The 72,089-nt window shown below is 39.6% G+C and overlaps 1 protein-coding gene across 1 annotated transcript; it reads left to right on the forward strand.

The window, feature by feature from the left end:
• Positions 1-317: 317 nt before the first annotated feature.
• On the forward strand, positions 318-32,900 carry LOC101738881 (connectin). Its single transcript, XM_012689872.4, has 3 exons — positions 318-462; positions 26,176-27,245; positions 30,158-32,900. Exons 2-3 carry the CDS (start codon positions 26,207-26,209, stop codon positions 30,613-30,615), a joined length of 1,497 nt encoding a protein of 498 aa, XP_012545326.1. The 5' UTR covers positions 318-462; positions 26,176-26,206; the 3' UTR covers positions 30,616-32,900.
• Positions 32,901-72,089: the final 39,189 nt, after the last annotated feature.

A 72,089-nucleotide genomic window follows, 5' to 3' on the forward strand; every position in this document is an offset into this window, starting at 1 on the left:
CGTTGAATTGGCAATATTTGTATGAGTCACGGCTACTCGACTCCTTTGTCCTTTTCGAATTCAGTCTTGGCGGTCAGGGGACGCTGGACTTAAAAAGCAACGCAGGCATTTTCTGGACTCGCCGCATATAAATCTACAGTTCCAGCACGGCCAACCTATGCTAATAAAAATACGTATCTGAAATGTATTCAATTCATCTGTTAATAAGGTCCAAAATAAGATCTTATTAGCCGTATAAGAAAAACGTCATAAAAAATCATGACCGAAATAGACCACTTTTCCGTAAACGATGTTAAAACTTCTAACTTCGTAAGCTTAGTATCGTGCACATCCAGTAGGGCTCAGGCCGTCGCTCCGAGCGGACGTCCGTACCGATTCAACCTTTAAACCTTCCTCGGTTGTTCGCGTGTTCATAATATTACAATTTAAACGTGAAATTACAGGAACCGATCACAATCTCAGGTAAGAGAGAGTGTTTTTCTAAAATTTCTTTACTTAAGCAAGTATTTTAATTATTTAATTACGGTGCGCGAAACTTTTATTAGTTAAGCTGGTTTTTTTTGCCTGTAATTAATTGGTATTTGTATGAAAAAGAGTTTACAATTTTATTATTACTATACTGTACAGTACTTTTGCGATATACATGCTTGCGATATAATTGCGTGTATGCATTAAATAAAATATCACGGGTTCGAGTCCTGGCTTCTAAATTATATTTCCAGACTCGATGTATCTGCTGACAGTGATTACCCCTAAAATAATGTATTCGCTAATTCAGTAATTGAATTGACCAAAAGAAGAAAAACTGAAGAAGCAACGTAACTGCTAGTGATCGGTCAATGCATGTAGTCGCGCTTTCGTGAAAAGCAATTATTGTGGCGGGCATTAATAAGGCCTTCGATCTTAACACGTAATTAGTATTCTTATACTCGGAATTTCTATAGATGTATACTGTATTTAAGGTTAGATCTCTTTATGCGTTGAAGTAACTGAAAAAATATTACGAAGTAAATGCCAAAAAATTCAGTAATTTTTTTCGACTGTTTGAATGTTTGTTGGAATATTTTGTAAAACAAATTTACAAAAAAATCAATCTTGGACCTAATTTTATGGGATTATTTGTATTTAAAATTCTGTGATGTTAATTTATTGCTACACCTCAAAGTATTTATTCAGTAATTCATTCAGTAAAAATGTTTTTGACAAAAAAAAAAAATCCAACAGTAGTAGATAATAATTTGTCGTCATATTCTTAAAATGCGAGTCTATTGTCCAGAATCCTAAATAACCTTGGTTACAGTAGACTTTGGTCACCCTATTTACTATTTTTTAAGTCCGGGTCAATGGAAGGAAGCATTATATATTTCGGGTTTGGCCTTCAAGCACGGAATAGTTTTGTTCTTAATCCGTAGCATGTTCAGAAGAACAACACACTGATCATCGTAGCCTAAAAACAAAATGAACCACAAAAATAAGCAAAATAAATAATAAAGGTATATAAGGAGTTCACCCAAACTAGGTTGTTTCAGTATCTAACCGTCCGCTCTGCATCCGAGGGCTACGTCTCGTAGGCTAAAGGGTTACCGGTCGGTTTATCGACCAACTGGTAAATAATTTAGGATATTGAAAGGCAAAGAATGCCCGGAGGCTGTCATAAACAGGCAAGGCGAGGCTGGACGCCAACCAAAATTGCGATAGGCAACTCCTGTTGAATACATAAGGGAGCTTGTTTATTTAGAAGCAAGTGCTACCTCACCGGCATCTTCGGTCTGATGTAATACGTTTTTGTTTATTCTGATCTATTGCGTTTGGCTCTGATGTTTACGGAGTAGCATCATATTCGTTATTGAACTAGGGAGCTTGGTTATAGGTTATCATTACACTGTGATGTACGAATACATCGGTGGTGCTGATAATTATATATTTATGAATAAATATAACAATTGAGACTTGAATTTATTTTGTCGTATCTGTGGGCTTTAATAACCTCTTATTAATACAATTGGACCTTCGGACTACTGACGGTAGGACCTCTAATGAGTCCGCACGGGTAGGTACCACTACTCTGGCTATTGGGTTGAAGGGTGGGACAGCCATTGTAACTATACTGAAACCTTAGAACTCATATCTCAAGGAGGGTGGCGGCATTTACGTTGTAGATGTCTATGGGCGCCGGTAACCACTTAACACCAGGTGGGCCGTGAACTCGTTCACCCAATTAAGCAATTTTTTTTTTAGCAAAACATCATTTTTATGTTAGGTCCAGTTGGTGCATTCAAAAATTACCATCATGTAACTGAGCCGTAACTGGGCCGCAAACGTGTCGGTATCTCGGTTAAACAACAATAATATTTAAGCCGTACTCTTTAAAGTAATACCTTTTTTATTTCAATGAGGCAATACCCCGGTGGGAATCGTCGGAAATATACTATTCCCGGTGGTGATTGGTGAAAGTTTAAGGAAAAATAAAAAGTTTTGTTTGTTGTTAAATTTCTCGCGGGACCACAATAAATACGTTTAGATTGTTGTACAAAGCCGAACTCTTATAAAGTCTGACTTATAAAGACTGAAAGTATCACACACTGGGCTCTTTGAGACACACGACTCAAGATTTAACTACGTCGGTAAAAGTTTTGCTCAACTCTTCAGAACGGAACGCGCGATATATGTATATGGATATGGTACGCGAATAAGTATGCGGTATGTTGGCAATATCCCATAAAGTAGGGAATTGGAAAATGTAGTATTCTTCAATAGTTGGTGGAATGCGCTATTTTTAAATTGAATCAGAATAATATGAACTTCAAACACATTATGACCGTTTTATCTTCTCTTAATATATTTATTAATAAAGGTAATCCAACTGTGCATATCCAGACATGCAAATCCACTCATTTAATATTATATTCATCGATCATTCGAAGTATGTATCTATCTATATATATAAAAATGAATTGCTGTTCGTTAGTCTTTCTAAAACTCGAGAACGGCTGGACCGATTAGGCTAATTTTGGTCTTGAATGATTTGTGGAAGTCCAGAGAAGGTTTAAAAGGTAAATAAATATGAAAATGCTCGGAATTAAATAAAAATTACAATTTTGTTTTTCCTTTCATGTGTCCCCCGTCGGACGGATTCCTTTTGTTTGTTTTAAGTTTATTTTATACAAAAGTTTAGGTCTTTTATGTATCGATTGAGGCACTACGAAGTCTGCCGGGTCAGCTAGTATATTATAAATTTTATTATTCCCTACATTTTATTAACGTAGTACAAAAACAAGGATATGCTTTTTACGAAGTTTCTTAAAGTTCATAATACCCAATTTAGTTAGAGAGTTGTCGGTCTATTGTCATATTAATGTCCGCGTGTATTGGAAAACGGTTCGATCTCTTGAGAGTTCAAACTATATTGGTTTGTTTATTTCAAATTCATAAAAATTATAGTTGTTTTGGCATTTCGTGCTCGTGGGAGCTCAGGACAGAGATGCTCTTGTAATTATGCTCGGGTTATTAATGGAGCAGGGAGGGGTCCCGTTTTAAGCCCTAGTGTGTTTGCCAACATAAAGGTTCGTATAGGAATGGTTGGGTCGCTCGATGGACTCGTATCGAGTGATACCAATTCATAAATTAAATGAATGACTTACTGATGGTAGGCCATCTTGTGAGCCTGCACGGACGGGTACTACCACCCTGCCTATTTCTGTCGTGAAAGCTTGGCGTGAAGGCAATGCGTTTTGATTTAAATGTTGGGGCAGTTAGAATTGTAATTTAAAACTAAGATTTAGAACTCATGTCTCAAAGTGGGTTGCAGCATTTGCGTTGTTGATGTATATTTTTTTTTTCTTAGATGGTTGGACGAGTTCACAGCCCACCTGGTGTTAAGTGGTTACTGGAGCCCATAGACATCTACAACCGTAAATGTGCCACTCACCTTGAGATATAAGTTCTAAGTTCTCAGTATAGTTACAACGGCTGTCCCAACCTTGAAACCGAAACGCATTACTGCTTCACGGCAGAAATAGGCAGGGCGGTGGTACCTATCCGCGCGGACGCACAAGTGGTCCTACCACCAGTAATTACGCAAATTGTAATTTTGCGGGTTTGATTTTTATCACACGATGTTATTCCTTCACCGTGGAAGTCAGTCGTGGTGAACATTTGTTGAGTACGTATTTCATTACAAAAATTGGTACCTGAGATTCGAACAACACCAGTGCATTCGAACACGAATGCGCCGGACTATCGTAACTATTTAATGTCAGGTAAGCTGTGAGCTTGCCCATCTAAGTAAAAGGAAAAAAAGCAAAACTAACTAGCAGATTTTTTATGAGTAGATTGTGGATGTACCGCATTGATGTCTTCGGTTAATTTTATATTCATGACTATTTCCTCCAGTCCTGAGGTTTGATAGAAAAGTCGTTATTACAATACCATTGACTTCTCTTGGACTTGGTAGATGGTTTACGGACATTAAGTGCTTAGCGGACACTTAATATTAGGTTAGCCACGAGCATGTCTGCCCGTGCAACAGAAAAAAACATGTAAAATATGTTTAATTAAAACTGTATAATTAGAAACTTAACGACTTTACCGCGAGCCCAGTTCAGAAGAATATAAATTAAAATTATCAAATTGTTACTCGTAAAACCTCGAAAATGTATTAATGCAAAGATTTACGCATGCCATAAATTATAGTATGTAATTGGGCGTTTTTGTAACTGCGGCACTTGTTAGCGCCGTTCATTCCCTACGCCTAGTTCTCGTAAAACTTTATATTGTATTGCAGCTGTATTGTAATAGGGCTGTCGAGTTGCTGACAAGATTTTTTATAAATGTCGTCGACAGGTGAGCTTACAGCCCATCCGAGCCTGAGTGATGCTCGTTGCTCAGACAAGTCAGCAATGTTAGGGACATCACTGGTGGTAGGACCTTTTGTGAGTCCGCATGGGTAGGTACCACCACCCTGCCCGTTTCTGCCGTGAAGCCTTAAGCCTTGGAACTCATATCTCAAGGTGGGTGGCGGCATTTACGTTGTAGATGTCTATGGGCTCCAATAACCACTTAATACCAGGTGGGCTTTGGGCTCTTCCACCGAACAATGCAAAAAAAAAAAACATTGCCAGTCTATTGGTTATCGCCAAAAACTGTTTTCAAACTTTTTTATATATTATTTTTAATGCATCTATCTATCGTTCGAAATGTATATATAGGTATACCTAATTCTAGATCTGGAATACATGAAAAAATACATTGAAAGGTTTTAAAGAGAAACTTAGAGGCTCTAAATTGACTAAAATTAATGAACTCTACTCGGTAGCAGGTGGTGTGGTGGTAAATAGGAGCTCCCGGGACTGTCTTCGCCCGCGCCGGCAGGAAGCATCCTTCGCTTGTGTCGTTTCATGCTTTACTGATGTTTCCTTGTATTAAGCTCAGTTGGTCAAATTAAATAGCGTTGCGTGTTTTGAACTTGCTATTCGCTTATCACTACGCTATGAAGTAAGCTTAATACAATAATTGAAATATTTCATTATATAAATTTTAGTTACCTACGGTTGTTGTTTATCTGTTGGTCACTCAATCGCAGGAAGCCCGTACTGATTGGACAGGTCATTAGTACGTATGGCCGGCAGATCCTCGAAGCGAAGTTTTATTTGAAGTTCATAGAGCGCCTGACCCTCTATGAAGTTATAAACCTACCTAAAAGCAACTCGGTTTTTAGTTGATGCGTGAGTCAGCCCTACAGCTGGTGTTTCTAGTAGAATTAACTCATAAAATTTGTATCGTTGGCTAATGAGGCGGGTAGTTATTTTATACCAGTAAGAGGCCTGTGGCGCCCAAATACTTCAAAGCTCAATTAGCAACCGACATGAAATCGCAAGTAAAGTATTTTGACTGGTGTAGATGTGTTAAAATAGAATTCAAGGCAATTAATATTTTTTTTTTTTTTTTTTTTATTGCCTTTGTAGGCAGACGGGCATACGGCCCACCTGATGGTGAGTGGTTACCGTCGCCCATGGACTTCAGCAATGCCAGGGGCAGAGCCAAGCCGCTGCCTACCGAATTAATAATTTATAAGCTAATAATTTTATAAGTGTAAATGAGTTAGTGAGCTCACGGCTTTTCTGATGTTAAGCGATTGCCAATTGTGAGACCATAGACCTAGGTTAGGTTACAATTGCTTGTAAATCTGATACTCAACACTTATGATAGCTTCGTGGTAGAAATAATAGTGTTATTGAACTGTAAAGAATGTATCAAAAGGCTTTTTTTGGTCAGGAGGAAATCGCCAGACTTCCGCCCTCCACTGGGGATGGAGGGCGGGGCATGTCGGAGTCGAATTGACTAAAACCTCCTGCCGCTCAACCCACGTCCGAACCTCGCCAGAGACAGAACTCATAAAAAGGCAAAGGGTGTAGTGCTTAGTGCGGAGCACATCTCTCCCATCACCCTACCTCTCGGGACGCCGGACCGGCGGTCGTCGGCGCCACGACCATCAGCCCTCTCGGTCGGCAGGCTATCCGGAGCCCGCCTAGATGGGGTTATCCTACGGAATACCCCGCTGGGTCAGAACCAGCGTGGATCGAGGATAGCCAGCCTTCCATCACCCGGATGCCCTTGCGTAAAACACGTGCAGAGCAGCCTGCACGTCGTCTTCTTAGGCCCCTCTCGCCGGTCGCCAGACCTAAAGGCTGGTTTAGAATGTGCAGGAGCCATTATTCTAACACACATTACAGTTAGAACTCATCACGGAACTCCCGCTTATCACCAAGCGAGCGGGTACTTCAAACAGGCAGACTAGCGATTACTTAAATAAACATAAAAAACTGTAGCATGTCCTTACATGCGTGTCAGTGGAACATTTACATTGTACGGCTGTATTGTGTGACGTCACGACATAGCGTCGACCGCCCCTACTGCTTGTCGACATGAAGCTACACAGCGAACATTGTTTTTAATTGAACATTACTTTGATAGGGTGACGGTCAAATTGTGAAATATTGTTTTCGACTTTTCTTTTTGACCCGCTTTCATTAGCTTGTCCTGTACGGTTACTGGTCATGTGACGTTTACTGGTGGTAAGACGTCTTGTGACGCACAGGTAGGTACTACCACCCCGCCTATTTCTGCCGTGAAGCACTAATGCGTTTCGGTTTTAAGGGTGGGGCAGCGGCTGTACTTTAAAAACGGAGACCTTAGAACTCGAGGTGGGTGGTGGCATTTACGTTGTAGACATCTACAGGCTCCGGCAACCACATTAGGTGGGCCGTGAGCTCGTTCAGACATATAAGCAAAAAAATAAAAACGTAACGTCCGATAAACTTGAACATTTGCACACGCGGCAGGGATCGATCAAAATTCTTTTTTTTTCGGCCTAAATCTTAAAGAAGATCATCAAAGTTAATTCGGTATTTCAATTTGAAACCATAATTTTATTATCGGTTAATATGTGCGGTATTCTCGCTCCGCACCCGGGTAAATAACTCGGATGCCGCGACCGAGAGGGCAGACCAGAAGGGAATCGCATACCCGCGCCTTCCGATGATTAAAACATCAAATACCAGAGATCCTCTGGCCTCAAGTCACCACAGAAGTCTGGGAGGCTTAAACAACGGAAGGAAAGATCTTCGACCAAGCGGGTCAAGCTTGTCTAGAAAATATCGTAAGCGAGATTCAGGCATCTGTCAAATATCTTGCGTTGTACGATGGCTACCCGCCACAGAAGTATTAAAGTGTCAGTAAATGTATGAAAGACATGAAATTTACCTACGAGCTGTGTGAGCGACACACCTGCCAATCGATAAGCGCCTTAAAGTTCAACGGTCCAACGTCTATATTAGAACTAGTGTTTATTTTCAGGACCCCGCAGTGTCCGTCCACAAATTTACGATGCAAAACAAATCATACCGTGTGACGGGTAATTAAAGTTGAATATTCATGAACCGAGGTCGTCAAATAGAATGGTTTATTATTGATAACTATAATTACTCGACGTACACCAATTTATGCACTAGGTCATGCGGTGGTTTTATGGTATTCGGAAGGTGATTTTAATAAAAAGATACAACAGATGTGTATCCTGGGATCTCTAGCGAGCTGGAGAGTTGAGACCAAATATCTTAATATATAAATAAATCAAGTCGGATTTGATTAAATTATTCATGTGCAGACAGTGGCACGAGGTATCGAAGAGTAAGAAGAGGGCTTGAGACGGATCGGAAGACGAGCTCACGGCTCAACCGGTGTAAAGTTATCAGCGGAGACCATAAAAACTACAATGTGGATCCACCGCCGCTTTGAAATCTAATTGTCTTAATTTCTTTGTAATTTGGTTAAAGGAGGATCTACAATTGAGTGGTTGTTTTAGTAACGAGAAAGTTTGTAAATGTTAATAACGCGATACAGTATTTGGCAGAATTCTTCTATTCTACTACTCTGTCAAGAAAGTACCGGGAAAAGATCAATAAATCATTCAAATTTATTTTATCACCTCCAAAGTATGCTATTTCAGAAACAATACACAGACAGACGCTAACGAATAATCCAATCGTCAAAACATTTTTAAACGTTTTTTCCGGAATTGAGTTCATTTCTATTCGCGAATTCTCCTTTGTCATCTTGAAATGAAAATGAGTGCTGCGAAGTGGTAATTCTAGTTTAGGATAAAGAAAGAAGTCGGATGAAGAAGCCATTTCTGGTGAATAAGGTGGTTGCTTGATGGTCTTTGTTGAGTTTTTGGTTCGTTTGTTCACAATGATGGCCTTGCGCGACTCAAATAAAAAAAAAACACCGTTTGATCTTCTGATAAGAATTCCGAGTGCACAACAAGGTCAAGGAAAACAGTAAAGAGATTATTTAAAATGGCGCAGATCGACTCGTGAGAAATAGAAAGTTCGGCGACCATCTCTCAAAAACTTGAGGAGGATTTTCAGTGACTTTTTTCTTCATTTTTGGGATGTTAACTTCAGTTGCAGTCGTTGGTGGCCAGTTGCAGTCGCGAGGCAGATCTTTTCATCACATATCTAACTCCATCATCATTTTGATAAAATCGATTCACCGTAAGTCTTCTGTAACGATTTCAGTAACTGCGTACACGAAATTCCATTGGTGATACAACATTTCAAACAAACTCTTTGTTCGATGATAACTAAAACAGCAATATATTTAATTTTAGTAGCAGATGCAACACAAACTTTGCGTCGCAATGGAAAATAGTTATGCCAATTTAACCACAACAATAAAAAATTGAGTTTCGAATTTTAATAAATTATCCATTCCCGATACTTTTTTGACTGTTCATGTCCTTTTTACTATTGCACCGCCCGCTACCGAAGCAGAATTAATTCCTCCATACTATCTGAAACCCTTGCATTTATCCAAACTGCATTTTCATAGACCTTTTTTGCCACGTATGTACCATCCGAATTTGAAATGAACTCGCCTCCACGGTGTTTCTCGAGCGCTATGAAATAATTTTCTTCAAACGATGTTTAAGGCGAGCCTTCACTAGTAGATAGCGCCATTGATGTGTTTTTGTCATTTCTAAGTCCATCACTGACGATGTCTACTTACTACCAGTGTCAGATCGTTTGCTCAATTGAATATGACGGCTGTAAAAACCGCTATAAAAATCGGTTTGACCAATATCTGATTCTGAAAAATAATTTCCCCAAAAATTCCCTAAAAGTGAATTTCCAAATCGTTTCCTTTCCGAAAAAGAAAAAAAAAACGAAACTCACCAAAATTATGCGTTCAGAAACAAATTCGAAGGCTTGTAAATATTAAGTAACAATCGGTTTTTCCGTGGCATTGTTACTCGATTCCGTCTACGTCGCAAATTTAAAACCCTCCAAGGGAATACCCATTTTCTGAAGTTGTTTGCCGCTGTTATGACGGCCTTGGAGGTTTTCTTGCTGGGTTTTATGTTTTCTATAGATTTACTACTCACTCCGACTGGCCAGTATTTACGTGACCCTTGTGCAGGTCTCGATGTGATCATAAATGGTGAGTACGTTTACGATTAAAATATGAATGATTTGGTTCATGGTGAGTTCTTTACTTTTTGTCATTATTTCAATCGGTGCGGTTGGCATAAGTAAGTAAGAAGCAAGTATCCACGTTCTAGTTTGATTTAGCTATGACTAGTTTGCTTGAGTTAAGCGGTATGGTAATAACACTTTATAGTGAGGTATAACTTCGAAGTCAATCAAATAGCACCGTGTTCATCCGGGAGAGATCACGAATACTGGAGACGTTGGAAAATGGGAAACACACTCAACAAACGCTAGTTTAAAACATAAAAAGCTATGTCATCAAAACTAGCATTCAATAAATTTTTTTTAACAAACAACTGATTTTTCCTGTAGTATATTTTGGAATAACTCACAGAATATAAGTAGTTAAACTGTCACAGTCAACTGACAGAGTCACAACTTTGTTTATAGAATAATTAGCGCTGATAGATTTCAATCATTTCATGTCGCTATATCCATTGTTTGTGATCAAATCACAAAAAGAAGCAATTAAAATGATCTTCAATATTGTATTTTGAAAAATCGGGAAAATGTACATGATCATTTATTTCTTATTGTTAGCTGGGTGATCGAGCTCACGGCCCACCTGCTTTAAGTGATTACCGGAGCCCATAGATGAGTGCTCTCATTCTCCTTGAGACGTACCCGTTACCGCTTACGATTCAGTATTAAGTAGTTGCCATTAAACCCAACAAATGTCTTTGTTAGATTTACAAGTATCGCCCCTGAGCTCAATAACAACGGTCTAAAGGCGCTGTAGTAATGCTTTGTATATTTGAAGCTTTAATAAGCTTCTAAGATAATTCTAGGAACAGTTTTGACCACGTGTCAACGCTTTTCAATTTTTGTTTATAAATTTATCTTATTTATTTATTTAAATAAGTACTGCCACATCACAAACATCTAACATTGAAAATAAATTTAAACTATTTAATTTATGGCCTGATGCATGTGACAACAATGGCGTACATACCATTGGATCTTCTTATCAAAGATTATTTAGATAGATTTTTTTTTTTTTTATGATTGAAAGTTTACTGGTGGCCCGAAGGCCTTTCCAGTTTCACCAGGACAGGTGGGCGAGCAAAGGCTCAGCCAAGAGGGGTGGGATTTGCTAACAACTGCCCGAGCGCCTCCGAAGGAGACCTAACAACTCAAGAGCAATTGTTTCGCGGCGAATGAATCTACTACCGGATCGGAATCGCGACCCACTGAGAAGATCCGGCGAGAAACTCAGCGGGCTGATGCATGGGTTAGGTTGCACGTCGACCTCTTTGTCGAGTTCGACGAGTACGGTTACCGGGGTCCCTAAGCCTGCCCCTAGTATTACAGCTGAAGGCATCTAATGCAAAGGTTATTGGATCTGATGGATCCGTAAGGACGTGTCTAGGGCGTCGACGGTGACTGGCTCCTGCATGATCAGGATTCGGGGAGTAGTCAGCGGCGGCAACGATAAGGCGATTATCATGACGCATAGCCTTATCGAAGTATCGTTCCGACGCTGACTTCATGTATTTCCGAATTGATTCGAGGCCCAGGTCGTCGTGTAGGTCAACGTTCCTCACGAACCACGGAGCCCCGACAGCTAACCTGCAAAAGCGGGATTGTAGGGATTGGAGGGTGTCTATGTGTGTGCGGGCCGCGTGAGCGAACACCACGCTCGCGTAAGTCATGACGGGCCTTATGCAAGTTTTGTAAAGTGTCACCTTGTTCCGAAGGGACATTTTACTCCGCTTACAGATCATGGGGTAGAGTCTACCGAGAATAAACGCGGCACGGTCACGGACTGATTTTATATGCGGGCGGAATGTCATCGATGCATCCAGGGTAACGCCCAGGTACTTGACCTTCCTGGCCCAGGGTATGGGTTGTCTAAAGAGAGTAATCGGGGGTGAGTTAGATAGATATAAACTGATGATTCCGTGCGGACTTGGTTCTTGTTTATCAAAAATACGCAGGAAAACATGACCTTAATTCGAACTGAGGTTTCACGTTTCAAGACAGAAGCATTTTTCCTTTTTTATTATTGCTTGTTGACCGACCAGTATACGGTCCACTTGATGGTAAATGGTTACCGTCGCTCGTGGACGACAGCAATCTCAGGGGCACAGCCAAGTCGCTGCCTAGCATTGAGTGCTCTCCGTAAGCCTTGTTAGAAGGACATGTCATTGCGTTCATTTCGAATTACCTATTTTTTCGAATATGAAGAACCTTGGAGCGTACTTGTATGCACAAGTATTCACACATTGTGTGACGCCTACATCATCTCACCTGAAATTTTATGAACAGCCAGTATTATTGGCAATTATGCGTGTTGTGTTTATTTATATTCACCCAGTGTGCTTCGTGAAATTGAACGGTCAAGTTCAAGAAGTAGAAGTTAGAAGATTCGCCATTGTTAATCTTGACTAATCACTGCAAGTGGCTGAAGGTTAGTATAACGAGCCACTTCAACTTATAGGGCATAGGCTTCCAGATGAACCAGCAAGCTTGTTTAGTTTTTATTTTTTTATTGCCTTTGTAGGCAGACGAGCATACGGCCCACCTGATGGTGAGTGGTTACCGTTGCTTCTTCTATCTTAATAAAAAATATTGTCTAATTCATAATAGAGGGATAATCCATTGTGTGCCTACAGCGCTGTTTTCGTGGATATTTCGTGTAAATGTTGTCCACTGGGACTGTGGATAAATAACACACACGGAACACGTAGCGTGCTACTAATGACACATTTTAATTATTAATGAACCCTCATTTAATAAACCAGCGTTACGCACTGCAGCGTGTCAGCTGTGGAAACAATTAACTGTTTAACCTATGATAAACCGGAATAAATAGACCTGCAGCACGCACTCGGTGACTGACACGCGAGATAATAGAATATGGAGAAGCAGTATGTCAACGTTGTGATTGGTATGAGATACGAGGATATATACAAAATTAAAACTATTTTCGCGGTCTAATCACGCGTTTATTATATTATTATTTCCGGGGTTTTAAGTAGTTTATATACGTCCACCAAATAAGAGATTGATATATTTTTTTTATTGGCCTTGTAGGCAGACGAGCATAGGGCCCAGCTGATGGTTACAGTCGCCCATGGACTTCAGCAATGCCAGGGGCAGAGCCAAGCCGCTGCCTACCTGTGCGTATAAATGCAGGACTAAGCCGTTAAAGTTTTTTAAATTATAACTTTGACTCGCTTTTTTCTCTATCTATTCTAGTGACCTCGTGGGGTCATGCTAGATTTACAGAACGAGTAGGTGAGCTCACGGAGCTCTAACCTGGTGATGTTGATAACACTAGCCCTAGCAAGAGCAGTGCTTCGCAGAATCAACCACCGGATCGGAAACGCGATCCACTGAGAAGATCCGGCGAGAAACTCAGTGGGCTGTGTCTGAGGGTTAACTTACTCGCCGAACCCGCAAGCGACGGGTTCGATGAGAATGATAACAATATGACTCGCGAAAACCGAAGAAAACACTACAAGTGATAGATACTCCAAGTGATACAATACAATGATGTAACAGGATCAGATGTCTATCACACTGAGACAACTTGTAGTTTGACGTAGAATACGCGTCGTGATTTTATTGTTCAAATAACGCATTTTTTGCCAAACCGATTTCAAGAATGCTTCTTAAATGGATATGAAAACTGTACAATCGGTTTTTTTCAATATGCAAAAGTGCAAAACTTATTTATCGACTACAAATTTTCATGCACATTGTTGTTTTGAATGCGCTGATTTTTTACTAGGTCAGGCACGTGTCATGTCTAGTAATAATTGTAATGATCATTAACATGAACCATTTGCTTCTGGCGTTGTGTTTAGATATTTATGTGGCTCATGTTTTAGTTATACCTTTTATGCTTGAATAGCCTTGTTGGCAGCGCCGTCTGCTTAAAAATTAGCTAAGTCTTACATTTTAGGAGTACTTTGGTGGCCAATAGTTTCAAAGAGAGCCTATATCTGAGCCATTAATGGAATCAATGAGTAACTGCAACAGGCTGCCCTATCTCGCGTCCTATCTAGGCTAGGAAATGCTAATAATAATTATTTAATTCATTTCACTCAATTCATTATTTAATTAGAATACATTTTGGCACCTCCGTAGTTACGCCAGACGTTAGAGTACAATATGTTAAATTAAAATGAGTGTCAGACTTTTTTACCATATGCACGGAAAAATGCTTAAGTTTGTCTTGAACAGTCGTCTTACCAAATATCCCTATCTCGCGTCGGAAGTTCCACTCAGATATTTCACACATTATTATGGGCGGGCAGTCGGCTAAAGTCATTCCGAGGGTTTTATAGCCGTATAAGTATTTTTTTTCAGTAGCATAATGTGTTTATGGAAGTTTCTTTTTATTTAGTTATTTGTTCGCGTTCGTCTAAACATTTAGAATTCAGGCTGCTTTCTGATCCGGTCGCATTTGAAGCATTGAAAACCTATTTACCTTATTATGAAAAGGTGGTCGTGGAGAATATTTTTTTAAGTTTAATCTGTGGTTGCGTTTATAAGCTTTGTTATAAACCCTTATGTCATCGGGCCCATTTTTAGCCTTGCGTGAACGATGCTGTGATCCATGACGTGTGCTTATTGTTCTAAATGAGCAAATAATTATGTTTGCGCTCCACGTGTTATTATATGGGTGTGTTATCTGTATACACAGGTTGACTGGTCTTGAAGTCATCCTGGGGCAATCATTGTACTTTACAAATTGAGACCTAAGAATTCATACTCATGGTGGGTGGCGGCATATACATTGTAGATGTCTATGAGCTCCAGTAACCACTTAACACCAGGTGGGCTGTGAGATCGTCCTTTTACCTAAGACATAAAAAAAATTATAAAGCAATAGATATACAACGCAATGATGAACAAAAGTAAACCTAAAATAAAATAAAATGTTTCATGAGAAAATATATACAAAATTTAAAAAAAATTATTCGTGAAATTAAATTCGCTGATTCATTACAAAATTAATAAAATAACCGCAGGCGCTCTCAATATATCTGGTTGCAAAAAAAAACTGAATATAAATTGATATTGTACAAATCCATTTGGAAGATAAAATATTTTCCCACTAACGTGATGCTACTGTTCATCTTGATTGATGGAAAATGTTTGGGATTTTGTACTTAATGTTTGTGTTAATATGTTTCAATTGGTAGCATCGAAGTGGTAGATGTGAACTCCTTTTGAAATGAGCAAGTTTGTATTATTTCCAAATCGATTTAGTTAGGACTCCTCCGAAGCAAGCAGTCTCATGACAAGGTTTTGGTCAAATCTTAAACTACACGAAAAACCCTTTAATAGTTTATATTGGAAAACGCGTGTTTAATGTATGTATTAATTTATTAATTAAATCTATTTATAAAAAAAAAATTGTGTGGTTTCGTGGGACACCGGATAGAAACGAAGTTCCGTATTATAAAAATATTCATTTTAAGTTCTATTCGAGGTATAAAGAAAATAAAACTGGAGGTTTCGCAACAACCCACGGTCATTCGGTAACGTGCGAACTTATTGTGGTACACTTCATTCACGGTTGTTTGCATAAGAGTTAGTGTATTGCGCAAACGAACGCTCTGAGATCGCGGTCAATGGATGATAAAAAAATATGTTATTTTTTGTACGTCATTACATCGTTAAGTCGTACACTGTGTGCATTACTAATAAAAATCTTACGTTACGGACGTTTTTCCCGGTTACTCCCTCCGCATCGTCCCATAAGGAACTTCGTTCCAAAAATAAATAAATCTTAAATCTTTAATGGTAAATTAAAGTAATAATTTTCCCGGTTTTGTTGGTTATGATATTAGGTCAAATTAATAAAATTATTATATTTTCATCTATTGTTGATACGTGTGCATATTTGAAAGTTGATCGGGAGCCTTGAAGTTTTTGTAAATTAAATTGCAAAATTCCGTTTACATAGATAAATAGAATACAGAAACACATCAAGTTAATAAACGAGTGCTAATGAAATTAACTTTGAGAGTTCTCGCAAAAGTGGTAAACGGAAAGTTAATATTATTTTAAGCATATTTGTTCAGCGCAGTGCCGAAGTTACTGAAAAATAAAAAGTTGCAGGTAAAATTAAGTTCAGTTTCAGGTATCCAGATAATTGACATCAGAAGCTAGTCCGGGTAACATAGTGGAAGTAGGATTGTTTAGTAGCGTCTTCTGTTGAGCAGTGTTTATGGTTTTAGATAAAACGTGTTATAGATTATAGCATGTAATGAAGTCGTTCCCTAAAAAAGGTAGAGGAAATACTGATAATCTCTGATGAGAGAAAAGGGCCGAAAAATTATGCTTTGGAGAATTATTTTACACAGTCTGCAGTTTGTAATTAGCTGTCGCTCGGAGTCATTGCTCTCGTGACGTGGATGGGGTGTCCTTCAGCCGTTGCTTATTTAGTCCAGCAAACGAATATTGTTTTCCGCTTTCCATAAAGAAGACCTTACACGTCCTCTCTGCCAATACGCTTCAACACCAGTGACATCCGACTTTAATTTATTTCTGATAATACATGCCATTAGATATGTATTCGACAAATAATAAAGTACATATTTTAGAATAAATCGGACATCGTTAAGGGAGCAACGATTAAGAACGTTTTACGAGCCAACTCAGAGCTTAATGACTTAGAATCTCTAGGCCCCGGGGTGTTAGCGTAAATGCTACGTGTTCAACTAAAACTTATGAGGTGAACTAATGAAACGAACGAATTATTGATGAAAGTAACAGAAAAAAGTAGGTAGTGAGAGTAGCAGATTAAAAATACACCACCAGTATTTGATTGAAACTGAAACATCAGCTAACAAATCGATTTATCAATTAACATCAGCCCGATAAAGTCGTAGATAAATTGAGCTCCGGCGTCCACTAATGAACCCATTGTAGTCGCACGTTCAGGTTTTTGGCGCGCAATTAACGTGGAACCGACGCGTGTGGTCAGCTGCTATAGCTCCCACCGCTGGGCCGGCTGCGACGGCGACGGCTCAGCATCTGACGTACTGCCTTCGATATGTAGACGAGTGTGTAACTGATTTTTTTAATTTTTTTTATTGCTAGTTTGGGTGGACGAGCTCACAGCCCACCTGGTGTTACGTGGTTACTGGAGCCCATAGACATCTACAACGTAAATGCGCCACACACCTTGAGATATAATTTCTAAGGTCTCAGTATAGTTACATCGGCTGCCCCACCCTTCAGACCGAAACGCATTATTGCTTCACGGCAGGGCGGTGGTACCTACCCGCGCGGACTCACAAGAGGTCCTACCACCAGTGATTTGTCTATAAGTAAAAGTGTTATGGGTATTATCTATAAAGTTTTAAGAAAGGGCAGCGTGAATGAGGAAATTTAACTTCTTATTTATCAGTACAGTTCAACACGTGCGCAGTTTTTGTTTTCTGAACTTTAACAGTGAGCGAGCTCCGTTTGCTCATCACAAATGGTGGACGCCAGAAAGTGATTACTATTGTTTGAAAATAATATTGACCCTGTTAAGCGCTGTCAGCTTTGCAGCAGAAATGTAGAGGGCCCTACTTGTTTGTGAGCTGAAAGTGGGCTTCAACTAACGCCATCCCCCGCGGAAACCTGTGCACTCTATATATTCCAGATTTAATTTCATTATTAATTGTTCTTACTACTGGCTGACCCGTTGCACTTCTTATCGCCTAATAAATAATCAATGAATGTCGTGTTACAGATTAGCTGAACTAAATATCACTTTGCCATCAAGGCAGCACAACCCAAACGTATCGTAGCTTGATATTTTCCTTCGTTTATGCAAAATATTGAACGTACGCATACTCGTATATATTTGACAACCAATATATCTGTCAATCCTTTTTCATTACTGAAAATTTTAAAATCTAAAATACGCCATTATCCTAATATTGTTGATAAATCATGTCGATTCGAAACCATTAATTTAAGAACGTTCTTTAATTTGAGGGGGAAGTTTATCGTATCGACGGGATGAACATTAAATGTTTGACAGATATGAAACCCATGAACATTTTATATGGATATTTTGTATGTATTGTATGTATGCATAATGTTTTCTCTTTTATTTTATTTTTTCGTAATTTTATCCAATTCGGCACGGAGAAAAATACAACAAATAAAAAAACATGAATATCGGTCGAGCCGCTTTCGATTTATAAGTGCCGACTTATTTCTTATCTTAAGATTTTGAAAATAGCAAAATAAGACTTATAGGACCATGGTCCCTATTATAGACGAGCAGTCCAACTCGCTTCGCTCTGATATCAAATGGCTACCGAAGTCTACACCACATCACCAGTCTACTACCTACAGTCATGTATATGTATAAAAAAGAATTGCTTTTCGTTAGTCTCGCTAAAACTCGAGAACGGCTGGACCGATTTGAGTTATATTGGTCTTGAATTATTTATCGAAGTCCAGAGAAGGTTTAAAAGGTATATTAAAATATGAAAATTCTCAGAGTTAAATAAAGTTTAGGTATTTTATTTATCGATTGAGGCACTACGAAGTCTGCCGGGTCAGCTAGTCACCTATATAAATACAAACTTTAGGTTAAAGACTCAATCACATTAAAATAATAGTTGCCTACCAGTTGATCATAGCGGTTACAAAGCAGACCGTGTTGCTAACAGTGTCAGGATCAGAGCAAGTGTTCTCTTCGAGCGTTGTTCACGCCACGTTGGAACATGTCCTCCTTTATTACAAACACACTGACCAAATTCCTGTCTAAACTTTGGTTCTTCGAGCGATCACGAGACTCGTTATTCCGGTACCCACATAAATGAACTAAAATAACAGTGAAACCGCATTATGCAGTTCTGCAGCGTTCCTATTTTAAAGCTCACCGATATAAAAAGCTTTTTAACTCAGTTGCGGGAACACCGACATACGGCGTCGTGTCATTTGTTTGGAAACTTTTTAGAATTTTCCAGTGTATTGCTTATTTTTTGTTACATTAAAAAGTTTATGTTCTGCTGGATTGTTTTTTGTAGTTTAAATCTATAGTGCTCTCAAACTATTTTGCAATTATTTCAGTAGCAATATGCAAATGATTTTGTTGATATGCGTCCTCTGTCTATGTTATTAACAGTGCGAGTATATTGCTAACAGACTGTCAGCCGTGAATACTCTTGAGTGCTCATCTCTCATAATTTTACAAAGAAAAGGAAGCGGCCCTATTAGAATTAATATAACTCTAGACTGAAAATAATACAATATAAATACTAAAAGCTTCTTACAAAGTTCCTTGTAAATAACGAACGTACAATATAAAGCTTGTTATCTTCGCACAAGAAAACGGTGTAACGTTACAACTAGTGGTAATCTTCATTTCATCCACCATGCACCTTCTTGAGGCTAGCTTCATGAAATATTACTGTTGTTTACACATGCTACTTTGATCTTGATTGCTTTGAGCATAGAGTTTATAGTTGCATGATAGGTTTAAGAATATGGCGTGGCTGGTTTGTTGGCGATTAACTATTTAACACCATTTTCGGCACGGATATATTTTTACGCGTCACGGCTAATGTATCGGAGGGTTGATGATTGAATTGTGTATGTATTATAGTGAATATGTTCAACTGTTCTCTTTACAACTAATCACTTTCGATCGACAAGTTGTAGCAATAACTCTATAGAACAGAAGATTTTGACAAATGCCCGAATCGTGCTAATGAAATTTTCTAGATAAGTTTGCAAATATGTAAACAAGTTTCGAGCCATAGCATCTGAGCCTAGTCTATCGGTCAGACTGTTGAGCAATCTCATCCGCTTGGTAGAAGGTTTTCCCCTTGTCGATTCCTCCAAATCGGAGAAATATATTATAGAATTTAGAATAATAAGGTTAAGGTTTTTTTCGTATAATTCTAAGCAATTTTTGACTAAAGCTATCGCATCTTTAAAAAAACTATACAATATTCTAATGCAATACGTGAGGGTCTAATAAAAAATCTTCCACTATAGTGAAATTTAACCAGATTTTTCAAAACACCCTAATATGAATTTGTTTAAGCTTATAATACTTTCTTTTTTTTTTTCTTGCTTAGATGGGCGAACGAACTCACAGCCCACCTGGTGTTAAGTGGTTACTGGAGTCCATAGACATCTACAACGTAAATGCGTCACCCACCTTGAGATATAAGTTCTAAGATCTCAGTATAGTTACAACGGCTGCCCTACCCTTCAGACCGAAACGCATTACTGCTTCACGGCAGAAATAGGTGGGGTGGTGGTACCTACCCGCGAGGACTCACAAGAGGTCCTACCACCAGTAATTACGCAAATTATAATTTTGCGGGTTTGATTTCTATTACAGGATGTTATTCCTTCACCGTGGAAGTCAATCGTAAACATTTGCTAAGTACGTATTTCATTAGAAAAATTGGTACCCGCCTGCGGGACTCGAACACCGGTGCATCGCTCAACACATATACACCGGACGTCTTATCCTTTAGGCCACGATGACTTCAAAATTCAAAATTTTGGTGCATAGTTTTTTTTTTTTTTTATTGTATGTAAAAAATTTCACTATAAATATGTAAATTACTTCAGAGGTATGATCCATGAAGTATGTTCTAAGCATGGCTTCGATTTTTGTATTATAAAAAAAATACATAAAAAATCAATTTGCCAGAAAGCCGTTATAATTGAATTCTATACCACATTTGATATAAAATATCATAGTTGTCCGCGACCATGAAAACTGTTAAGTATCCGAAACGTCAACAATAATAAAAATGAACTAATAAACCGGAGATGAAACAGTTAATTAGTTTTAATAACACAACTACTTGTCTTGTGGCAGTATTGCATCTAACGGCACGCCTGGCTTGTTAATCGGATCGGAAATTCAAGACGTCAGCTTATTGCGAATATCAAAAGAGTTCAAAAAAAGACGCTTGGTTTGGTTGGTATTAATTTCTGTTGTGCTTGTCAGATGGATTAGGAATTACTGTCCATAAAAGCAATTATACCAATGTTCGTTACCGAAAAAAGTGGTAAGGAATTGTCAATAACTGATTGATTATTTTCGTTTTATAGTATTTAATTGCTTCATTAGTTCTTTAACACAATTAAGATCATTGTAATTGTATTTATTTACGTAAGCCTGAAAGTCGAGAAGGATGTTGTCACTAAAGCCACTGAAACCACGCTGATACTGAGACCCCACCCAACCTAGTCTCGACTTGGATATAAATTTATTAAGCGATGATCCCCACGCGGCTCACGGCTTGTTACTAAACTGATGTTTACATGTGTAACGAGGTGCACAGCGCATATGCAATATATGACATAGCTAGAAGACTTCTGTGAAATTATTCTATGACTTTGGGTCAAAAATTCTTATTTGAAGAACTGTGGCTGAATGTCCGATTTGGCATGTATTGTGCGTATGCTTCGATGAATTTCTGCGTGTTGTCTGCTTGCTTCGGCAGCCGCGTAAGAGTGAATCTTTCGGAGCCCGCACTAAAATAAAAATAAAATCGGTTGTCTGTAAAGTCGGTTTACTGACAATAGTTGAACGTGACTTTGTAGGCAGCGGTTTGGCTCTGCCCCTGGCATTGCTGACGTCCATGAGCGACGGTGACCACTTACCATCAGGTGGGCCGTATGTTCGTCTGCCTGCAAAGGCAATTAAAAAAAGAAAAAAAAGAAAAAAAAACCTGACAACGTCATAAGAAAATACTGAAGGAATAGTTTCATTTTTGAATTATCGGAATTATCGTTGCTATAAACAATTGACACCACATTCACTTTTCACTGAACTTCATACTTGACGAAAACATGTACGCCTCAGAGCGAGGTAACGCCGCATGAGTCATGTTTTTTCGTGCGTGCAGCCGGCTCCATCGAATTATAAATAAGACGTTGTCACGTCAAAAATCCTTTGTTATAAAAATGTCTTCTCTACTGGATAGAGCGATCCCGAGTTACATTTTCACAGTCTTCGGTGACAGTTAAAGAATACGTTCGCTCCGATAAGTCTGTCGGTCTGACTTCAGACAGACAATTTGTTCCATAATTTTGTATCGCTATAGACAAACAGGTTATTAGTAAAATGGGCTTTGAATCTTTCATCGAAGCGAAACTGGGTCAGTTGACTCTGATTGGAGGGAGGTGCTCGGTGTAGATGTGAACCTATTTCTTTATTGTATTTTATAATTACCAACATTTTTGGGGAAGCTTTTCAAGATTTGATAATACACAATTCAGTGTTTTGTTCAGTCTATAGACTACTACGGTAATCTGTAGTCCATAGACTTCATAGCGTGAATGTTACTAATTTGAGATATGAGGTCTTCACTGCATATTACAGCTTTTGACCCGCCCTTTCAGTCGGAATACAGGACTGCTTCTCGCAATGAATAGGTAGAACAGTGATACCCATAGAATAGTATCAACAAAAAAACGATGTAAATTGGCTGTACGTTGTGTTAAGGAGTCCAGCATCAGATCAATTTGAAGTGTAAAGAATGTTCATAGGAGCTTAGCCAATATTCAGCAGAACGCAATATACTTTTATTTAAAAAAATGTGACTGCCATAGAGAAGATAAGATCACATCGTATTTTTTACTTATAAGGCCGTAGACGTTTAATATTCTTACTGCTCGTAAGTAAAAACGCTTATACAACCTTCGGTTTTATTATGACATTAACCGGGCCTATTAATGTTGTTTTAGTGCACTCCCGGAACACGCCATTTCCACTTGTTTTTCGTATTGTTACTATGTTAATTACGGGACGCGCATAAATATGTCGCTCTGGAGGACGTACTCAGAGGGAGACATGACCCTACTCCTTCATGTGGCCGCAGGACGAGGCTGACAGAGCAGAGTGCCCACTGATGCTTAAAGTTCGGTTGGAAGCTTTGAAAATCTTGTTCGTGAACGTCTTACAGTTAGTTAGCTGTAACACGATCTTTACGTTAATGACTATCATCAACAGAATATTTATGACAAAATATCTCAAGCATTACATAAGGGTTGTATATATTTTGCGGCTACAAGCTTCCGTGCGATGTGTTCAAGCGAGTGTGCGATGTTGACCGAAAGTGGATTTTAATACTAACGCTATTGCAGTGAGTGCATTTTTGTATTGCCAGAGATCTGCCTATGTTCTTGTGATTCAATTGTTTTTGAAAAACGGGTCTATAATTTAGAAAAATGTTATCGGCTTAAGGCAATAGGCAGAGTGGTCCGTGCATTTTCAGAACTTTGCGAATTTTCAGTTTGTATAATTTTATATTTCTAGGCAAGGCGTGATAAGTAAGTCATAAGATTAATTTTATTTAGACTCCTGAATTAGAGTCCGCCCCTGGTTGTCACGTAAACATGTGACCCCACAGTTTTGTTGGGCCACTTAGTCATAAGCTCGGGCGGCGTACCCCAACGGGGTCATTAACCCAGGCCTAAATGAAATTTAATGATTACCGTTCGAGTTGGATACAACTTTGTACTGATTTAGTATTTGATTAATGGTCGGTTTAAATCATACATGTTTGAATTAAATAGATTCGGTTTGTCTTTTTTTTTGTAGACAGGTGAGTTCACCTGCTGATAAGTGATTATCTGAGCCTCCACGTCTAAAAACGAATGTCACCGCCCCCCGTAGAGCATGAGCTACAAGTCGCGATTATATGAATGGGATGGACCGTGAAAAAGCTCAGCGCTTCTTCATTTACAAAATACTTTACAATTTTTACGAGGTTCTTTGGTCAGTGCTTTGTATAAACGATTCTGTACACAGGACTGACCAAAAACCTTTTGTGTATCTGTTGGCTGTTGGTGATGATGTGAATGATTATATTCTGTGGTGTCGGTACTCATGTCCCGCCGGATCTGTCACAGCTCATCTGCACCCTCATTTACGGATTTTCCTGTTGTCATTCTCACAGTAACAATTACATCGGTCGCTCCGTGCATCGAGCGAACTGATTACTCCGTTTGCCCACTTAATGCCCGTAAGCTTGTTAGCTTACGAGCTGCCGATGATGTTAGTCCATAAAATAATAAACACATAATTTTTATTTGTTAATGTTTCCGCGTGTGTCCCCGAAATTCCTAATAGCGGACAATTAAGTTCTATTTGTGTACATTCAAGGCTTTTCGTTCATAAGCTTCACAGTTGACTTAGAGTATATTGTTTATTTTACAAAAGTTAGACTTATATTTTACTGTTGATTGAGGTCGACACGAGGTCACGATCAGGAAGCTCTACGTTTAATGAAACGAAGTTATTGGCTATGTTAATAACTATGGAAGACATTGTCAACGCACCACATCTTACGTATATACATTTCTCAAAAACTGAAAACAAACTTGTACTTTTTTCTTTTTTATATGTCGAACAATTTCTAACTGATTTCCGTCGCAAATTTCTCAGAAGTCGTGTGTTCCAGTTTTAAGGGTGGATTATCCGCTGTTATAAGGTAATTGAGACTTGGACCACACGACTCCAGATAGGTCATAGGCATTCTAATTGTGAAATCTAATAACTTAGCTGACCGGGCTGGTGTAATAGTCGTAATGGTCGTGAGTCTGTTTTACAATATAAGAAGCCAGAAAGAGATTCTAGCAACTATTAACTAGTTCTAAAACTTAAATTCTAATAGAGACCGTTTGAAGTCAATGTCATTTCTAAATGAAGGAACATATTAATTAAAGTACATCTTAATATTGGATCAATTACAGTTGATTGTAGAGATGTTAGGACAGGATGCCGGCGAGACTAAGGGATTCATTAGACGAATTAACTTAATTTGTATCTTCTTGATTGGTTCATTAATGATGTGTCAGATATATAAATATTTCATAGGGGAGTTTTACGTGTAGCTGTGATCTATTTCTGAATAGAGCATAGTTCTCTTTGCCATCTGATTGCTCAGTGCGGATAGATCTAGGCCGGCTCATTCAAACTGTTCAGCTGTGTTTGCATGCTTGTACTTTCTTGTGCGTTATTATTATCAAAGATAAGTTATGAGTCTTCCTGACAAAACATTTAGACCTATGTAGGTATTTTTTTAAATCGGTACTGTTTGGGGTCAAACACTGCGAGAGCTTTTGAGGTCATCAGATCTTAATCAACACGTTCTTTGCGATCTGTTCTTGCTACTTCCCAACCCTCTGCTCGTAGGATCTATTTTCTTACGAAAAATATAATTTGTAACCCCTTAGACTTAGGTCTTAAATGAATTCCCCATAGATAGCAATCATCATGTTAAAGCGAGACAAATTGTGTAATCGATATGAACATATTGACATATATATGTACTAATGAAATTGAACACTTGGGTAAAACTTTATACATCTCAACTATGTCCATTAATCTTTCAAACAGATTAAAAACTTATTTAGCAAAAAAAAATGCCTGGATGGTTGGACTAGCTCAAAGTCCACCTGGTGTTAAGTGGTTTCGGAGCCCATAGACATCTAAGATGTAAATACCGACTAAAGTTCTAAGGTCAGTTTTTACAGTAAAAGGGTTGTCCCATCCTTCAAACCGAAATGCATACTGCATCACAGCAGAAATAGGCAGAGTGGTACATACCCATGCGGAATCACAAGACGTCTTATCACCAGTAATTACGTAAATCATAATTTTGCGAGTTTCATTTTTATCACACGATATTATTCGTTCACCGTAGAAGTCAATTGTGGACCTTTGATAAGTACGTATTTAATTAGAAAAATTGGTACCCCCCTGCGGGATTCGAAAACCAGAACAGTCGCATCGCTCGATGCGCCGGGCATCTTACCCTTTAGGTCACGATGACTTATAAAATAATCTGTCTCTAATTTGAACTTTCGATATTTTGACTGAGAGCCACTCATGGCCCCTTGGGTATTAATTTAATACATTTGCCAGTGCAAGTTAATTACGATAACTAAATTAACTCGAAACCTATCGTAAACATACAATGAAGAGATAAAGACGAACTGTGTTCGCGTAATTAAACATCTCTCACAATATACTTGATTAGGGACGTATTTAATAGTGGCTAAAAGGTTTCCTCCAAATCCAATCGACAACTTCTCTAATGTAAGAAACAGAACCGGCGATAACGTCGCCTCACTGACAAAAGGAAACTAATTAAGGCACCCCTCGTTTCTTTTGTTGCAGATAAATCGCATCAATGTGACTGAGAACAAAGATGGACCTCAAATATCTGATCCTGATGATTGCACTTGCGACTATAGAAATAAATGTAACAGAAAGTAGACAAGATAAAAGGAGATGGAAAAATGATAAAGGACCGTATTCTCTTTACGTTAACGTCTGCGATATTCAAGATAGGGCATCTAAAGTGCACTGCTATTGCGAGAGCACTGACATCAAAACCGCGACGAAGGCAGATTGTTGGGTCTTCAACGGCGGCATCGCTGAAGACGACCCCTTTTGGTCAAACTTTTACTCACAGCCGCGAATTGAGAGACTGTCTTTTAACGTGAGAGCAGACGGCGGATTGACTTACATACCGGCCAAAGTCATAGTTAGATTAGAGAGGCTACAGTACCTGAATGTGCAGTATGCCAATATCTACAGTATCCCGTCGTTTGCTTTCACAAACTCGACGACCCTTCGAGAAGTTATTCTGCCCAAAAACAAAATAGCGAAGCTCGAAAAGATGTCATTCGCTCATCTCATAATGTTATTAAATGTTAGCTTAACAGAAAATCAGATATCGGAGTTGAAGCGAGACGTGTTTTATGTATTACCAAATCTCCAAAGGCTGGAACTCTCTAAGAATATCCTGAGCGTTCTGCATGACGGATGCTTCAAACATCTCAACAATTTGATCAAGCTGGATTTAGACCACAACCTGCTGACGGTCATCATCAGAGAGAACTTTCAGGGCTTGTCTAACCTCATCACACTGAACATGAGGAACAACAAATTAACTATGGTAGGGGACCTCGCCTTCGCCGAACTTTGGAGTCTTCAAGAACTTTACCTGGACGCAAATGAAATAGAATTTATATCCGAGAGGGGTTTCGGGGGATTGACTCAGCTTCGAAAACTTTATTTAGCCGATAATAAGTTGGCGACGTTAGACGAAGGAATTTTTGGCGATGTTCAGAAGTTGAACGTTTTGGATCTGAGGAACAATAAGTTGGAGACTCTGAAACAGGAGGCCGTTCAAAATGTTTTAGAAAACATGAAGTCGAATTATGCGGTAATCTCTCTCGACGGTGAGCCGGATTCTGATAACTTTGTTTTATAATTTATCTTCGTTTGTTCAGTTCCGAATTTCTTCTGTCTTGTTATTAATTGGCGCGGATATCTAACAAGTTTTATTGCGTTCATGTCATTATTTCTATGAAACTTTGCTACATTGCTCGTTTGTATTTCCCTTCGTTACGATTTTAATCGATTTATGATGAAACTCAGTTGTTCTCTGATTTGTATTCAGTTCTTGTACGAGATTTGTTTTGAATAATTACATTACGAAGGGTTCAGACGTTTCATTTTATACTGTTAATTATATATCTATGTATTGAATGTATGTAACAGTGAAACAATATAGATTATAAACATTTGCGTCATTATAAACATCGTAACGTCATAGTAAAGAATTATTACCTACATCAACTTACAACAATCGTTACCACTACAAACAAATCGATCCAATAACGTGTTGAAGTTTTAAATTATATTAAAAACATGTTTTTAAATATTGCATTTTATAGTCTTAATAGCAATTAATTAAAATTTTGTATGACATTATTCAAGTTTGAAAATAAATCTCATCTGCGTTTTTGCCAATGTTAACTAGTAAGAACATAGTAAACAAACGCTGAGAGCCGATTACAGGAGGTAAGCGCTGTGAAGTAACTTTGCAATCTCCGTAAAACTTCCCGCAAACTGTAACATAATTATGTTACTTAAAATAAGTTTCGCGAAAGGACTTCAATTAACAAGAATCCGACATCTGTCAGTGGAGTTAATTAGGGCACGCACGCGTCCCCAGCCGCTCCGTTTGGTTAATTAACTGACGTTAAATTTCAGTGTATTTGTCGTACGATTACTACGAGTATACGAGTATACACAGTGAAACTATTGCGTGATACTCCGACTCAGCCCTTAAACTGTGTTTCGCTTCATTCCTTCGAAGTCGATTTCAATTATTGTATTTTGAGATCTGTGTTTTGGGTTTGGGCTTATAAATTTTATAGTATTTAGATGTACGAGTGAGTTTTGTTGTTGTTGTTGACATTTGGACGTGACAACGTCTTATAATTCGATGGAGCCGGCTGCACGCACAAAAAAACATGACTCATGTGGCGTTACTTTGCTCTGAGGCGTTCCATTTAAGGCTTGAAGTGCAAGCGAGAGCGCGCAACGAACGACAAAGAGGCACAATCGGCCTCCGCGTTCGGCAGCGTTCGACATCTGTCTCTCTCCTACTTGAGTGAGCGATGTATCCGCGTGGACAGCTGCTATACAATAATACATTTACATGTTTTCGTCAAGTATGAAGTTCAGTGAAAAGTGAATGTGGTGTCAATTGTTTATAGCAACGATAATTGAAAAATGAAGCCATTCCATCAGTATTTTCTTATGACGTTGTCACGTTCAACTACCGAGACAACCGATTTTTCTTTGAACTTCCGATAACTTACGTACGACAGACATAGTTGTACTTACCAGTAGTCGTCACTGTTTATTTCCTAAGGTCATACGGTCCACATGGTATTAAAAGTTATTGGAGCTCATGGATAACGCCAAGCAAATTGCACCTTCCACTTCGAGACACGAGCTCCACATGCACATTGTATTGTTACGACAGTTACTTCCTTTAAAACCAAACGCATCACTACCTACTTACTGAGCTTTGTGATTAGATCGCCCATTGACCTTTTTTATTTAATGTTTAGCATTTTTATTTATGTTGTGTACAATAAGACATGCTCTCTCTCTTTCTTTCTCTTTCTCTTTCTTTCTCTTTCTCTTTCTTCGTTTAATAATTTTGAACACGGTATTGACTTGGAAAAATTGGCACTTGAGATCTGGATTTGAGCTCCAGGACCGTCATATTACCAATTAGGCTACGGATGCCTCTCAAAAATTTATTGGCTTAAAGGTAATGTTACCAGGCCATAAAACCTTTAAATAGAAAAATAGTTTACTATTGACTATAATTAATCTGTACAAATTATTAAAATGCAACCAGTTATTCAGTCGGACAGTTTAATGGCACATTATATTGTGTGGACGCCATGCATTCTGGTGTTCCGCTTCACTAGCGATATGATTAAATGCACGTCACATCTGTTAATTCTGTTCCGTGGTCCGCTAAATTACCGTTCTGCAATGCATTGGACTGTGCAACGTATGTATGTGTGTCTGTATGTATGTGCTGCACACAAGGCACGCCGTTTTCAGAGTCAGAAATTGCTAATGAGACTCAGAAATTTTATATTTGTATCGTGGATGCTGCTGGAAATTTGTTTATATTTATTTAATAGAAATAAACCGAACGCTGTTACTAATAACCAATCTTATAGTGCTCCATGTTTCCAAAGGTTTCATCTGTGCATTATTTTGAATGTGAATGTTTGTAGGTTTAAGTAGTCGTTACCCTACTACTGATCTGATTTTAATGAAATTTCGTAAAAAATGTTGTCAATAGCCTGAAAAAATGAGTTCTTGTGTCGAGCGCCTTGTGTCATAAGTACGACATTTATTTTGTAACTAATCAGGGGGAGTAGGGTAAACAATTTTTACTAATGAAAAAAGTAGCATCAAAATGATACTTGACAGATTATCGCAAAATATTTTTGATTCAGAATCTCAAGAATCAAGTGCGCACTTAATTCTGTTTTTATTATTTATTGATAGCAGTTTTATGTTCGTTAGACTGACATTCGAAGAGTTTGTAAGTCAATAACTTCAGAAATACGAAGTTTATTGTGTTTAGTAAGTTTAGCAAAAGAGATTCTAAAACAAATTGGTGTACTATTTATGCTGTCTCGTTATTATTAAATTATTTCTCATTTGGTGGGTAGATTTGCCATTACTACTTATTTATGGAAGCAATATCATTTAAACCAAATGAAATTCTGATATTTTAAAAGCAATTTAAATATATTTTTGTTCACAGGTAACAAATTGACGTGCGACTGTCGTCTATCATGGCTTCTGAAACTGCAAAATGAAACAAGAAGCAAGCGTCTCAGAGTCTCAATAAACCGTCTCAACTGTGTCGATGCAAAAAATAAGATTACCGCTGAACTTAAAATTGAAAACGATGACAAACTTAAGATAAAGAAGCAAGGTTCAGATTATGATGATGACAGTGATGAAATTAGCGATAAGTATTATGATGATGCGATGCAAGACCAAGAAAATGATTCTGGAGATAGTAAAGTTGAATACAGGAGGAGACTGACTGATATTCCAAAGGAATTTTTGGCTTGTCCCAATCGCTTGGTTCACGGCAGCACGTTTTCACCGCCTACCCAAGACGAGGTTAAATATTACAACTCTTCATCTAGCACGCGGGTTGCGTGCTCATTTTCTATTTTATATTTTCTGTTTGGATTCTCGAAATTATTTTAGCGTAATTAATGTTAGGTATTATTAGAAGTTACTTTATTACTTATTAGTGGTGGTATGGCGTCTTCTGAGCCCCGCACGGGTAGGTACCATCGCCCTACCTATTTACGTTGTTGATGTCTATGACATCCAGGTGGGCCGTGAGTTCGTCCACGCATCTAAGCAATTTAAAAAATATTTCAGATTTTATCTTTCTTATTGTGTATTACATTAGCAATGGACCTACCTGGTGGTGACTAATGAGAGCTGTACAACCGCTCCGGGGTAGATTTATAAATCTCGTTTGAAGGAAGTTCCATGGCACTTAAGTAATATCCCAGAGAAGAGAGCTTCAATTTTCCTGATAAAAATTATCTCTAATAATATCTCGCATAAGTATATTTCAATTTAAGCTATACTCAAAATTGATGATGAATATGTAAGTAATGATGAGGAAGATGAGTATTATTTCGGGTGATGCTGTATATTTCTGAACGAAATTCATTTTAAGCTATATGTTTAAATTGATACCTTACTGTCCTCAGTTTAGAACGCGTAGTTTTGTCACTTTTAACAAATTATCAGCATATTTTAAGAAACTATGTATGTAATATAAGAACGATGCATATAAGAATGATGATTATTTTCAATTATTACACTCACATTGTTAATGATATATAGTCTGCCATCTAAAAGCTATTCATAAAATACCCAACAAATAAGTTAAGTATTATTTTAGATGTCAGTTCAATACAATTGGTAAATTAATTTGCGTAATTACTGATCGTATTGTGGTAGGTGGTCTTCTAAGTCTGCACGGGTAGGTACCACCATCCTGCTTATTTCAGCCGTGAAGCAGGCATTATTTCTTCCGCTATGTACAAGTGAGATTTCGAACTCTTGTCTCAAGGCGGGTGGTGGTCTTTCCGTTGCATCAGGTGGGCTCGTTCCATAACACAAACACAAAAAAAACATAGTCGTAAGTAAAATTTACCTGAAGAAGCATCTGGGTTGATTTTTCATCAGATAAAAGTTATCGAACAAGAAAATTATAAGTAACCTGAAAAATTCTGTTAAAACAACTGTCGTTTATTCATGTTTAGTTTTGTGAATATAAATGAATAACTTATTTTACTTTTATAACTTAATCAATTAAGAATTCAACAGACCAAAGTAAATTATTAATTTTTGAGATTGTAGAATAATGTACAAAAATTTTCACAAATAGGAATTAGATAGGAACTACTTTATCTAAATGTATTAATGAATATAAGTTTTATTCCAAAAATGTTGACGACAAATTTGGCCAATATGACACGCTGCTCACGAAGCAAGACACACGGTCGTGTACCAGTCGGTACTGATCAATTATATTCCACACCTACATGTGTACATATCATTGAATCGGAATTTTATGGCGCTTCAAAACTAATTGAAATTTTTACACTTGATAATATAATATATATGTAAAGAAAAACCTTTATTTAAACACTAGTTTTTAAAAATAATTTTTCTTCAGTGTCATAGAGTTAGTAAAAAAAAGTTCAATTTGTTTAAAATATTAGTTTTAAAACAGATCAAGGGTTTTTAATGTTGTTTTCTCGATAACAGAAAACGAAATTAAGTCTTTTATTGTTCATTTATTCTGAAGTACTCCATATCATTATATGTATAAATTTCTTCAAAGTTTAAGAGTTGATAATTTAGCCGAAGCTTGGAGAAAAGATTAAACATTTTTTTGAATAAGATTAATTAGGTTTTATGTTTCATTAATTAAAACTCCTGTTGTAATTAAAAGTTTTAACAAAAACAAAACGAGTTTCAAGAACTCACAATTTCGTAGTGTAGTCATAGGGTGAGTGGAAATGTAAGTAAATGATAATTAAAACAACTTTTATTTCTGAATAACAATATATTTTTTACTATAAATTAAAGTTAAGCACTTTAGTAATTAACAGAATGCTCGTAGTATTTTAAATAAATTGATCACTTATTTTAATTGTAAGTAATTCTCACGTTAAATAATTAACAAAAACCGGATTTAACATTTATCCAGCAGAAATATTCACGCAGAAACACAACATATGAAAAAAAAATAGGGTTATATGAAAAATCAGTTAAATTATATCAAATAGCAAATAGCGCTGTATATTTGGATATACAATGTTGAATCAGCACACCAAAGATTATTAGTAAATGGTTCTGAGTACGGCATTCCAAGTTAATTTACGTTGTTATTTTTGAAAGCATTAAATGTAAATAATCTACTGTGTTATTGTAGAATGAAAATAAATTGATACTTTTACAAAGGTTCCGTGTTTCATTTTAATTTGGTCGTCAATACAACTGTCTTCCCTATGTAGCCATAATTTTCTTTTTTTCTATTGCCCTTGTTGGCAGACGAGCTCACAGCCCACTTGATGTTAAGTGGTTACTGGCGCCCATAGACATCTACAACGTCAATGCCGTCACCCACCTCGAGACATGAGTTGTAAGATCTCCGTTTTAACAGTGCAATGGCTGCGCCACTCTTCAAACCGAAACGCATTACTACTTCACGGCAGGAATAGTTGTAGTGGTGATACCTACCCGTGCGGACTCACAAGACGTTCTACCACCAGTATTATTTATTTGTAGCATTTTATGAATTTGTATGCACTGGCGGATTTAATGACCAAAGCGTCTTCGATGACAACGGACTTAGGCTTGTTGCGATCTTGCTGGATCTAGACTCTAGAACCTATAACATTAAATTATTCTTATTTTTGGCAGCGTTTTAGCTCTGCCCCTGGCATTGCTGACGTCCATGAACAATGCTAACCACTCACCAACAGGATCAGGTGGGCCGTATGCTCGTCTGCCTACGCGGGCAATAAATAAATAAAATCTGATTTTTATTCCACGATGTTATTTTTTCACGGAAGCAATTTTTTAATATGTGTAAGTACGTATTCAGAATTGTAACTACTTGTTGGATTTGAACACACGCTTAGCTTGCTGCGAGTACACCGGGCGTCTTATCTTTTAGGCCACAACGACTTCAAATGCTCTATCACATGTATTGGTCGGTAGACGATCTCTACACGCTGGAGCTCAATTAGGAAAACACTCCGAGTACTCGTGCCAAATGATATGACTTCACCGAAACGCGCATTTTTTTTTTTTTTTTTTATTTTTATTTCCCTTGTAGGCATACGAGCATACGGCCCACCTGATGGTGAGTGGTTACCGTCGCCCATGGACTTCAGCAATGCCAGGGGCAGAGCCAAGCCGCTACCTACGCGCATTAAGATATTTCTTTCAAATACGATTGTACGAAGCATTTTGGAATATTGTTGTACAGTCTGGAGCCCTGGCTATCAAGTACATGCAAACAGGATAGAAAGAATCCAAAAACGGTTCCTTTATCATCTCGCTTTTAATGATAATAAGTGTCACCAACTGAAATCATATAAGGAACGCCTTTCGTTCTATCGGATCCAGTCATTAAGCACCCGACGTAAAGCAGCTGATATTGTGTTCCTTTACAAGCTTATACACAGCATAATAGACTCACCAGAAATACTTGAACGTATTCACTTAAGCGTACCGCGCTTGGGCAGCCGCTTATGTAATCGGAAAACTTTCCACCTACCAAAAATCAAAAGTAATCTTGGCCAGCACTCTCCTGTCTATCGTATGACTTCCCTGGCAAATAGTATACGTGATGAAATTGACATATTTGTTTGCCATGCTTCTCTAGCCTCACTTAAAATAAATTTAAGTTCCGTGATCCACACCGAGCTGTAGACCAACCACATTTATTTTTATTTCTGTAGAACATTAATTTCCCTGTGTATATGTGTGTATGTGCAGTTTTCATCCAGTTGTGTGAACCTAATAAAAAAAAAAAAAAAAAAAAAAAAAAAAAAAAAAAAAAAAAAAAAAAAAAAAAAAAAAAAAAAAAAAAAAAAAAAAAAAAAAAAAAATAATAATAAAAAAAAAAAATAACAACACGATCATAAAATGTACTTTCAATCATATCTCTATCAATTATGACTAAATGCTATTCGTAAAACCTTTATTTATTTTATCTTCTGGAAACAAATCCAGAAACATCAATCACAGTTATTATCAAACCCTAATTAATTTCACGTTAACTCAAATTTAATTTTTATTGGAAAGTCTGAAAAATAATCTACATCTTTTTTTATTTTATTTGAAGCGGCCTCTGAAGGCAAATTAATTAATCAACCGACCTGGTTTCAAATAATTAATTGCCAATTTTTTTGGGAAAAAATAAAATTCTTTCGGCAATATTATAAGTGTGAAGCCTGTCGGCGCTTTTTTCCGTCTACATAAAAGTTTGTCTCAATTAATCAGTAATTAATTTTCGATTGCATATTTATAATACGTACTTAGCTATAAAATTTAAAAAAGAGCTGGCACTTGACGCACTCATCTTCTTCAGTTTCAAAAATAAGATGTGATTTCTCGAGGTGAGATACATAATATATTCGCGAGCGTCCATCAGTGGTGGTGACTATTTACCACCGGATTATTTGTTAGCCATCGAGGACATAATTCAGTTTTGCATACATTCCATATAATTCAAAATCGTCGTGGCCTAAACGATAAGACGTCCGGTGCATTCGTATGTAGCGATGCACCGGTGTTCGAATCCCGCAGGCAGGTACCAATTATTCTAATGAAATAAGTACTTAACAAATGTTCACGATTGACTTCCACGGTGAAGGAATAACATAGTGTAATAAAAATGAAACCCGCAAAATTATAGTTTGCGTAATTACTGGTGGTAGGACCACTTGTGAGTCCGCGTGGATAGGTACCACCGCCCTGCGTATTGCCGTGAAGCAGTAATGCGTTTCGGTTTGAAGGGTGGGGCAGCCGTTGTAACTATACTGAGACTTTAGAACTTGTATCTCAAGGTGGGTGGCGCGTCTACGTTGTAGATGTCTATGGGCTCCGGTAATCACTTAACACCAAGCGGGCCGTGAGCTCGTCCACCTATCTATGCAATAAAAAAATATTGTTAATTTATATACAAAGAAATATGATTTTCTAGGTTTGTCTAACAGACAAGCGTGGCCTGCACTCATTCGCTGCGTGTTAATGGAACATGGTGTAAAGTAAATGAAAGTGACGATTTATTCCGTCTGTAAATTTAAATAATTCAAACAGTCCAGCCGTTCGATGGAGGAGGAATCGTCGAGCAAGTGCTCGTATTTATTGAAAAACCGATATTTTTTGACTACTCAATATATTTATCTCATTTGTACTTTTACCGGGCCTTGACAATACAATTGGACAGTTGAAGATCAATCCTAATGTCTACATTTGACGTAGACGTTTGACAGTAATGTAATGTGTTACGGTGAGTTAACATAAGTGCAGTTCGGTGCCGCATCGCTCCTTCACGCCTCTGTTCAGGAATTGTGGAACAAAGTGCACCGTCACCGTGATCATGCCGACATCCTCATGAGCCGCTAAGCAGCAATACAAAACGGAGTTTCAAATCGCATCAAATTTACTAAAATATGATAAGTAGTTTTGTTGTTATGCCCCGCTAATATCATAAATCGATGTCCTTCTCATCAGCATGGACGGATAAAACGATTATGGATTCGTCTGTTTTGCGATTTGTTTATTCGTGTAGCCACTTATTTTGAAACACGAGACCCGAGTCTCAATTACACAGCCTGCCCTTTCAAAGAGGAATGCATGAACGCATTTTTTTTTAATCGTTTCCAGTAATGATCCCGAAAGCCAGTGTCGGATAGATTTAAGCCGGGTACCTTTGTTCTCGATTTGGTCACCAATCCGGGATTACAATGATTTGTTTACTGTATGCTATGTGGATTTTCCGCAATTCTGTATGAGCCTACACACATACCTATTAAGGGCCACCTGCATTCTTGATGAAAAAGTTTTTTTTTGTTCAATTTAGGTTTTTCAGCGAAAGTACTTCTTATTTTGAGAATTATATTATATATTAACACACTAGGAATGTTAATACATCGAATAGACTTTCCTAAATGTAAAGGCACTTTTTAGAGCTCCAGCGTGCCAGAGTATCCTCGTTACCTTGTCAAACAACATTAAAAATAAAACTCACAGAGATCGGATTTAAACAAATACGTATCTCAGCCCGAGTCCGATCGCCGTAAGAGGCTGCCAACTCCAATTTGTTCAAGATAATGTTTGGCTGTATTCGGAGTCTCTATGAAGGATAAAATGAGGATCACCACTCACGAAAATCTCGAGTAGCACGACTCAGGTTTTAACCAAATATCTTCCATATCTATATAGCTAACGCTGCTATGTTACATAATAATATATAGCGGATTTCATTAACGGTTTGATTCAGTCATGTTCCAATCATAAACATTTTTCCTGGTTAAACTTGTTTGGTAAAATAAACACGTGTAGCACCCTAAAAGCCTTGTAATTGATGAAAATCGTAATGAGGTGCGATTCGAGCCGGTATTCAATTTAACCGACAATGTTTAGGCGAACGAAAAACGTACAAACGTAAATAAAAAGTTTTTTTTTTAAATATTGTTTCCCTGCGGTAACAATAAATTTAAAAAAATGCCCTTTTTGTTTTCATCGAGAGTTTTGTTTTCGTACAAAACCCTATACAGGGGCTCTTACAGAAAGGAAATTATGATTTTATTTATGTTTTTATTTGACGCGTTCCTGTGTATTTGTGAGATTCTCATTATTATCGACCGTATGGTAAACAGTCGACGTCGCCCAAAACACGTCATTACGGATCCTTCCGATCCATTAACGGTGTTTTTAGTTACCACAAGGACCGGTCAACGTCCTCGTCAAACTCGTCGCTTGCGACGAAGGGCTCGACGAGCCCACTGAGGTTCTCGCCGGATCTTCTCAGTGGGTCGCGTTTCCGATTCTGCGAAGCACTGCTCATGTTAGGGCCAGTGTTAGCAACACTCCGATTTGAGCCCCGTGAGCTCATCTACACGTTAGGGTGAAGCTGAAATAGCCTCTCAAGGCTATCAGCATAGTTAGGCAAAAAAAAAAAAAATATTATAGAGCGCGTCGCCTACATGATCCAAACTGTTGCTCGCTTCTGGACGTCGGTAATATTACTTAGGTTGTTTTCTTCATCAAAACCAATACAAGGAAGTAGAGGTCGTCGTGTCCTGCAGGATAAGTTGTCCAGCGCATTCGTATCGAGCGATGCGACTGTGCCGGTGTTCGAATCCCGCAGGCAGCAATCAATTTTTCTAATGCAATGAGGTGAAGGAATAACATCGTGTAATAAAAATAAAATCCGATAGAATTATAACTTGCATAATTACTGGTAGTAGGAAGTCTTCTGAGTCCGTACGGATAGGTACCACCGCACTGCCTATTTCTACCGTGAAGCGAGTTTGAAGAGTGGGGCAGCTCTTGTACACACAGGGAATTATAAAAAACAACAATTGTTGATGAAGGTGTTTTGGAGAAGTTAAGAAAAAAAAATTAAATCTTACGTCACGCAGCTATTAGACATTTACCCAAACCGAACTCGGACTCCTCGGTAAGACAACTTACACCGCCATCTGTTAGAATCTTGCATATCTCACACATGACAGTAATCCTTTATAATCCAATAAACAAAATAAAATTTTTATTTTTATTTTTTATTGCTTAGATGGGTGGACGAGCTCACAGCCCATTTGGTGTTAAGTGGTTACTGGAGCCCATAGACATCCACAACGTAAATGCGCCACCCACCTTGAGATATAAGTTCTAAGGTCTCAAGTAAGTTACAACGGCTGCCCCACCCTTCAAACCGAAACGCATTATTGCTTCACGGCAGAAAAATAGGGTGGTGGTATCCTCCCGCGCGGACTCACAAGAGGTCCTACCACCAGTACTACGATGTTATTCCTTCACCGTGGAAATCAATCGTGAACATTTGTCGAGTACGTATTTCATTAGAAAAATTGGTACCCGCCTGAGATTCGAACACCGGTGCATCGCTCAACACGAATGCACCGGACGTCTTATCTTTTAGGCCACGACGACTTCGAAAATAATAATTTACAATTGAAAAAAAAGTGATTATGAATTATGATAAAGACTATATTAATTATATCTCTCAAGTTGGACCAAACTACACGCAGTGTACGTAGTTTAATTAAAATCGGTTCATTAGTTCAGAATTTTATGCATACAGACGTCATATGAAATTTGTGTATAAAGATTGATAGCCTGTGTACCATGTATTAGTGTAGTAATCACGGAATAGATAAATAAGGTTGGAATGGTAATGTAGGCGGGGCAAGCGTGCCACAGTTATGATTGTACAAACATAACTCGACCGATTCTTTCCTTCACCGCGTTTAGTGCGCTTTGGACTACTTTGCCGAACAGATCTCCGCTTTATAGTGCCGTGTTGTGCAATTATAACTTGTAAAACAAAAAGTCAGACCTCAAGTATAGAGCGAGGAGGTATATCTTTCGATCGGTAAGTCGAAATTACCATTTAATTACAATATTATTTGTCTAAAACATAAAAATATACTGAACATTATGAAATTCCAAACATTAACAATATTATTGCAACAAGTTATAAATAGTATACATTGCGCGATGTGTACTCGCCCAATGCACGCAATGACCAAGTCAGCTTCCAATGTACTACATGCATTGCGTTCTCTACACTTCAATCTTTGAAATTTCGGCTTTTGCCCTGATTGGACGGCGCTAGTTTGTCGATAGTGAGGTGACCATGTGGTGAAATAAAATAATCGACAGAATTCTCGACTATATTTACATTTGACATGGATAATTTTTGTATTATTTTATATTTAATTAATGATACCTAGTATATTCTTAGTGAGACGTATTTTAAGTAAAATAAATATGTATTATTATTATTGAATTATTATCATTGAATTAATGTGAAGGTATAATATAAAGGGACATGTAGACCTTTCATTTACGGGTATTTACTATATTGTCTAAGATTTATTAAAATATAAGTAAAATGCTATTTGACTTAAGTATTAAATTAAAAATTTTAGGTTTCCTAAAGAACCTAACGCCAGGGAACAATGGATTGACGTGACATGTAGAGGAAGCTGGAGACAAAGGCGAGTACTATTTGCTCTAAACATTTTACTGAAAATGATTTTACCATAAAACACTTTGTTTTGAAAAATTCATTCGCAATTAATAGCAAGCGCCAACTGCTTAACAAATACGTTTTATTCCAGGGACAGTAATTATTTGTAATTAATAAAAGTTAAATAGTTTTTTTTCAATATTTATTTCGTGTTTCATTTTTCCCCTTTCATTCATCAGATAATTTATCGTTAAAGAATATCGGTTTTATCAAGCACTAGCGTGTATGAACATTTTTATTGCCTTTTTGCGTGTGTGAGTGTGTATGCCTACAGGAGTTTTGTGCTAGTTTGCGAACGAATATCTGCTCTGAGATTTATGTCTGGGTGTTTTTGTTGTGTGCGAAATACTTGTAATGACAGTATGTGTATGTGTAGAAATTAAAATAGTGGGGATGAAGCGGCGACACTGGTTCTAATACAAAATTAGAGCAAAGACCTTTCCAACCTTATTTATCTATTCCGTGGTAGTAATTAATGAGGCATACCAGCTCATCTTCCAACTTTACCTAATTACTGTCATGTCAAGCTCAAACACTTTCCTATTTTAGTAATCATAAAACAAGAGAATCATTCAAATGTTCTACTTCGAAACTTTATTCATTAGATAACGAACTTTCCTGTTTACAATATCCGTAGAATGACAATATACATTCGCAACGAAAGTAATTATAAATTATTAATAGCATTAATCGTGACAGTTTGAAAAGGCCGAGTCTTTGAATTCGTACTTGATTTTATTAATTACAAAGCAGGGATGCTTTATTTATTGTTTTGTTGTGTTGCTGTGGCTTGTGTCATACACGATAGAGCGAGCGCGATGCTAAATCTGTTTTTATTGCTGTATTTTGTTACGTTACTCATCAATTTTTTCCAAAGTTTATTAAGAGTCACCGAATGTGTATAACTAGTATAACTGATCTAAGTATTGTTTGTTTTTATTCAATAACTATCACCAATTTCTTCTTTTGGCATTTTGTGTGTAATCTGCGCGCTTTGCCGGACTGGATTGCTTAACCTTTCGAAATTTCTGCTTAAATTTACGAAATCACCTCAACGTTAGCTTACTGCGGCGACATTAATAAGATGATCGATAAGTTACCTAATAATAGATCATACAATAATAGACAATGATTATTCACATATAGTTCTTCGCCTTGTGATTGGCTTAATTTAACGTGAAAAAGTAAGCAGCGGCTTGGCTCTGCCCCTGGCATTGCTGAAGTCCATGGGCGATGGTAACCACTCACCATCAGGTGGGCCGTATGCTCGTCTCACTACAAGGGCAATAAAAAAATGTGAATAAATGTTAGATTATAGTTATATTTAAGAACTATTTAAGAAGTATATATACGATATAAGAACTATATTATATACGAGTAGTTCTATTTAAGAACTATAATCAAATAATTCTAGAAAATCAATAAAAATACTAATAGCTTGTATACTGTTTGACCAGCCTCTTTCCAGTGCTAGGTAAGCTGTACAAACGTCTAATACGTAAACGCCTCTGGGACTTCATCACCCCAAAAGGCATCGTGATCCTTCTCATAGATAACATCTTCTTAGGGCTAAATAGACGTAGAGTCTTTCTTACGAAAGCCCTCTTCTTTGATATGGCGAAGACGTTCAATAAAGTCGGGCACAACAGCTTAATTTACAAACTGTACAGCATGAGACATATCTCGGCAAAGTCCCGCAAGGCCCAGCTCTCTCCACGCTATTTTTAGCTTGTTTATTAACCGACCTAGTTAGCTCTTTTCGCTGATTGATACGGCTATCTACTACTCGAGTAGGAAGTTGTTGTTTATGCATAGTAAATTCTAGATCGCGGTTATCAACTTAGTTCAGTGGTTCCGGAAGCAGCGAATCGTCATCAGCCCCACGGAAAGCACAGCCATGTTCTTCAAAAGGGGTCGCTCTCCTGTCACGACTGCTACTATCTTTTCCAGAATTAGGTGCGGTAATCCCATACTCGCTATTAAAATCTTTGACCAGCCCGAAGGCCATGTACCTAGGCGTCACCCTCGACAGAGAAATGACATTCGGTCCCTACATTAAGTCAGTACACGACCGAACCGAGTTTCTACTCGGTCGACTCTACCCTATAATCTACAAGCGAAGTAAATTGTCCCTACGTAACCAGGTGACACTGTACAAAGCTTTTGTACGTTCCGTCATGGCCTATGCAAGTGTAGTTCGTTTCAGCTGGGTAGCTGTTGAAGTACGCTGGTATGTGAGGAGTGTTAACCTTCACAACGACAAAATTTAGAATCGATATGTAAGTACCTTAAGGAAGCGTCAGGACGCTTCTTCGACAAATCGGGGTGCCACGATAACCTTCTTATCGTGGTTGCCGCTAATTATATATCCGACCCAAGAGACGGGGCATCGCAAAGCCGCCGTCACCCGAAACATGTCTCTTCAGATCCCCCGGATCCACTCTCGGTAGTCTTAGGCTCTTCAACCAACGGTCACCGTCCTCGTCAAATTCGTCGATTACGATGAAGAGTTCGACGTGCGAAATAACCCATAAACACAACCCATAAAATTCAGGTCAGGGTAGGTAGGAGGAGGACGTTTGTCTAGCTCCGGTCCCTATGAGGAGACAGTCTCCTTCCGGTGATGGTCACGGGGCGACCTGAGAGGGTCGAGGCTGCGCCGCACGCTACTGTCACTCTAGCGCGCTGGGACCAGGAGGACCGTACGACGCATCGGCAGCTGCGGCCTGCGTTGCGGTCCGCGTTGCCGTCGTCACTGTTGTCGCCGAACATACTGTGGAAGAGCAACCTTGTCGACGGTGTATCGCGTCCTAATCCGGAAGGCTGGTTCTGGCCCAGCGGGGTATCCCGGAACACCAGCGGCATCGCCCGGGCGGCCTGGCAGGGCCGCTGTACCGCGGAGACCGACGTCGTTGGTCGTCGACTATCGCCTCGACGACTCGTCGGTCGAGCGTCCTTGGGGTGGCGCCGCATGTCTGGTTGTAGTGTTGACCGCGGGAGGCCCCTACTCTGACCGGGTTCTAACCCGGGATGGAGATCGGACGTCAGGTGTAAGAGTGCAGGGGAGTCGCTTAGTGCGGTAGGGCCCTAAAATTCCTTGGGCCCGCGGTTTGCTTCTAACACCTTGCAGATCGTCAAGTCCCACATACCCCGCGCGCCCCCTCGGCGCGAGGCCCTCGTAGGAGGTTCGGCCCTGGCCCGAAAAAAAAAAAGAAAAAGAAAAGAAAAAGAAAAGGTAGGGGGGACACCACGGTCAACACGGCCCCCCGAGAACGTCTAGGGAGTTGAGGCGACAATCAACAACTCTACGCCGGCTGTTACGGTACGGCATCTAAACAGGTCGCCCCTGGGCCAGAACAAGTTGCCGGATCGGGAACCGCCACCCGTTTCCTCTTAAACAGCAAACTAAATTTGAGTCAGAGTAGGTAGACGCGATGCCACGGTCGACACTAGAACCAGATGCGCGGCTCCTCCGAGAACTGCTCCGTATCGAGCTTGCGATTGAATACACAGCCACAGTATAGTTCTTAGTCGATTTAGTTTGAATTTAATTAGATTAAAATAAGTAATTCTAAGAATTTGAGAACGTTGTTTTCGAGCTCTTTACGTAAATGAAACGTCGACCTTACTTCTAGTAGAGAACGATCCATTAATATTGTGATATCTATGCGCCTGCTAATCTACGTTGGTACAAAGCAATATATGCCGTTAATGAAAATACAATAATAAAAAGTAAGTACACCCCTTAACAAAGAATAGTTATTTAAATGAAAGCGCAGAACCGTTTAGTCTCGGACGATTATCATCACGGCCCGCGACAATGGGGCGGCCAGATGTTACAAACATTAACGTTATCGGAACTGATCCCCGATATTAAGAGATTTTCATCTTAAATCTTTTTTATTGCTCGAGATTACAACTTGTTTGAAAAGCTCTCGTAAACTAAGTGACTATCATACCCAACTAAAGCAATGTAGTTGTAAGTCCCTATTTCTAACATATCGTGGTACTTTTGTACTCTGATACTATTTAAAACCAGGTGAACCGTTATTTTTACTAACTAAAACAAAACTCATTTCGTTAGTGGATCCTGTATACTCCAGCGTTGGATCTCCAGATCTTCGAGCTCACTCTTTATAAATATCACAATGGAAACGCCTGTATTGAAGTCTGTATTTAGCGGTAGGCAGCGGCTTGGCTCTGCTCCTGGCACTGCTAACGTCCATGAGCGACGGTAACCACTCACCATCAGGTAGGCCGTCGGTTCATCTGCCTACACGGGTAATAAGAAAAAAGCACGGGATCGATTTCTCAACTGCATTATTTTATAGCTGTCGTAATTTTCAAGCCGAAAGGAGTGACTAGAGGGATGATGAAAATGGTGAAGATGAAGATGATGGATTATGCTATCTGTGAACGGCAAGTATAAGAGGATTCTAAACGGCGTACTGTAGAAATTCGAAAATCGCGTGGCGTGAACACGTGATCATTGAACAAACCAACAAACAGAATGAAACCCCATTTGACTTTGGAAACATGACTACGGAAAATAAAGAATATATTCTTAGAAAAGATTTTTCTTGTTCTGAAATTAGATCGTCAGTTCAATACCGGCACGTGCACGAGGTTTTAAATGCGTAAGCATCTATAGCCTTGTCATTTGATTACTTTTCAGGGTGCCTTAAATGTCATAGTGGTATGGCATTAGCTTAGGGCTTAAGCAAGCCCGGATATGTCCATTTGCATCGACATCACTTTGTTTAGGTGGTCACCAGTGTTCTTTTTTCTCCCAGAATGGCAGGAGAATGTCGTTTATCCGTATTGGATATAGAAAAGATGATGGCACCAGTTACAGCGCGTTCAGAACACTTCCGACCATGGACAGAAGCTCGAGAAATTAACATAGAAATAATACAGAAATGGTAAATTTAGTGTTACTGCAATGTGGTTGTTGAATTAAATATAATTATAATATTTAATGGGTAATGTATTGTCGATTGGATTGGTAACTAAAAGCTAAGGTAAGGCCTTAAGAAGGTTTCACACTCCAACTGAATTTTAGCCCTTATCGGTCACAAAAAAGTTTATTCTAACTTTTAATACCTTTAATATCTTGAGGAGATGTAGGTACTACTCTCTAGTCTACTTCTTATCTTTTTAGTTGTCTTAAATCGTTTTTTTTTAATGAATGAAACTAATAGTTTAACTGATAAGATGAGAGTAAGAAATATAATGAAATATTCAGCCGAACCTGGTAAGCGAGTAGAAGAATTTCCTAAATTATAAATAATATAAGCAATAATAGGCACTGTAGGCAGATAGGGACACCTGACGGTGAGTGGTCGCCGTCACGCACGGACGTCAACGATGCCAATAGAATATCCAAGCCACTGCCTACTGAAGTCAATAAAATACCAACAAATACGAATAATTTACAAATGTCTGAAATTCGGAGGCAACATTCACATTATGAGGTTTATGAGCTCCGATAACCTCTTAATATCAGCTGCGCCATATGCTCGTTCACCCATGCCAGCGATGTTGTGATCAAGGGAACATGTATTGAGCCGCAGGATGGACTAAACTTACTTTTGATCCCGAGAAACGACCCGGGTCCATCCGTTACAGATGAACAAATATAACGGGACTCGTCTTTCGATACTGTTAAGTATAGTTGCGTCTAATAGTTAACTTAGTTTTTTTTAAAAATAAATGCGAGATTCAGTCGGCGCGAGAAAGCAGCAGGAACTAGTAAGTGTTGGATAACCTACCAGAAGCATAACTTTAATATACATTAACTAGTTTCTCGAAGTGTAGTTGAAACTTCCGCGGCTTCGAACGCAGAAAGTTCAACGAAGGATACCGATCCAAGTATTACTTCACACGTTTTCATTAGCTGACGGAATATTAACTGAGTACTTGATGTTGAGGATTGTGATATAGATTAAATTATTTAATTCATTTTAGATTAAAAAAAGTTAATTCCCCGACAATTTTCCTCGCTAAGCTGCTATTTCGTAGCCATTACAGAACTATTTGAATTCAAAATTAATTCTATTTTAAGAGCATAAACCAAATTTTCGTCTCAAAAGTTTTCACAATCTCATAATATTTAGCACTGTATTTTCCTTTCAATACAACACCGAACGCTCAAATCATTCACAAAGGACTCGATTTGAAAGAGTATTGACAAAAAAATATTAATTTACATCGATTGAAACGGTGCGGTTTAAAGAGAAGCCTTTGAAATCTTTTATAATTATTATCAAAAACCTCGATTTGGGCTTGTAAAGAAATTATCTCAGATACGATCGGACAGAGAAAGAAAATTAAGCCGAGACCAGTTGAAGACAGTCGTCCACAAAATCCTCAAAGGCTACGGAGCATCTCTAAAAATTTAAATGTTTCCAAATTTAAATTTCCGTTGTATTTTTCCGTTGTTTTGTTCCGTTGTTGTTTACAAATTTGTCAAAGTTTTTAGAATAGAGTGTAATAAATAAAAATTAGGTTAATTAAAAAAAATCATAATACATCTCTACGTAGAAATCACGCCACTCTTTTTGAGGCTTAGACGTGGCCATTCCTCGCGTACCGCGGCGCTTCTTGTGCACTCGTTAACGGGACCGTTTAGAGCTGCCTTCAATTAGTCGGTCCATCGCAACGGTGATGTGCCGCGTGGTCTTGTACCCTCTATCATGTTCTGTACTACAAGGCGCTCAACTGAGTCATCTCCCCGTCGCGACACATATCCGAAGAAAGTGAGAATGCGACCCTGAACAATGGGGGATAAACATTGCGTGATGCCGAGTTCCTGTAGAATTGACTAATTCGTTCTGAAAACCATCCACGATATTTGGAGTATCCCAGTACTGAATTTCGAGAGCTTTTATTCTCTTTTTCTCACTTTTTCTTAATGTCCAGATCTCGGCAGCGTAAAGAAAAATGGGGAAGAGGAGGCGTCTTACAAGTCTTATTTTAGTGGCTTTGGTGATATTAAAATTTCGATTCTCCCATATTTTCTTTAGCCTATCCATGGCTGACCTTGAAACTCTCAAACGCTGCTTGATTTCATCAACGCATCTGCCACTGTTAGAAATTAGTGCGCCTAAGTTAATGTATGATTGTACGACATCTCAATTTGCAATTCTTGTGATAGCACATTGGACGATCATGATCTTTGTCTTGCTGCGGTTAATTTTTTGCGGTTTGTATCTTGCGGCTAATATCTAATAGAAACTGCGGTTAATATCTAATAGAAGCTCCTTATAAATTAACAATCCTTCAACTGATACTGTAGTCCGAATGGAGAATGAAAACGAATATACATATAATAAGTAAGTAGTTTTGCGCGCGCCAGTACGAGCCTAAACTTCTTTAGAATATAAAACGTAATCGAAGTTGGAATTACATTAACGCGAAATGGGATTTACCTTATTGGATTCACGATAGTAACGACCGGAGTTTTTATAAATATTGATTCGATTCATTGTAAACGGAATCAAGGCTTATAACTATTCATTATTTATTTGTTTTGTTTTTTTAAGGGATTTTCCTAGTATTTTTTTGTATTTTGAAGTTTGATAGAGAAAATAACTCTGCGAACGTAAGTTAGTTCACTCACTACTGCACTAAATAATGAAAAGGAAAATTTTCAATTACAAATTTACAGGTAAAAATGTTACATGACTGTTCTAATTTATGACGAAGCATGTTGCGGATAATAACATGTACTTTTAGGTTAGGAATATTGTGTTCTTTTTTTTTTATAATAAATAAATAAATTATGTTCAATAAATATTTATGGAATGTGTACAACCAGTGCAACAAAGCAGTTATGAGATTTACGCTGTGGTGTGCGCGGACCCAGTAAACTAATATCAGATGCGTGAGTGAAAGATAGCTTCTATCGTGAGCACTTTAGAAAAAACTTCACCCCTCAGTTCGTAAAATATCAAAATCGCAATACTACGAAAAGCTTTTTTCTAAGTCAAGAGAGCTTTCGTATATCTCATACAAATACTAAAGCTCAAGAATTACGTTCAATATCACTAAGTGTGTCTGAGTGGTAGCTTCTGATAGAGCTTCTATATTATGATGCTTTTGTAGTGTCTATACTTTTCTATTAGTAAGCACGCTCAAGATCGAAGCTATCCCGCAACCATGTTTCATATTTGTACAGTGAATTAATACTTTCTATAAGTCGTATGCACCTGATGAGAGCTAATGAAAAATAAACTTTATGTCAACGTAGTTATGATTTCGCCATGTTAATCTATACTACCTGTAAGTGCGCTTAATCACAGTGCTCTTTTCTATAAAACTTTTTTGCCCCTAACACCCACCGACTCTGGAATCAACTTGCAGTATTTTCTAAGCGCAGTGACATGTTTTTTTTTTTTCTTTTTTTTATTGCTTAGATGAGTGGACGAGCTCACAGCCCACCTGATGTTAAGTGGTTACTAGAGCCCATATACATCTACAACGTAGACGCTCCACCCACCTTGAGATACAAGTTCTAAAGTCTCAGTATAGTTACAACGGCTACCACACCCTTCAAACCGAAACGCATTACTGCTTCACGGCAGAAATAGGCAGGGCGGTGGTACCTATCCGCACGGACTCACAAGTGGTCCTACCACCTGTAATTACGCAAATTATAATTTTGCGGGTTTGATTTTTATTACACGATGCTATTCCTTCACCGTGGAAGGCAATCGTGAACATTTGTTGAGTACGTATTTCATTAGAAAAATTGGAACCCGCCTGCGGGATTCGAACACCGTTGCATCACTTCAACACGAATGCACCGGACGACTTACTCTTTAGGCCACGACGACATGTGCTTCAAATGTTCTTTAAAAAGATACTCCTGCCGTAGATAGCAGCGTAGTTGTGCCCCTGTCATTGTTGTTGTCCATGAGCGATGATGACCACTAGTCATCAGATGGATTGGGTGCTATCATCCTTCGAAGGCAATAAAACAACATAAATACCATGCATTCTTATCTTCGTGCTATAGAACAATAAAATGTTAATACAATAATAAATGCACACAGCAATTACTTTATAATCTCACATGAAATGTTAATTATAATTTTTTGTAGTAAATAAATATAAAGTTATCCACAAGTGAATTGCATAATTATTCAAGAACCTGTTCTATAAATATGTAGGCAGACCCTTAACATTATAATTGCGACACATTAGCTTCGTTTATGTGAACTTCGGCCATGTTGCGATCCCGCACGTTATGTCGCATGATTGCAACCGGTTACTTTAAATTCGCGTGTACATATTAGTACTGCATCTATAATCTACTTTAAGTCTTCATGTTAGAGTCGGTTTTGAAGTATGTGAAAGAATGACTTTAATTTAACTAATTTGCCTTGTCCAGACTTTTCAGTATTTATGAGAGCACTTTATTTTTCTAATTTCTGAGTGTTGCATTGGCTGTCACACTCGAAGGACTAATTATTACAGAAAGATTAACGACAAAGACGCAGAGGTCTACGTACCAACCATTGGCATGAAAAGTGCACTATGGAGTCAATTTAGTTATTTCCATTTCTGTTACCATATCCGCTCTAGGAGTTCTCTGGGGAATTATTTGAGGGCATCTCGCCACTTACCCTTCGGTAGCCATTAGTGGGTCGTGCCTTGTCTGATTATCTAAGGCGAGAAAATGATGGCGCACCATCGGAGAGAATCTATATAGATATATCTTGAAACTGTTGTACTCTTCCGCATTGCATTTCCAGAGGTCATTGATCCTGTATATTTCAATGTTTGAGAAGAGTCTTTTTTTATTTTTTTTTATTTTTTTTTTATGATTGAAGGATTACTGGTGGCCCGGAGGCCTTTCCAGTTTCACCAGGACAGGTGGGCGAGCAAAGGCTCAGCCAGGAGGGGTGGGATTTGCTAACAGCTACCCGAGCGCCTCCGAAGGAGACCTAACAACTCAAGAGTAGCTGCTTCGCGAATGAATCTACTACCGGATCGGAATCGCGACCCACTGAGAAGATCCGGCGAGAAACTCAGCGGGCTGATGCATGGGTTAGGTTGCACGTCGACCTCTTTGTCGAGTTCGACGAGTACGGTTACCGGGGTCCCTAAGCCTGCTCCTAGTATTAGAGCTGAAGGCATCTAATGCAAAAGTTATTGGATCTGATGGATCCGTAAGGACGTGTCTAGGGCGTCGACGGTGACTGGCTCCTGCATGATCAGGATTCGGGGAGTAGTCAGCGGCGGCAACGATAAGGCGATTATCATGACGCATAGCCTTATCGAAGTATCGTTCCGACGCTGACTTCATGTATTTCCGAATTGATTCGAGGCCCAGGTCGTCGTGTAGGTCAACGTTCCTCACGAACCACGGAGCCCCGACAGCTAACCTGCAAAAGCGGGATTGTAGGGATTGGAGGGTGTCTATGTGTGTGCGGGCCGCGTGAGCGAACACCACACTCGCGTAAGTCATGACGGGCCTTATGCAAGTTTTGTAAAGTGTCACCTTGTTCCGAAGGGACATTTTACTCCGCTTACAGATCATGGGGTAGAGTCTACCGAGAATAAACGCGGCACGGTCACGGACTGATTTTATATGCGGGCGGAATGTCATCGATGCATCCAGGGTAACGCCCAGGTACTTGACCTTCCTGGCCCAGGGTATGGGTTGTCTAAAGAGAGTAATCGGGGGTGTGAGATTCCTCCTCCTAATCCGGGAGGAAATCCGTGAGGAGCTTCCCCTCTGAAATAGCACCGCAGTACTTTTCGCTGGGTTGATGTCTATGCGCCATTTTCGGAACCACTGTCCTAGGGCTAGGGCTGCGCTCTGAAGCTTCTTCGCGATTAGGGACTTATTTCTACTAGAATAGTAAACAGTCGTGTCGTCGGCGAATAAAGCTAAATGGGTCGGCGGCGACCGGGGAATATCGTTGACGAATAAGCTAAATAGGAGGGGTGAGAGGACAGAGCCTTGTGGGACTCCAGCTGTAAGAGCTCGTGGGGAGGAGCGGGTTCCCTCGACTCGATATCGAAAAGAGCGGTTCGACAAGAAGTCCCGTATGATGAGCACGAGACTGTCCGGCACGCCCATGTCGAATAGTTTGAAAATCAAACCATTGTGCCAGACTTTGTCGAACGCTTTTGCGACGTCGAAGAAGAGAGCTCCCGTGTATAACGGTTTTGGTCGATTAAGCCCCACAAGAATGTGCTCCGTGAGGCGGTGCACCTGTTGAACGCATGAGTGATTTGTACGGAATCCGAATTGTTCATCGATGAGAATGCCCTTGGATGAGACGAAGTCTCTGAGGCGTTTGTAGATCAGACGCTCATACAGTTTGCCTAGAGACATGAGGAGGCTAATCGGGCGGTAGCTCGTCGGATGATTTTTTGGTTTACCGGGCTTATGTATGCCGATAACGTCCGCTTCTTTCCACACCGCGGGAAAGATACAGTTCGCCATAGCGGCATTGAAAATAGATGCCAACATCACGATGAGTTGGACGGGTAGAAGTTTAATAACGCGGTTAGATATACCGTCGGAACCGGGAGCCTTGCGAGGACGTAGGTCTTTGATCAAGTCTTTAACTTCCATCGCGGTGACGGGTGGTAACGCATCCGAGGGTGGCAAGGAGGCTCTGCGTTCTACCTCACTGTCTACTAATTCTACATGAACAGGGTCCACGGATTGAGTGCTGGGCGTGCACTGGGTTTGCAATGTATCGGCCAGTAGCTCTGCTTTTTCGTCATCATCGAACGCCGCGAGTCGGCCTGAGGGGCCTACGAGGGGGGGCATAGTTACTACCGTATCCGATTTGAGAGTACGAGCTAAGCGGTAGTAAGACCTTTGGGAGGGCGCGAGTCTTTCTAAGAAATCAGACCATCTGGCATCTCGGACTTCGGCGATGCGAGACTTTACGTCGCGTTGTAGGGTACGCATTCGAATACGATTATCCACGGTAGGATACCTGTCGTAGGCGCGTATCGAGGCGTTCTTAGCTCTAAGGAGTTCCCTAATATCGTCGGGCAATTTGAAGCGGTGAAGGAAGTCCTCCGCTACAACTTGCTTCGATGACCGATCTAATGTCGAGGTGATGTGTGACGTTAAGATGTCTATGGCTTCAGCGGTATCCTGAGGAGACGGGGTAGAGTCCGGGTTAAACGGGAGCGATGGTGGATCAGATTCAGCCAGGCTGATGCCCAGCGTGTGCCAATCCACCACAGTCCTCGTGACAGGAACGGAATCGGGAGCGCGACCGAGCTTCATAACGACGGGACGGTGGTCTGAATCTAACTCTGAAACTACTTCGATCGAGTGTAAGCGCAGAGTTACGTTTTTTAATAACGCTATGTCGAGTATATCCGGGCGATGCGCGATATTTAGCGGGTAATGAGTCGGGGTTAGCGGAGCGACGATATCGAAGGCGAGATCATCGACTAACGCGTCAAGCCGCCTGCCATTCGGGGTTGTGGTGTGTGAGTTCCACCTGACGTGTTTACAATTTAGGTCGCCCGCCAGAATGACAGAGCTTCCCATGCCGAGCAGCGCCTCGATATCACTGCTTAGAACGATCTTATCCGGTGGAAGATAGACGGACGCGATAACGATCGGCGCGTGTCCAGTCAGTGAGATTTGGCATACTGATGCTTCGATGTTAGAAAGCGCGGGGGGGTCGAGAGGGACGCAGTGCAGGGCTCGTCTATAGTAAATGACGGTACCACCACCACGAGCAGTAAGCCTGTCGTTCCTAACCATGTTATAGTTCGCGATTTTAGGGTCGCGGCGCGCGGGCTTAAGTAGGGTCTCCTGCACCAAAAAGATGTCAATTTGATGGTCACGCAAAAAATCACAAACCTGATCACGTTGATTTGCGAGACCTGAGAAGAGTCTATTAATTGATCGTTGTTATGAATAAATCCTTCGTATGTGCCCATGACTAACAACCCACTACATTAATTAAATCTGGTTACTAGTCTAACGTCTGTACAGACAAACAGATTCATGTGTTTTCTGTTTTTAAGCTGTAAAATGTAGACATGGTTTCTGGATTTTAAATCTCGATTCTCATTAAGATCTAGATGAAGTCTCCTGCATCATCTAGTAGTATCTAGTATCTAGACTATCGGTACCTACTTACATGGGATTATGAAAAACTAGTTGTTGTTTGCTAGCTCCTGAATTACGTAATTTGGTTCAAGTCAAAAAATATTTCGGCCTGCTATGGATGTCGAATAAAGTCTTTACTGTCGGTAGGACGACTTGTGAGTCCGCACGGTTAGATACCATACCCTATTTCTGCCTATTTCTGCCGTGAAGCAGTAATGCGTTTCGGTTTGAAGAGTGGGGCAGCCGTTGGACTGTAAAAACTGAGATATTAGAACTCATAGGGGCGACATTTACGTTGTAGGCGTCTATGACCACTTAACACCAGGTAAGCTGTGAGCTCGTCCACTCATATAAGCAATAAAAAACATTATAAATATTTAAGTAGCTTCAATGAATCGGCAGCTTCATCTATATAGATAAAAATTAATTGCTGTTCGTTAGTCTCGCTAAAACTCAAGAACGGCTGAACCGATTTGGCTAATTTTGATCTTGAATTATTTGTGAAAGTCTAAAGAAGGTTTGAAAGGTAGATAAATATGAAAATGATCGGAATTAAATAAAAATTATTTTGTTTTTCTTTTGATGTGTCCCCCGTCGGACCGATTCCTTTTATTTGTTTTACAAAAGTTTAGGTCTTTTATTTATCGATTGAGGCACTACAAAGTCTGCCGGGTCAGCTAGTGAAGAACAAAAGCATATGTTCCCAGACGATAGATGCGATATTCACGATGATTGTCCGCGCCCCTTCCAAAAGTCACTGTGCTAGATCTCTGTACCTTGTCTATTAAATTCATTAATTAAAAAAATCATTAATAACTTGATTTTTTAAACTAAAATGGGGAAGAGCTCACGGCCCTCCTGATTTTAAGTGATTGCCGAAGCCCAGAGCTATGAATAACGTAAATGTCTCCAGCCACCTTCAGACATGAGTTCATAGTCTCAGTTCTATGACTACAATAACAGCCCCATCTTTCAAACCGGAACACACGACTGCTTCACGGCACTAATAGCCAACCATCAGTAAAGCCAACAATCAGTAGACTCATCAAGTGGCATAGATACAGGAAAAGTCACGCTGAGCAATCTACATGTATACATAAAATATAAAAAAAAAAAATGTTAATAAAACACCATATCCATGTCAATGGACAGTTAAGACGAGAGCGAGTATGGTGCTAAGTTGCACGGCGTGTCATCTTATTTGCCAATCTTCGATAAACAAGATTTTGGCGTAGTTTAGTGTCGTTAAAGAGCAGGTGACCATGTCCAAGTTAATTATAAAGCTACTATACTGCTGGTTTCTCTGCAGTTTAAGGAAAATGTATACGGACTCGGCACCCTCATCCTTATCCTCATCCTTTTTTAAACTTTAACAGAGACACAAGAGTAATTAGGCGTTTCGGTATGTTTAGGTACTTAATCCAAAATTAAAACATCAATAATTCATCATGTAGTTTCAGAAGCTGTGTATTTATGAAGGCCCGGTCATGAGCCGTGAATAATTTAGCGGTTCACCTTCACGGCTTAGTGTGACTCTGTGACCGCTCAGTGCGTTCGAGCGAGTACCTGTCTGATTGTGTCGTGAGCCACTGCCGACTGCTCTTGTATATTCGCTTATCCACATTCACGTTAGTGTGTTGTTTTGTATCCATTTTCAATTTTTAGTTTTATATGATCATAAAACGGCGAATGAACACATATCCCTTGTAATTTTATGGGGTTACATTTAACACTTCAGAGCAAATACCAACATCCACCTAGGGTATTATCAGCAAACTTTTAATGGCTACCCAATTTTTTAAATTGGAATGCGCGTCAAAAATAGGCCTAGTCCTGCTATCAAGCCCAACGGTTAGTACACGTCCTACCAGTTCTTGAAATGGGAGCTAGAGGACAGTCAAGTATGGTAGCCGTAATATATGGAGACGTCGTGAACTCTTTACATACTGATAAGTACTCGGACATACTATTACCATTTAAGATTCCTTGCCTCGATTCTATGACGCAATTAGTTTGTACATGACACGAGAATACTTTCTAACTTGTTGCAAATAATCAGTGGAAATATGTGTGCCCCTCAATGCTCAATCAGTTGGAGCTTGAAATTCAGTTTTACTAAAGATAAAGTTTAAGGCGTTCGGGAGTGTCCGTGGTTAGAAGCCTTATGATCAAATTAAATTGATTGTTAGCGAACTCGAAGCTGGCATCTCTGGGCTTTGTTTGAGCCATAAAGAAATCACCGGACTTCGGCCTACGCGTTAGAGATGGTAGAGAGACCATGTCAGAGTTGAAGTTACTAAAAACCTCGGTCACTGAATAACTCGTCTTTGAACCTTCCTCCTCCTCGAATCGTGTTCCTCATGTCTGAGGGTCGTGACCACCATCACCCATGAGCTTCAATCTTAAGATGTTTTTCCACTTTCCCCTGTCCACGGCGTCATTCAGCGCGCTGTACACTGTACTGTCCAAAGCGGTGCGGATCTGATCGGACCAGCGAGTCGGGTTGCGGCCTCTAGATCTGTTGCCTTCAACTTTCCCTGTGATCATAAGTTTTTCCAGGTTATCGCCTTTGAACCCTGGATGAGACATAAATCACCCGAGGCAGGCTTGGGGCGGATCTAACCCTGCTACTGGTGGGCGCCGGACCAGCGATCGTGAACGTGTGTCGTGAACGTGGTCAATGAATCATAAAAAAAATGTTATTTTTTGTTCGTTATTATAAAGTTAAGTCGTACACTGTGTGCATTACCAATAAAAATCTTACGTCACGGACGTTTTTTCCCCGTTAGGGTACCCCTCCGCATCGTCCCATAAGGAAGTTCGTTCCAAAAATATTTCTATGTAGACTAAAATTAGTATTTCTCACTATATAGCGTAGGTAGTTAAGTAAATAGATTTTATGTAGAAGCTATTACTTGGCGGACACTCGTGTAGACAGTGCCGACAATAAATGGCGTGAGGTCAACCACTGAATGTCATTATACAGCTTTTACTTAGAGCGAAAAATGAAAGTGCGCGTGGATGTGGCGTTTTGGTTTTTAGCAGGATCAAAAAATTGCTAACAGTTAGGTAATCAAACTTGCTCTCATAGAAGTAAATAAGGTTTAACTTTGTTTTTATTATAAATTATTTTAAATTTAGCAACTGCAAACTGTTGCCTTTTTTGGGCGAGATAGGCATCCAATGGGGGCGGGGTTGAACAGGAACTCTTTGTCGAGTTTGACAAGTACGTTAATCTGTTGTTTGTTTTCTGCCAGTATTAGATCTGGTAGCGTCCATAGCATCATCGTCATAAATTACTCTTCGCGCAGCAGTCTTGGTCATGTGAAATCTTTGTTTATTAAAGCCTTGATAGCTGTTCTCCATAATTCGCGAACTGAGCCTTGGCGCACGCACTCGTTAAGTGGGGTTTTGGTAAGCTCTTTCACTTAATCATTCCAGTGCATGGAGCTTCGTCCACGAGATCTTTTACTATTGACTCAACCCTGAACAACAAGTTTCTCAATAGAATCTGTTGGCCTTCACGATACGTGTATACGTGATCGATAGTGAATCAAGTCCATCCATCAAGACATGTCTAGGCCGGCGACAGAGCCGGGTCGGAAGAGTAGTGAGCGCGGCCACAATAAGGCGATTATCGGATCAAGTCACTAAGGCGAAGTAGTGTTCCGATGCTGTCTTCGGATTTTGTATACTTAAGGGTGGAAGTACAGTCGTTATTGCACATGAGTGCTGTCGTGAAATATTTATAAAGGGTACAAATTACCCTAAACCTAATGTTTCAAATTTTACCAAGAAATTTAGTTCTATTGCAGTGATTCTGTATTTTCGAAAATATAATAATATCTTAATCACGAAGTAAAGGAAGCACCCACGGATATAAAGTTAAAAAATAATCTTAAGCATGTAGGATATGATATATTTACAATAGAGTTTGTACTTACAGTTCACTTGGAGGAAGATTATCCACTATTTTGGGGATAAGTTTATAACATATTCTATGAAAACCTAAAATGCCACATCCAGCTTTTTCAGGTTAATGTTAGCCCGAATAGTGTCCAGTAGGTGAATTATTAATAAGTAGGACGGTTCGATTCGGGTGTCTGGAAACAGCTACTGAGGCGTTTGTGTCCCGGAGATCAGTCTCTATACATCACAAATGTATTAGAGCAGGGCTTCAAATCTATCGTTATGAGAAAATATCTGAAAATTTGATATGTTTAGAAACAAAATGAGTTTTAGTTATCTAGAGCTATAATATATAGTACAGTAAATATATACATTTGTAGGTGTATATATTATATGGGTGCAACAGGGGACGCGAGCATCCGTTTTACTAAATTAGCTTTTTTTGTCTTTCTATACAGATGGACATACACTTGAGAGTAAATGAGGTCAAAGTGGGTCATGGACATCAACTATGTTATACACAGTTAGGGTGCTGCCTTTTTCTGGGATTCTCAAAACTTGTTTGAAGAAGGATATGTCGTAGAGTCTTTATATAATCTAATTGAAACAAAAATACAAAAAAACATAGATTAGTTTGTTCTTGATCATTAACATTAATGTTTTGTTGGTGTTCTTATGAACGATCGTTTTACCCAATTTGTGTCGACTCGCCTTTGGAAATTTCTTTAAAACAAAAAGTAATTTCCGTTAAACGCGTTGTGATGTCTTTTTGGGGTTGCCAGGGAGAACAGTAATAAATGTTAATAGAAAAAAATGTCAATAGTTTTTTTTTGCAAAATGAAAACGCCTCACTTCCGAATACGGATCACAAAAGTGCGCGCCGTAATTATAAGTTATACATACATGATTAATCGGCCTAAACCAACGCTATGTCTCGGAATTTTGATTTATTTAAATATTATATCATTTAGCAGTTCCCAAGAGCATTCATGTTCACTAATATTAGCGGAATTGACGCAAATAAAATAAAAACGATAATAATGTCTAATCTTATCTATAACGCACAAAAACCAAATACTACTTACAGCTTATTTTAAAGCCTGGTAACATTAGGGCAAGCCGGCAACTCACTTAGAACTTTCCTTTTTATCGCCTGCGATATAAATGTGTCCCAAAATTAAATGTATAATTCATCAGCTCTTAAATTTAAAAGGTAACAATAAAATGTATGGTGATTTATATTTATGGTACATGGCTTACGGCTTAGAGTAACGACTGAACACATAGGGTGTTTGAATGATGGGGTATTTTTGGATTTTTTTACTTGTGTAGATTAACTGATGAGTCAGTCTTTACTAAAAAAAATTATTGCCCTTGTAGGCAGACGAGCATACGGCCCACCTGATGGTGAGTAGTTACCGTCGCCCATGGACTTCAGCAATGCCAGGGGCAGAGCGAAGCCGCTGCCTACCGTTTAATACTCTCCACAAGCCTCGTTTGAAGAAGGACATGTCATAGCGCTCGGGAAACACCGTGGAGGGGAGCTCATTCCATAGCCGGATGGTACGTGGCAAAAAAGACCTCTGGAAACGCACTTTGGATGACCGCAGTGGCTCCAGGTAGTATGGATGAACTCTACTCCGCTGACGGGCGGTGCGATGGTAAAAACGAGATGCCGGTATCATCTCGAACAATTCCTCAGACCACTCCCCATGGAACATACGGTACAAAATACAGAGGGAACCAAAGTCCCTCCGCAGACCCAGAGGTTCCAAACGATCCGTGAGATACTACGGGAGGTTATACTTGAATTCCACAGCAAACCGAATACATCTAATAATCCTATACGGCGTTGGTATCACTTCAGTCGGTATGGTGTAAATGAATAATAAATAAAGTAATGTGTGGATGCGATTACCGTTTTGGCTACGAGAGTGCTTTTAGATCCGTACATTCCAAGTACAGCAGGCTCGTATGTGTCTACTGTGTGTGCATCTTCACAGTCTAAGAACTATGTCAGTCAGATAAGCTGGCGTGAACCAGCCCGGCTCCTCCACTAATTGGTCCATATGTTAGGGGTTTACCCGGCGCCCGCCTGTGCAACGGCGACGCTCAAGAGCTTGCTACAGATTGTGTTTGGATATGTTTGTGTATATAATTGTTCGTATTATTCTAAATTTAATTGTAATTGTTAATTCTAACATTATTGCGACTGCTACTATTTTTACATCTTGAATTAAACTGAAATTAAATAGTTATGAAAACAAATAAAATTTCAAAAAAATTACATATTTCAAAACAAATATAGCTTATTCACATGGCCACATTGCATTTATTTAATGTTGTTGCTGTCGTAGACAGTTGAGTTCCGGCCAACCTAACAGTGAGTGGTCTCCGTCCCATATAGACGTCAGCAATTTCAGAGACATAGCCAAACTACAGCTGGTTCTTTTTTAATTTTTTTAATGTTGTTGTTTGACACAGGCCCTTGATTTTTTTTATTGCTTATATGGGTGGACGAGCTCACAGCCCACCTGGTGTTGAGTGGTTGCTGGAACCCATAGACATCTACAACGTAAATGTGCCACCCACCTTGAGATATAAGTTCTAAGATCTCAGTATGGTTACAACGGCTGCTCTACCCTTCAAACCGAAACGCATTACTGCTTCACGGCAGAAATAGGCAGGGCGGTGGTACCTACCCGCGCAGACTCACAAGAGGTTCTACCACCAGTAAAAAAGTAAAATTGATTTTAATTGTCTCAAGATATAAACTAAGGGATACGGTGAGTCTAATGCATTTCGGCGAAATAACTAAGCAAGGGAAAGCCCTGACCGCACAACTCAGCTTCACTGAATTGATCGGATTGTCAGATGTTGTGCCTTCTAACGTCACTAAACTGCATCCAAACGTTTTTTTTTTTTGCAAAGTATCTCCTCTCACAGTGGTATTGTGCACACGGTACCCGGTGCGCAAAGAGACCGCAACTTTTGTATAACGTCTGCTGGAATTCGCTTAAGCCAGAAATAATCATCCTAGATAGAAGCTAGCACGATGTCGGGACCCACTTGCATTGCAAGCCTCTCGCAACATGTAGTGACATGAGTTCTAGAAATAGGTAGTTAGTTAGTTGAGACTTTAACCACGGATGGATGAGGGTGTGGAGTCGAGGCGGCCAGAGTCGCGTACCCGCATCTTCTGAGGACTGAGTTGGGCAGGTTTCATTAATCAGATCCTTAAATTGATCTACGTAAGTAAACATTTATATAATTGTAACACCGTGAATTGACTTGTTTGTTGCGGCAATACAGTGACCAAATTCATTTGAATAATGTCGAGGCATACTCACAAATTTTACGATTCTATCATGACATTACCATTAAATTCTAAATGAGTTAAATCCATAAAAGAATATTGCACGAAATATTCTATTTGGATCGTTTGCAATCAAATGAGATGTGACGTCATGTTACGTACATATTTACATTCCGTGAAAACACACCCACACGCACATCTTCACACACTCTCACACGTACGCGTGTACAAATTTGATATATCATTTATATCAGTATCAGGAGTCATAACATTCAAGGATCTTTTCACGCATCACTGAAACTTAGGAAAAATATTAAGGATGGCAGGCTTCTTGAAATATGTGTTCATTACATAACGTTTATTTTTTTATTATTGTGATACATTTTTTTAAAAGTCCTTTATCAGGTATCTGTGGCTATAAGGGGTAAGATGCGACAATTCCAGGGTTCGAAACCGTGGACAGGTTGAGTTAGAATGTTATTGTGATCCAGCCGGGGAAGTACCACCGTTCTACCTATTTCCTACCTCTATCAGTTATGCCTGGTTTGAAAAGTGGGATAGCCGTTACTGTAATACAATTTAAACTTTGACTGCATGTCTTAAGGACTGTATGCGATTGTGATGATGGGCTCGCACTGTCGAGTCTTTTACCAGGTGAGGGCCTGTTTTGAAAGTGTTAGTCTATATAATCTATATTATCTATATATATAAAAATGAATTGCTGTTCGTTAGTTTCGCTAAAACTCGACCAAAGACGGACCGATTTTGATAATTTTGGTGTTGAATTATTTGTCGAAGTCCAGAGAAGGTTTAAAAGGTAGATAAATATGAAAATTCTCGAAATTAAATAAAGTTTAGGTCTTTTATTTATCGATTGAGGCACTACAAAGTCTGCCAGGTCAGCTAGTTAAATGATAAATAATGGTCCAGGCATAATTTGGGAATGCTTGCAAATGAAATCATGCATATGTTACTTTGCAGCCATAACCATTTCCCACCGTGCCACATGGTGATTACGCGATTAGCAGAGTCAGAGCTGTGGGTAGTGATAGGGTTGTGATTAATCGATATTTTACTATCGTTTCTACTATCGAATTTTGAAATGCCTCCTACATCGTCGTTCCTTCGGGAAATAACAAAATGAGAGCGTTTTCGTTGTACGTACTAATGGCGCGGGACCCTGGTACACCGTCTCCGCCGATACTAATTCAATTTTCCAGGCGAGTGCGTGCACGCGCACTTAACGAGCGGCTCATTTAGTTCTCGATATATTTTTATTGAACCGTTCTTCTCTTGTTTAACGACAAATAAGATTCTTATTGCAGATTTCGTTTAGCAAACTCTGCTCTTGTGTATTGCGAGTAGATGCGAGTTGAGAGGTGGTTGTTCAGTTACTGAACAGCAGCGATAGTCAGTTTGGGCATTTCGCGGGGTGAGCTTACGTGCTTACGGGAAGCTTATTCGGGTAGCAGCGGTGGCCACTCGCAAGAAGACTGCCGTTATTAGGCCGTTTGCCTTCAACCGAATTGAAAGTGATTGATTCAGTTACGATTTTATCTAGCTAATTGGATACTTTTATCAGTTGATTGGAAAATCAGCATACATAATGTCAGCGGTCAGTATTTTTTTTGCAAGAGCAAGCATTCAGATCAAGCATGCAGATCCTTAATCCGGATGAGAGGATGTGTTTTGAGCCTACGTAGATTGCTTGGAAGAGACATTTTTAAACGATGTTCACATTTACTTCTGATTTTACTATAATATTTACCGGGTCGCGGTGCTTGTGAGACGCGCTAGTATGTGTATGCACCTTATCTATTTTCAGTCAGTTTACAGAGTAGGTAGGCTAGCTAATATATAATACAATTGAGATGATGACCTCCTGTTTCAAGGTGCGTGTGGCATTTATGTTTGCAATGTTCGTGAGCTCGGTTAAACACTTAATTAGGTAAGTTGTGGAATTATATCCGCATCTACACAATAGTAACGCAATTTGTTTTGTTTATTTAAATAAACAGTTTCCTCTTGCATTCTACAGCAGTCCTGTCAGCTTCTTCAACTAAGCTATTCGTTCTCATTTGATATTAATTAAGTCTATTAAAAAAGTTCCAAACTGGATTGGAATTGAGACGGTGATGCCATGTCGAAACTGATATTATTCATGTTTTTTTTTTTTTTTCTTTTTTTTTTATTGCGTAGCTGTGTGGACGAGCTCACAGCCCACCTGATGTTAAGTAGTTACTGGAGCCCATAGACATCTACAACGTAAATGCGCCACACACCTTGAGATATAGTTCTAAAGTCTCAGTATAGTCACAACGGCTGCCCCGCCCTTCAAACCGAAACGCATTACTGCTTCACGGCAGAAATAGGCGGGGCGGTGGTACCTACCCGTGCGGACTCACAAGAGGTCCTACCACCAGTAATTACGCAAATTATAATTTTGCGGGTTTCATTTTTATTACACGATGTTATTCCTTCACCGTGGAAGTCAATCGTGAACATTTGTTGAGTACGTATTTCATTAGAAAAATTGGTACCCGCCTGCGGGATTCGAACACCGGTGCATTGCTTCAACACGAATGCACCGGACGTCTTATCCGTTAGGCCACGACGACTTGTGAATGGATAGCACTTTAATATCAAGTAGGTCGAGTGCTTACTTATCTGTACCGATCAAAAATATAGCCAGTCCACAGGACCTGAGCGCCTGTGCGATCTCTTGACGCCGGCAAAATGATTTAACTAATTTATAAATCAAATTCAGCAATCATAAACCGTCTTGATTGAGAGGGTAAATATGTTATTACGTTGAAGCCGTATCGGTATAGCAGTTAGTAGTGCAATCAGGTTTGAGCCCCGTGAATTCACCTACTAGTTAAGGTTACGCTGAAATAGCCTCTCAAGGCTATCAGCATAGGTTGAAAAAATAAGTCAATGAGTACATATGTACTACATATGTATTACGTACATCAGTGCTCCGTGACTGCGAGAGCTGAAGTATTAAAAACTTTACAACTTGTATAATACATGCAACAAACATACATTAAGTTGTAAATTTTCAAAATCATTGGACTTGCGATGGTCTAGTGCTAATGTTGTGTTTGAAGGGAAGTTCATAAATCAATGACCGTCGTTGAACGGGCTTTTAGCTTTTAGTACTGTTATTTCACGAGACGTTATCAATCACGCAGTATCGAGGCGAACAATACTAGAGCAGATATAAATAGATCCTTGGTTCGAACAAAGTACTCTGTGCTGCACTAACTGGGCTGCTAAAACAAAAGGGTTCGTTTGGAAATTGAATTGAAGGCTTTTAGTTGATTGATGTTCTGTTGGTACGATGGAGACTATGATGTCTTACGTTCCTCCTTCATAGAGATGTTGTCGTTATAGCTCTAGGTTGGTGCACATGTTCTATGCCCAGCTCTTATTGAGTGGTTATCAGAGTACATAGACATCACAACACGAATGCCGCGTTTTTTAGGACTGCTTCGCGGCAGAAATATTGAGGATGGCGATACGGTCGTGCCGTGCTGAGACTCAGAGACTTTTGTGATTCTATAAACACGATATTATTCCTCCATCATGGAATTCGTTCGTCAACCTGTCTTAAGTCCGTAAGTCTTGCAAAATTGGTTACTGCCCGTCAGGACTTAAACGCCGACATGGTCGCATCACTTGATGTCCATATCTTCATTTCTGTATTTACGCAATTACTTTAAGATTGTAGGCTTGTTCATTTTGTCGAAATACAAACATAAACCTCCATCTCTAAAGTGGGGGGCGACAACATTCGCGGTACTCGGAATTTATTACGTGGCATTATAACAAACAAAGTATATTTCTTGGAAAACGTAATTACTGTGTAATTTTTAATTTAAGCGTGTTTGTAGCGTAAGGCCACGTGACGCCAGGGGTGTATGTTGTAAACTGTGACATTAGTGAGGAGGGCGGAGTCGCACACGCGAGCACATCATACGAGGACGTGGAGGCAAACCTTCATTATAAATTGTGGTTGTACTGATTTTCCTGCTATTCTTTGTGAGCGGCTAACGATGGATTATCTCACAAGAATGTGACAATTATAGTCCAAAGCAGCAAAGCAGTCCTACCTATAATACGTATTTAGGACTGCTAGTTGCCGTTACCACCCCTCATCACCGTGAAGCAAGCGGTCGGTTGTAAGACTAGACCCGACATCAAACTTCGAGATGCTTTGGCGACTTCACGGTAGAAAGAATGAGCCCATACACGAGCAGTGATCAGTCATAAAAATAAATAATAATAATAGTATAATTTTCTCCCCTTGCCTTCATTACGTATACTTATATAGGTACTTCATACGTATATAGGTTGTGTTGATCAATTGGTTACTTAGTTCTTAAAACCTAATCTAACCTATTCCCCGGTTACGCTGACATAGCCTCTCAAGGCTATCAGATTAGATAGAAAGAAACAAACAAACAGAATGGTAACAGTAACCAATTAAAATGTTCGGTTAAACAAATTCATCCTTCATCTTATCGCGCTGTTTGTTTTGACAATTAGGACCATGTTGTACGCTTGAAAATTGATTAAAATTTCAATTTTTTAATTCTGCACCCAACCCTTTGTTTGTTTAGGATCATATTTCACCAGGTAGTAATCTTTGTTACGAAATCTCATTTGTAAATATTTGGCTTTTTAATTGTGTAAAGTATTGTTTTACATGTGATCTTTAACACCTTCGTCGTCCATAACTTTTGTAAAGTCAAAAAACTTGTGACAGATTTTTAAATAAATATGTTGATGTTCGACAGGAAACAGTGTTTTACAAAAAAATCATTACTTTTCTTCCGCGGCTCATCAATTTGTAATTACCAACGTAAAGCGGGAGTGGAAGTGGGAATGGGAGTGGGAGTGGGAGTGGGATTGAGATTGGTAGTGGTTGTGGGGTGAAAGTGGGAGTGGGAGTGGGAGTGGGATAGCCTGCACCACTGCCTGCATTTAATGCAATGTAGCGTTCTACAGAATGGAACAAAGGCTATACCAATTCATAGGATACTTCCTCGGTGGTATGAATTTACTTTGGTGACTCTATTGGCTGTTATAAATGCTTACTATCAGGCGGGCCGTGAAATGTCTACAGAAATATGCAACTAAAGCTATACATCTGAATAGAACAGTTTTGGAACAGAACAAACGCCCCAAGCCTTCTCCGGTAACAAGGAGAACATTTAATTAATACTATAGCAGTTTGTCGAAGCACGCATGAAGTTATCAAGTAAAGGTCAGGATCAGCGCAGTGAGCACCAGTGATTAGGCTGCTGCTCATGTTAACGGCCGACACGCCGCCGGGTCTCGTGACCGCCGGTAACCAGCTTTTAAACGATTATTGGGATATTCTAAGGCCATTGGTGCCACTGTATTACCGGAAATTATTCGGGTTTCATATACATATCATTTTGAACATTTAATTCTGTTGAGTATTGTTGTTTGTTGGTAAATTCTAATGAGTTTAAAACATGTGTAAGCTTGAGGGTAGACATTATCTTGTTGAACACCAAGTAAAACGATTTCACTTTTTGATTCCTGATTTAATCAACAATATGTTATCTTAACAATTCACTTTAACACTTGTCCAACTTTAACCAGTACGTACAACAGTCACTGAATCACACAACGTAACAAGAATATAGTAAGTGCACCAGGCAAGCGCAGTCCAACGAATGTTTTTCGCAAGGCACGCACCGCCTTTTTATACTAGCCGGCGCAGCTGGCCTATGAGTCACTTCTGTTGCACGAGTGGAACGACACGGCCGGCGCACCCGGCTTGTGTGAGTCACGCCTGTTGCACGTGATGTTTATTAGAAATATTGTTAACGCCGTCACGGCCATACTGACATGCGCTCGTCCTCGTGCGTCTTTTTATGGTTGTTCTGTAGACAATAAGCGTATTCGTTCATCCTGACATTAACGGATGCAACTTAAAACGTGGTATATGATATTAACAATCTAATATGGTTCGGTTCGCATAATTCTTCAGAAAATCCTATACTGGCTATAAATACTGACTGCTTACATACCTGGGCCAGTTCATTTAAATCTCTTCAGGTATGTAAGTATGTCCCTTTTAACTTAAATCGGAATTGTTATCCCTTCAGTTTTTCGAACTGGACCGGATAATGCTAGACCGGATCGCAATCCCTGTAGCTAATTGTTGTGGCTAGTCCGGATAAAATCCCTATAGCCAAGCCATTGGACCGGACAGACCCTTCAATGACTTCACACTTTTTTTTTTCTTTTTTTTTTTCTCTTTTTTTTATTCTTTGCTAGTCCGGATCAACATCCCTTTAGCCAAGTCGTTGGACCGGATACACCCTTCAACGACCTACATTTTTTTTTTCTTTTTTTTTTTTTTTGCTAGTCCGGATTAACATCCCTTTAGTCAAGTCATTGGACCGGATACACCCTTCAATGACTTACAATTTCTTTTTTTTTTTTTTCCTCTCTTTTTTTTTTTTTTTGCTAGTCCGGATTAACATCTCTCTAGCCACATACAATTCTCTTTTTTTTTTTTTTTTAATCTGCGTGTACGGTAGCGTTTGTTAAAACATCTCTTAAACCAGAACATTTATACGGAATTTCTTCAGAAATAGTGCGAGACCGACCATCGTTTTCTACATTTCCAACACCTGCACCTGAGGTGCCTGAGCTTACAGACATTGTATCACTACCCGCAGACTATGTTTCCTGTATCGCTATTTGCGGACAAAAATGTCGCTTCTATTGTCAGTGATAGAGTCGTCATCATTAAGATCAGTTTCATGAACAAGATTACTTAACCCATCTGTGTACGCCGTCACGTCATCGTCACTATAATTTTCAGAAATTTCTAGTAGGCCTGGCGGGCCTCGAGGTACTTCGCGTAAGTTTTCATGGGAAACTTTGTACACTAGAACCATTTACATGTCTCAACTTATACCTATCGTTTTCCAAAACTGCAGATGATTGAAAGATTACTGGTGGTCCGGAGGCCTTTCCCGCTTCACCAGGACGGGTGGGCGAGCAAAGGCTCAGCCAAGAGGGGTGGGATTTGCTAACAACTGCCCGAGTGCCTCCGAAGGAGACCTAACAACTCAAGAGCAATTGCTTCGCGAATGAATCTACTACCGGATCGGAATCGCGACCCACTGAGAAGATCCGGCGAGAAACTCAGTGGGCTGATGCATGGGTTAGGTTGCACGTCGACCTCTTTGTAGAGTTCGACGAGTACGATTACTGGGGTTCCTCAGCCTGCTCCTAGTGTTAGAGCTGAAGGTATCTAATGCAAGAGTTATTGGATCTGATGGATCCGTAAGGACGTGTCTAGGGTGACTACGGTGACTTGTTCATGAAACCGCTTACCATTGAATAAATTACTATGGCTTTGTTTTATAAGACTACATTCTGACCCTGAATGGAACATAAAGGGGGAGCCAAAACCACTTATCTGTAACACACTGAAGCTCTGGAACACACGTTGACGTCTCTGGTTGGACCTGCCACAGCACCTGGAGCAGTGTCGTTTTTCTTCTTGTAGCGCATGGAACACCCAGAAGCTACATGGCTCGCATCACCGCACACGTAACAGCTGACTTGCAGGCGAGAGCCGGGCGCCCACGGATGAGGAGGTTGTTCAGGTTTTGCATGCTGTATTTTTGTGAGGCAAGTAGCAGCTCGAGCCTTAAGCGAATGTGTGAGAGTCAAAATTAAATCGACACCATCCAATACTTCAACTACTTTAAACGGCCCTTTAAACTTCGTATCTAATTTCGTTTGATTATGCTCTTCGTATTAATGTGTGGACGAGCTCACAGCCCACCTTGTGTTAAGTGGTTACTGGAACCCATAGACATCCACAGCGTAAACGCACCACACACCTTGAGATAGAAGTTCTAAGGTCTCAGTATAGTTACAACCGCTGCCCCACCCTTCAGACCGAAATACACCACTGCTTCACGGCAGAAATAGGCAGGGTGATGGTACCCGTGCGGTCGATGGCACTATACGGAGCACCCGTCTGGTGCCACGTCCTTACCCACGAGAACGTCGCCGCGCTGCGACGCCGGCAGCGCGCGATCGCAGTCAGAGTTATTCAATGATACTTCACAGTCTCCTACGAGGCGGCGCGCCCTAGCGCAAGTGCAGCCGGAGCGCGGGGGCTCCAATATCGGCAGTCCGTGCTGGAGGCGTGATCTCGTCGTTTGGCGGACCCGTCGGCCGGCCTCCGTACCGTCGAGGCGATCTGCCCGGTTCTCGCGGACTGGGTGGGCCGCGACCGCGGAAGTCTCACCTCCGGCTACCTGTGCAGACTCACAAGACATTTTACCACCATGCAAACTTCTTACCGCAACAAATCTTACCAGCCACCACGCAAACTACAATTTTACGGGTTCCACCTCTCTTACACGATGTTACTCCCACACTGAGGAAGCCAACCGCGAACACTTGTCAAGCACGCACAAGCACGCACTTCACCGGAAAAACCTCTGCATCCGCCAGCGGAACCCGAACACCGCCGCATCGCCAGGCACGAACGCACCGGACGTCTTATCTTACAGGTCACGACGACTTCAGATGTGTAAATTTTTCTTTCCCACGGAAACTTGCTTGCTTTCTTGTTTGCTTGCTTGCTGGAGCCCGAAGTCATCGAACGTGTAGTGTTATTGGTATGGAATCGAGTAGATTCTAAAATTTCAGCGACAATTCACAGTCTCATGTCCTGGTTTACTGTACTAGTGCCATGTAACTCTAGCAGTAGTCATTGGCTTAAAAACGATTCGTGTCGGAACTACCCACTCGTCATGACAGATCCATTATTGCGATCGAAGTTTCACTTGAGATTTGCACTTGCCTTAATTTCTTGCAATAGCTTGTTACGTGTTGTATTTCCGTTAGTAAATGCCATGTGATGAAGTCGACAGTCAAACTGGGCAACATGAGCCAGAACGTAAGATGTGACGATTTCTTCGTGGCTCAGATCTTCCATCGAGGTAACAGAGACGTTATTACACGACTTACGTATGCTGCATTCACGCTCTTGTGGCGTACCACTACTAGTATTCTGATCTGCATCATGTTTTTCTTTGCTGTACTTCGAACATGTTCAAACACGTCACGCCAGTGAGAGTAGAGTCCTGATCTCACTTCTGATGTAAGCTTGAGGGTAGACATTATCTTGTTGAACACCAAGTAAAACGATTTCACTTTTTGATTCCTGATTTAATCAACAATATGTTATCTTAACAATTCACTTTAACACTTGTCCAACTTTAACCAGTACGTACAACAGTCACTGAATCACACAACGTAACAAGAATATAGTAAGTGCACCAGGCAAGCGCAGTCCAACGAATGTTTTTCGCAAGGCACGCACCGCCTTTTTATACTAGCCGGCGCAGCTGGCCTATGAGTCACTTCTGTTGCACGAGTGGAACGACACGGCCGGCGCACCCGGCTTGTGTGAGTCACGCCTGTTGCACGTGATGTTTATTAGAAATATTGTTAACGCCGTCACATGCTTAAGTTCTGTTGTAATTGTTTATTGTGTGTATATTATTGTTTATAATTGATATTTGAATTCAATATAATATGAATAGCGCAGTCTACGTAAGTACATGGAACCGACTCTAGAATGTTTGTTCTAGCCCTCAAACCGAAAATCATGATAGTTTAGTGACCATAATAATAGGCCCAAGGTTAGAGCACCTTCACAGTTTCCACCTTCCTACCTTCCAGTTCCAATAATTAAGAAAAAATCATATTATAAGTTTCATTCATGACATATAAACCTAATTAAGTTCCCGTGTTCAGCGTATATAATATAGCTAAAAATAAAATAACATTTTAACTGCCACGTCGAAATTACATTTCTTCGTTTACCAGAGACAGTCTACTCCCGGTGATGGTGACGGGGCGACCTGAGGCTAGGCCTTGTCGCATGCTACCGTCACTCTAGCGCGCTTGCACAGGAGGATCGGATGATGCGGCGGCGGCTCTGGTCCGCGATCGAGGCCCTCGTCGCCGTCTCCTGCACTTAGTGTGGAAGAGGGACCCAGCGGGCGGTGCATCGCCTTTTGACCCGACAGGCTGGTTTTACCCCAGCGGGATATCCCGCAACGCCAGTGGCACCGCCAGGGAGGTCTTATGGGTTTTCGTATCGCGAAGACTGATGCTATAAGTCGTCGACGATCGCCTCGATGACCTGTTAGTTAGGCGTCTTAAAGGTGGCATCGTGAATCGGGATGGGTTGTTGACCGCGGGAAACCCCCTACGTCTTGGTTCTGACTTCGGGCGGAAATCGAATGGGGTGAGAAAAAGCAAGGGGAGTCGTTTAGTGAGCAGGGTCAAAAAATATCCCAAGGCTCGCGGTCTGCTCTCAACATTTACAGACTCTCAAGTACTATATATCCCGCGCGCCCCTAAGCATGGTAACCACGCATGAAGTTCAGCCTCCTGCCGAAAAATGGTATATTTTACTTATCAGCTTTATTCAAAATTAAAGTGTCAATTCCCCCTCTTTGGCTTACCACTGAACACAGATTGATAACTTAAACATAAGATTCCATGGTTACCCTACTCAAAAACTAAGTCACATACGAAGGGTTCAAATGGTATTAAATCGCAGTAATTCTCCCCAGAATTGAACAAGTTGTAGTTGGGTCTCAGATCCTATTCTACCGAAGAGCTATTCACGTTTTGATTAACAACGTTTATGACTTATTAAGTAGGAAAATACGGGCGGTACAAACGGGAAATGCTTTTAATTAATAGTGATTTAGTAAATCTTTAAGATTTCTGGACTTTAAGGTTGTAATGGTATCTTTCCTGTAATAAACTAACGAGAGCCCGGCACACTTGGCACTAAGTGTTCACCGGAACCCAAAAACGTCATAACGTCATTAATCACCCTGAGACATGAGGCTGTAGGTTCAAAGTAAGCCAGTCATGCTTGCTTTGCAGGATACATAGGGGTGGTGGAGGTATCTGTTTCTATTCTGCGCCTGCTTACGATCGCAGTATAGTACCTAGACAACACTGCTGTTGCCCATTCTCCAGACAATCGTTTGGTCCCATTGTGCAGTGGCGCTGTTCTGGACCGGTGTTATTCACCTTTGTGATTTTTTTTAAATAGTGATTTTATTTAATAAGTGATTTTTATCCATATCTTATGATTTTAATAAATTATATTGATGTTCTGAGCATAATTAAATAAGGATAAGATCTGGCGACGTTGCGGTAATATAAGGAACATACACCGTAAAGAGAAATGTGGCCTGTAAACTTTAAATGTGAATCTGATGTATTTTTTACTGTTTAATTGCTCCGATACATGAGAATGCCATTTAACGTACTTACTATCAGCTTACAGTACGTCCTACGTGCGAGATACTGTGCAGTGTTACAACGCCGTGGTATTTTTTGCCCCGAGTCACCGAATAGATTATTAGATAGTCACATGATATCACTTAGCTCGGTTTTTTCGTATGAAGGTCGCTTCGCTTCGGGTATCCTTTTAAATAGAGTTCTACGAGCCTAAAGCTACATACAATATTTCGGTCTGAAAGAAAGCAGCAACCTGAAAGAATTGCATGATGAAAATCGAGGCCATCACAAATTCCTATACAAAAGTGTTCATCAAAAGTATTCTTATGGTTATTTATTACTGATATTTTAAAAGCCTGGACAATAAATGTCTTTTAATCGATTAATTATCTATGAGCTTACCTAATTAAGAGATCAATGCAAAGATCACATCACTGAAACCTATAAAATTGCCACAAGTATAGTTATAAACCTAATTAATTTATTAAAACACATTTTAATTTGATTGGTATAATGCAGTAGACTGGCAAACTGAAACTTCAAATTACCATGAACAAGCGATAAAGCCGTGTCATTATGGTGTATTACACCATACAAAACTATTACCGGACCATGCGAATTATGGGTTACTGATGCCGTTACTTGGACACGAAACTGGAAAATTACTCAAACATAGT

Source organism: Bombyx mori, chromosome 18, assembly GCF_030269925.1.
Source record: "Bombyx mori chromosome 18, ASM3026992v2".
NCBI lineage: Eukaryota > Metazoa > Arthropoda > Insecta > Lepidoptera > Bombycidae > Bombyx > Bombyx mori.

Excerpts from the sequence above, each read along its gene's own strand:
- LOC101738881 (XM_012689872.4), top strand. The coding sequence starts at position 26,207 with ATGGACCTCAAATATCTGATCCTGATGATTGCACTTGCGACTATAGAA. Across the intron at positions 27,246-30,157 it reads TGCGGTAATCTCTCTCGACG|GTAACAAATTGACGTGCGAC; the intron begins GTGAGCCGGATT and ends TTTTGTTCACAG.